The 65,607-nt window shown below is 36.0% G+C and overlaps 1 protein-coding gene across 1 annotated transcript; it reads left to right on the top strand.

Moving 5' to 3' along the window:
* The first annotated feature begins 5,114 nt into the window (after positions 1-5,114).
* SNX2 (sorting nexin 2) lies at positions 5,115-60,164 on the top strand. Its single transcript, XM_060091890.1, has 15 exons — positions 5,115-5,266; positions 27,812-27,929; positions 33,121-33,284; positions 34,643-34,709; positions 35,038-35,081; positions 36,561-36,702; positions 40,688-40,766; positions 46,740-46,815; positions 47,749-47,862; positions 48,121-48,214; positions 49,536-49,741; positions 56,320-56,463; positions 57,666-57,746; positions 57,871-57,942; positions 59,679-60,164. The coding sequence occupies exons 1-15, from the start codon at positions 5,159-5,161 to the stop codon at positions 59,727-59,729; spliced, it is 1,560 nt and encodes a 519-aa protein (XP_059947873.1). The 5' UTR covers positions 5,115-5,158; the 3' UTR covers positions 59,730-60,164.
* Positions 60,165-65,607: the final 5,443 nt, after the last annotated feature.

The raw sequence follows: 65,607 nt of genomic DNA on the forward strand, positions 1-65,607 counted from the left end.
TGCACTAATGGCCCAAATTAATGGCTTCCTTTTTATACACCCTTTGCCCTACAATTTTATAGCCCCTTCCCATTCTGATCTTGGGCTTGGTTATGTGACTTTCTTTTGTGAAAGCTTGAAAAAGTACTTGTATGTGTCTACCTTCTTTTTAGGAACCCTGCCATAGCCTTGAAAGGAAGCCCAGTCTAGGAGAAGGAAAGCACATGGAGCAGAGCTAACCTGTCCTACCCCAAACCAGCCTTGTCCAGCCAGCCCCCAGTCAATCCCTCAGCTGACCACAGATACATGAACAAACCCTACAAGAAGATTTGCCAAATCCGGTCCAGGAGAACTACCCTGCCGACCTGCAGACTCATGGGAAATAAGAAATGGTTGTCATTTTCAATGACGAAGTTTTGGAATGGTTTGTTATGCACAATAGCTAGAACAGGCTCTAAATGGCCCTTTCTCTATTCACAAAGGAAGAAGTATACCTTCTCTTTTTTAAGGCACATTCCTCTGCTTGCTGTTTATCCCATTCCTGCCTGTATGCTTTCAGACCTCCTCCATTCTGATTATTTCTCTATATTATATTCTCAACCTACTGTTCTCTTTTCACCTCTTTCCCTAATATATAAACATGTTTAAATCTAATTAAAACATGCAAAAAAAATAAACCTGTGTCTTCGGCAAGTTACTGACCTATTCTGTGTTGCTTCCATTTATATATTTTAAAAGAATAGTTCATACGTGTGTATTTGTCTGGATCTGCCATAGAAACAGAACCAACAGGATGTGTTACATATATAGAGGGAGATTTATTTTAGGGAATTGGCTCATGCAACTGTAGAGGCTTAGTGAGTCCAAAATCTGATGAGGTAGGCCAGCAGGCTGGAGACTCAGCAAAGGGTTTCAGTTCAAGTCCAAAGGCAGTAGTCTGCTAAAATTCCTTCTTGCTTGTGGGGAGGTCAGTCTTTGTTCTATTAAGGCCTTCACCTGATTGGATGAGGCCCACCCACATTATGGTGGGTAATCTGTGTTACTAAAAGGCCACTGATCTACATGTTCATCTCATCCCAAAAACACTTTCACAGAAACATCCAGTATAATACTTGACCAAATATCTGGGCACCATGGTCCAGCCAAGGCAACACATAAAATTAACCATCACAACTTGTTGTATTCCTTTTTTGTACTCATTAATCATTCACCTTTTCCGTTACCATTTTATTAACATACTCAAGGCAATGGATACTGCTGAACACTCTCTTCTTTGTTCTTTTGCTTCCTTTTGCCCTCTCTCCTACATTGCTTCCTATCTCTTCGTTGCTTTTTAGTTTTCTTTATGGCACCTCTTCCTTTACCTGCTTCTTTAATGATCCTAAGGGTTGTGCTTCCCAGGCTACCTGGGGCCTATCATATACTAGTGGCTTAAATTACCAAATCTGTATCTTCCACTTAGCCCTCTCTCTTGAGTTTCATATTCATTCATCTATTCATTGAAGGTGTTAATTGCATACTATTTTATTGAGCACTAAATACTATTGTGGTTTGTGGCAACCTCTAAAATGGCCCCCAAGATCCCTGCCTCCTGTTAGCCGCACCCCCGTTTTATCCCTCTCCTTGAGTGTGAGCTTCTAATGAACAGAATACAGCAAAAGTGATGAGATGCCACTTCTGAGATTAGGTTACAGAAAGACTCTGGCTTCTGTCTTCTTCACCCTCTCTGTCCTTTCTTGGCTCACTCTGTCTTTCTTAGAGTTCTTACTCTAGGGGAAGCAAGTGGCATGTTGTTTGAAAAGCCTTATGGAGAGGCTTGTGTGCCAAGGAACTCAGTCTCCAGGCAACAGCCAGCAAGGACCTGAGACCTGCCACCAGTCACGTGAGTGAGCATGGAAGCAGATCCTCTCCCAGGTGAGTCTTGCTTGAACTGACTGCAGCTCTGCTAGATACCTTTACTATAGCCTTGTGAGAGACTCTGAGTCAGAGGCACTCAGCTAAGTTGCACCTGGATTTCTGACCCACCAAAATCATGAGAAAATAAATATTTGTGTTTTTAAGCTGTGCTAAGTTTGCTATATTTTGTTTTACAGTTATAGATCACTAGCTGAGGGCTACCCAGGATCCAGAGTCAAATAAGAAATAGCCCTGGAACGCAACGATCCTGCAGGCTATCAGGGGTGATAGAAAAGTGGCCATGATCACAGTACAATATAATCGGTGTTATAGAAGCATGCACAGTAAGTGATGGGAGCACAGAGCGAAGAGAATTTCCATCCTACTTGAAGGCTGAAGGATTCAACTGGCAGATTTTATTTTGTCATTGAATGAGCAGGCTAAGTCATTTGATGAAAATGAGGAGAAAAGGTGATGGGATACTTGAGGAGAAAAGAGAACCTTTACTGGAAAGAATAGTTGAAGGATTTGGAAAACAAATGGTGGTATCTAGGCAGTGGGGAGTTGCTGTTAGAAATCATGGACTTACAGGCTCTGCAGTTGAGGTTGGGGTTTACTTTTCAAATGCTCTTAGCAATATGGATATAAGATTAGAGAAGCTGATGACTGAATTTGGGATTTCAGAAAAGATAAAACAGAAAAGCAAAGGACTGAGGAAGAAAAAGAGCAAGACAATTCTTGAAGTCCTGGTAGAATTTAGGTTGAATAGGGAAAGAAAGACAATCAAAGCTGCTAAGAGTTTGGGGAAACGAGGCTGAATCTGACCTCCCACAAATCACTAGGGCCAAGGGAGTCAATGCTAGGTTTGGCTTAAGCCTAGGTCATACACTCCATTCCTGAACTGGAGGAGACTTCCAGGCTAGAGTAGGAAAGAATGGTTACCCAGAAGGAAATTCAGATATGCTACCATAAAAAGAGTGAATAGATGCTTTATAACAGAGACTGCTGGTTTCCTACAATAGTCTTCATTTCTTCCAGAGTAAGGGAACCCCTAGTTTTTAGGGGGTGGCATAATGATGGCATTTTCTAGTCTCCTGTAGCTAGGGATGGCCACGTAACTAAGGAGCTGATCAAAGGGATGAGGAGAGAAGTAGTGCGTGCAATTTCTGGACTACGCCCTTAAAGGAAAGGGGGTGTCATTGCATTTCCCTTTACTCCTTTTCTGCCTGCTGGAATGTGGTTTGTGGTGGTTAGCCAACATGGACCATGAGGAAGAGATTATACCCTAGGGAGAGGAGGACCACAGAAGGAGCCTGCAATCCCTGGATGAGCTCATGGAGCCTTCATCTTCCCACATGAGGGATAATTACACTGCATTTTTCTAAAGCCACTTTGAATGTGGTCTGTGTTACAAGCAGCTGGACCTATATTTCAACTAATTCAAATGTCCAATAAAAAAATATGCTGGGAATATAAATGACCATAGCATAAGACAGAAAGTAGTAAGCAATAAACAGAGGCACAGGTAAAAAGGATACAGAGAAGAATCACCTCAAGCCACAATGTGAGCTTTCAAAAGAGATTAAAGTTTCTGATCAGTGACAGGCCACAGACTGTCCATAGGTGGTGGAATGCAGGCCAGGGAATGTGCCTCAACATCTGATTCCAGACAGGCCGACGGCAGTGCCAATGGTGATGGGAGCATGACAGTGACAACTGGCCCATGCATCCAACTCACCCAGGCAACACTTGATACCAAGAAATGACTTGGTATACTTACTTAAATTAGTTCTGGTTTGGGTTGATACTTCTTGACAATAATCATAGAAATTCAGAAATTTAAGGGTGGAAGAAATCCTAGCGACTAGAAAAAACTTCTGCTCCAATACCCTTAAAACAATAATAATTACAGTGATGCTAAGTAAGTCTGGCACATAGCCAGTAGAACCCAGGCCTTCTAACTCCCAGGCCAGTGAGGGCTGAGGGCTTCTATATACTTAATTTGTAAAGAATCCCTGTGAAAATTTTTTTTTCTTTTTTTTTTTTTGCGGTACGCGGGCTTCTCACTGTTGTGGCCTCTCCCGTTGTGGAGCACAGGCTCCGGACGCGCAGGCTCAGCGGCCATGGCTCACGGGCCCAGCTGCTCCGCGGCATGTGGGATCTTCCCGGACCGGGGCACGAACCCGCGTCCCCTGCATCGGCAGGCGGACTCTCAACCACTGTGCCACCAGGGAAGCGCTGTGTGAAGATTTCTTCTCCAGCAAAATTGTAACTTCAGGTTGCTACCTGCAATGCCTTTTTATTTTTCCATGAACAAACCTTGCATTGGCATAGCAATCTTTAGCTTTCAGAATAATTTCACATTTTTTTCTCATTTAACCGTGACAGTAATCCTATGCAGTGAGGTGAGGTAATTGAAGCTGAAAGTCTTCAAGAAACCCTCTGACAATGAAGATCTATTAATTGGCAGAGGAAGTTGCGTATGATGCTCTTACTAATCATCCACTAATTTTCCTAATTGTCATTTTTCCAACCTTTCTGACTCTTACTTTATTGAGGAAAAATATCGTGTGCTGCCTTGTGATGAAATTGGAGTAAACCTCAGACAACAAGTTATTCAGGGTGTTTTTTGTTATTCGGAGCTGCATTGTCCAATAAGTAGCCTCTATCCGCATGCGGACTATTTAGATTTAAGTTAATTAAAATTAAGTACAATTTAAAACTCAGTTCTCAGTCACACTAGTCTCATTTCAAGTGCTCGGCCACCGGCTACTCTACTGGACGCTACTGATATAGAACATTTCCATCATGTCAGAAAGTTCTATGGGACAGCCTAGAGATCTAAGAGACACGTCTCTCTTCCGCCAGTCTTCAATCTTGCCCTCAGTCTGTGCATAATCCAAGCCCTAAAACTGGTCCCCAAGCTCTCCCACTTCCTAAAGGAGATTTTAAAACTGGTAACGACAACAGAAATCGTTTGGCCTAGTCCTGCTAAGAAAGGGACGTGGCAATAAAAGTCCAAGATTCTTCCACAAAAGTCAGTACAGCAAGTGGGCGGTGAAAAGGTGGCCGCGACCCAGACGTGGAGGTGGAAGGAGAGGCAAATGGGCGGGGCTGAGCGCGGCGCGCGCCGGGCGGGCGCAGTCTCGAGGCCGGGGGCGGGGCCGCGCGCGGCGGGCCGGGGAAGGGGGGGAGCCCAGCGGCCCGCGCGCCAGCCTAGCCGTGCGTGCTCACGTGACAGGTCCGTGAGGTCCCGCTCGCGCAGTAGTCTGGGCGAGCGAAGATGGCGGCCGAGAGGGAACCTCCTCCGCTGGGGGTCGGGAAACCCACCGACTTTGAGGAGCTGGAGGACGGAGAGGACCTGTTCACCAGTACTGTCTCCACCTTAGAGGTGAGACCGCGTCGCCGTGGGTGCTGCGCTCCGTCGCTGCCGCGCGTCTCACCTTTCGGTGCCTTTGCCGTGCCCCGACTTGTCCCTCCCCACCCCCCCGGATTTGCAAGGACCTGGTTGGGGCGACACCTGTGACGCGGGCCCCACCTCGGGGACCTGTCATTGGGCTGGAGTTGGCCTGGGCGGCTAGGCCTGCTTAAGAGAGCAAACTGCGGGCCGGGGGGACGACCTGAACCCCTGAGGGGCCGGGACCGGACAGAGCATCGCAGTGCCCTTTCCCCGTTCAGCTGGCCCTCGTCAGTGTCACTTGCACCTCTTCTTCCAGAGCAGAGAAGGTTTTGCTCTGGGTCCCCGCAAACCTCACCGCGCTGCCGGGCGACCTCCGCAGCCCCTTTTAAGAGGTGCTTGCTTTTCCCTTCCCAAGGGAGGGTGTGCCTCCGAAAGGGGAGAGCAGTGAAGAGAGTGCTCAGTGGCCGGGGCGCTGGAGGGAGCGTGTGGATGCACTTTTCCCGGTCCTGGCCCTTCTTGGACTGCTAGTTCCCCTTGAGGGAGGTACCTGTTTTGGACTGTTAAATAGGTAAATGCATTTGACCGGTCTTGCTTGTCTTCTTTAGTTCTTAAGCTTTTTAAGGATCATAGTGTTGATAAAATATAACGTTGAAGGGAGGGAATAGTTCAGGAAACTGCTGGGCGGTGGGGGAGGTTTTTTGTTTTTTGTTTTAAGTTACCAGGGGAGAAATAAAAAAAAGATCCTCACTCCTTTTTCCTCTTTTCTCGCATGATCAGCGATCTCTGAAGCTAAGTCTTCCTGTTTTTGTCAAAGGAAACGCCCTCTGTGAACTTAACTGTACTGGGCCTCCTGTATCCAGATCATATTTGAATTGCTTTGCCTTTGATGAGCGCGCACACACCTCATAGCCCAACTTTAAGTGTGTGTATGTGTATTAAAATACAAGCACATTTCCCAGAGAATTGTTTATCTTGGGCTGTACTTCTTTATAAACTGCTTTTTAGTAAGCTTTCCTAGCTTGTTGAACTCTGCAGCAAATCAATTGGAAATTACTGTAAAATATCCATTATTTGACATTCACTTAGCTGAAACTGGGAACTTCCGGCACCCGTTTTTCGGTACTGACCACGTTCTGCTAATTGTATATGCAGGTTCCTGCCCAAACCCCACCTGTCCTCAGGATTATATGCTTCTTGGGCCTAGGGATAGTGCCTTGATCATCTTTGTTTCCTCAGAAAATCTTGACCATTGATTGTATTTAGCAAATGTTTGCTGAATTAATTGTCAAAACCAGCATCCCCTAAGAATTAGTAAAAATTACCTTGTACAGCAAATTACCTTTTGGGGCCAATATCCTTGTAGTCCTTTATGTATACTCTACAGCTACCTTAACACGTATCGAAAGTTACTGTCTATGCATGATCGTAAGACCTGTATTCCCTGTGAGGGCTACAAAGGTTTTCCACCAGCAAGGATCAGAAGAAACTTAATTAACATAGTGTAAACTAGAATATTGTGAACACTAAGCATTCTGTTTAATTGAAGTCTTTTAAAGTTGAGTAAAAGGAACTATAATTTATATTTCCCATTTGGATGGGACTTTTAAATAAGGTATTTGACTTTTTTTCAGTAGAAGTCTACAAAATTTTGAGTATGAATAAATTTATTTTGGTTACTGCGTTTTGAAAACTTTTTAAAAAGTTGGTTTTGATTGTTCATCTAAACCCCTTATTTCATGAGACTCATTCAGGGTATTAATTTTAAGGTAGTATAACTGTGAGACTTAAAAATTCAGAATTTTTTTTTTTTTGCTTTTCAAACTATTTGGGGAAGGATATATAGCAGCATTTATTAGTATACCAAAGCTGCTCTAAAGGAATGTTTTTTCAGTATGCCCCTTTTCTTTTGAATAGTGCTTCTCAAACTTCAGTGTGTAGGGGAAACCATAGGATTCTTGTTTAAAATGCATATGCCTTTGCCTCACTAGAATCTGCATGTTTTATAAGTGTTCTAGATCGTTATTTTTCAAACATTATATGTAAGTTACCTAGAGATCTTGTTAAAGCAAATTCTGATTCTGTAGGTCTGGGATAAGCCAAATTCTGCATTTTTAACAAACTCTCTTCATGACATTGCTTCTAGTCTCAAGGACAACAATGAGTTGCAAAGCCCCAGGTGATTCTGATTCAGGTCATCTGCTTTGAATAGTTATTACCTAAGCCGTAAATTGTAAGAAAGGCATAAAAATTAATGTCTTTCTATTTTAAAAAAAAGTAAGTCAGAGTTTTAAAAATATTATGCATGTAGAAACTTTTTCATTTGAGGGCATTTGTAGGAAAAAAATCAGTTGAAATCCATATAAGTGAAAATTAAATTATACACAGCTTCCATGTCATAATTGTTAAGCTTGTAATGACTATACAACTTAGTGTATATGCTATGAGTATGTTTTTATCCCAATATTAAACTCCTTTCCTTTCAAAATTAAGAACAGTCACATAAAGCTATGTTCAGTAGCTAAAGCATATTTAAAACCCCTAGTGTATGTTTCTGTTGTGACTATGAAACAGTGGAGAAGGGCTGGCATGGGGGCAGGGAAGTGAATGAGAAGGGAAAAAATCTGGCAAAAGCTTGTTCTTTTTTTGTACCTGAGAGGCTTTACATTGTTTAGGAATACCACTTATACTGCCTTTTTTTTTTTTAAATGATATAGTCCTAAGCTTAAAAGGTGCTTGCCCTAAGGCAGCATGAAGTAGTAAGACAACACCTTAAAAAGGTCAGGAAATTTATATTATATGCCTGTTCGTTTTTTTTCTTTATTGGATTATAGTTGATTTACAATGTTGTGTTAGTTTCACCTGTTCTTTTTTTAAACAGCTTTATTGAGTTATAATTCACATACCATATAACTCACACATATAATATGTACAATTTTATGGGTTTTAGTATATTCACAGACACTACAACATTTTCATCACCTCAGAAAGAAACCTCGTACCCTCTCACCCCGTCCCCATTCCCTAAACTCCTCTGCCCCCAACCTTAGACAACTTCTAATTCACTTTCTGTCTCTATAGACATCCCTATTCTAGACTTTATATGAATGAAATCATGTAACATGTGGTCTTTTGTGACTGACTTCTTTCACTTGGCATAAAGTTTTCAAAGTCTATACTTAATTCTTTTTTATGCCTGAATAATAATCCATTGTATGGCTATACCACATTTTGTTTATCCATTTTGTCATTCATTGGACATATGCATTGTTTCCACATTTTGACTATTATAAATAATGCTGCAATAAACATTTGTGTACAAGTAGAGTTGCTGGGTTATATGGTGACTCTACATTTAATCATTTGAAGAATTGCTGGAGTGGTTTCCCAAAATGGCCACACCATTCTACATTCCCACCAACCATGTATGAGGGAACCAGTTTTTCCACATCCTCACCAACACTTGTTATTATTCGACTTTTTTATTCTATCCATCATAATGCATGTGAAATGGTATCTAAGTGTGGTTTTGATTATATTTTCTTGAAGACATCTTTGTATGTGCTTATTGGCCGTTTGTACATCTTTGGAGAAATGTCTGTTCAGAGCCTTTGCTCATTTTTCAGTTGGGTTATCTTTTTATTTTTATAAATTTATTTATTTTAGGTTTGTTTTTTGTTTTTTTGTTTTTTTTTTTGCCATACAAGGGCCTCTCACTGTTGTGGTCTCTCCCGTTGCAGAGCACAGGCTCTGGACGTGCAGGCTCAGCGGCCATGGCTCACGGGCCCAGCCGCTCCGCGCCATGTGGGATCTTCCCAGACTGGGTCATGAACCCGTGTCCCCTGCATCAGCAGGCGGACTCTCAACCACTGCGCCACCAGGGAAGCCCTATTTATTTTAGTTTTGGCTGCATTGGGTCTTCGTTGCTGTGTGCAGGCTTTCTCTAGTTGCAGCGAGCGGAGCTACTCTTCGTTGCGGGGCACGGGCTTCTCATTGCAGCGGCTTCTCTTGTTGTGGAGCATGGGCTCTAGGTGCGCAGGCTTCAGTAGTTGTGGAGTGAGGGCTCAGTAGTTGTGGCTCACGGGCTCTAGAGCACAGGCTCAGTAGTTGTGGCGCACGGGCTTAGTTGCTCTGTGGCATGTGGGATCTTCCCGGACCAGGGCTCGAACCGGTGTCCCCTGCATAGGCAGGCGGATTCTTAACCACTGCGCCACCAGGGAAGCCCTGTCTTTTTATTTATAAGAATTTTTTGTATATCGTAGATACAAGTTCTTTACCAGATACATGATTTGCAAAAATTTTTCCTCCATTCTGTGGATTGTCTTTTCATGTTCTTGACAGTGTTATCTGAAGCACAAATTTTTAAAAAATTTGATGAAGTCCAGTTTATCTGTTTTTTATTTTGTTGGTCATGATTTCAACATCATATACAAGAATCCCCTACCCAATCCAAAGTCATGAAGATTTATATCTGTTTTTTTTAATTAATTCATTTATAATAACAATAATCAACCTGTTATGTGTCAGCATAAATCATGTTTTTAACAGAAAATATATTTTCCAAAACAAGAGAAAATATGTGAGAAGAGTGGCATTGTTTTACATTAAGTTCTTTTTACATAAATTTACATCACATTTTTTTTATTCAAAAAGAAAGTCACAAAAATTATAATCATCCTCAGCAGTTCACTCAGTCCCATGTAATTAATTTTTTTTATCTTGATCTTTTGTTAGCACTTTATGAATTCATCAGTTTTCCATTAGAGTTCTGAAAATGCTTATTCATTCAGTTCAGCAGTATAGTCAGTGACCAGAAACCTGTACTTGTCAGAGTCTTTTCCATGAATCCCATGAATATCTATTTTCTTCTAAGAGTTTTATAGTTTTGGCTCTTACATTTAGGGGTTTGATTCGTCTTGAGTTAACTTTTGTATATGGTATGAGGTAAAGTCCAACTTCATTGTTTTGCATGTGGCAATCCAGTTGTCACAGCACCATTTGATGAAAAGACTGTTTCTCCATTGAATGGGCTTGGCATCCTTTCTGAAAATTGGTTGACTGTAGATGTTTACACCTGGTTCTTGTACTAACCTCAGATCTTAAGGTCAGCTGAAGTTGAGAACCACAGTTTCCCCAACACTGTCACATGATAGTTTATAGTGCATTTCAAATGAAATTTCCAGATGGGAGGTTCACAGGTCTTAGAATTCCTTTCCCACCATGTAACCCTATGCCATAATTGCTCAGAAGATACTGTACTTAGTTGACTTCAGTAAATACCTGAGTATTTACTCTCTACCATACTTTTTAGATGATAACGGGAGTGCAGAGATTAGCAAGATAATGCAAATCTTTGAGGACAGAAAATCTCCAGTGGAGAAGAAAGATGTACAGAAAACTCTGATACAGACAGACTGTGACTATATGATCTGAAAACACTGAAAGTACCAGTGAAATGGGAGCGATTCTAACTCCTATCAGCGTTCCTGACACATAGTAGATGAACAGTAAGTGTTTCTGTTGGCTAGGAAAAGCCATTGAGATGGTAATATTTAAGAGAGACTTTGAAGGGTGGAATGAAATTTCAGTGTGGGAGAATGGCACGTGTCACTTAAGGTTCAGTCCATATTTTAGAGAACCATAAATAATTCTGAGTGGCTGAATATAGGATGTTACAGGTTAATGTGGTGAGATTGTGAACAGCTTTGAAATTTGTTTTGTAGGCACGTGAGAGCTCTGGAAGATTTTCAGGGCAGTAACATGATCACCCAGGAAGCTAGTGCTAGTGGTCTGAGGGATAAATTTGAGTGTGAGGTATCATTGGTAGGTTGATGAGCCAGAGGTTATTTTAAATCTGAGGTTAAAAGCCTCAAGAAGAAAAGTGCAAATAATGAAGGACAGAAAGAAGTTGATGCAATAGCAGATTAAAAGATAGACATCTTAAGACTTACAATGTCTAGGGGAAGGAATTATAAGTTTATTTCATTTGGGAATAAGTTACACCAATGCGGATACTATCAGACAGCTAGAAATACTGGATGGCTAGAGATACAGATTCAATACAATTTATTGAATGGTGACACTAAACCAAACTAGTTTAGTAGAAATCTAGTCCTTGCCCTTATGGAGTATATGAACCAACAGGAGTCAACATAATAAACACACCTGTGTGAACAAGCCCCTGCAATACCAGGTGATGTATGTGTAATTGAAATATGCACATGGTACAGAAATAGTATAGAAAACTGGAGTGACTTAATTGCATAGAGATGATCTTTGAAACCCTGAAAAGTGTGTGACATTATCAAGAGAGCAAGTAGAGTAAGACTAAAGAGTCTTTTGATAAAGAACGGAAGTTAGTATCTATTGTTCTTACACAACAGGTAGTAACAGCATATATCTTGTTTTCCTAATTCTGTCTTCTTTGGGTTGGCATCCAACTTTAAATGTTTTAATTTTTTTGAAAATTTCATTATGAATTACCTATGTTTAAGAGGAAAGACATTTCGTGACCAGGTATTTAAAGGCAACAGCATGGAAAATACCAGAAAGAGATTTATGACAAGGTATAACTCTAATTGACTACTTTCCCTGGAAGCCATTAAATATAAGGGTTTTGGAATGAACTATTTTTAGTGCCTGTAAAAAATGTTATTCTATGTAGTTGCTTGAGGCAGAGGTGCTTAATTCTTTTCAGTTTTTTCTTAAAAAGAATAATTTTTTTTTCTTTTTTTTTTGGCCCTGCTGCACGGCTTGTGGGATCTTAGTTCCCTGACCAGGGATTGAACCCAGGCCCTCAGCAGTGAAAGCTTGGAGTCCTAACCACTGGACTGCCAGGGAACCCCCCAGATTTGTCCTTAATGTTACTTTTCAAATGCCCACTTTCCTATAAAATTGAACTCTGGTGTTTTTTTCCTGTGATGATAGTTTTTAGTTGTGATAAAATTTACCTCAGTTGGTAAAGTTCACTACCACCTCAGTCAAGATATAGGACACTTCCATCACCTCCTAAAAATTCTCTCATGTAGTTAACGCCTCCCACTCCCAGCCTCTGGCACCCACTGATCTGTTTTTTGCCTATAGTTTTGTCTTTTCCAGAATTTCATATAAATGGACTCATATAAATGGAATTATATTTTTTATAAATGAAACAGTATGAAACTTCCTGAATGTAGCTTCTTTAACTTAACCTAAAGTATCTAATATTTATTGATATTGTTGCATGTATCAGTAATTCATTCCTTTTTGTTGCTGAATTTAGTATTCCATTGTATTGTGTATCACAGTTGTTTGTTGTTGAAGAATGTTTATGTTGTTTAAAGTTTGGGGCATTAATGACTAGAGATGACGTAAATATGTACAGATTTTTGTATGAACAGTTTTCATCTCCTTTGGGAAAACACTTAGATGTAGGATTGCTGGTTGTGTGGTAAATACATGTTTAACTTTCTAAGAGACTGCCAAGCTTTTTGCCAGAAAGGTTCAAGGGAGATAAAGCATAGGGAGATGAAGTTAATTACTTTTAGTCTTGCAAGTTAATGGCTCTAGTAATAATATAACTCAAGTTATAATAATAACTAGTAATATAACTCAAGACCATGTCCATTAGGACAGTGTTCTCCAAGTCTGAGAACTGATAATATATGGTTTCATTAAAATGAAAGCATGATGTTTCAAGACAAAAGTATGTTATGGTATTTCCTCCCATCATAAAAGTTATTTTAATGTTGAAGTTTTAGGGACTTCCTTGGTGGCGCAGTGGTTAAGAATCCGCCTACCAATGCAGGGGGACACAGGTTCGAGCCCTGGTCCGGGAAGATCCCACGTGCCACGGAGCAACTAAGCCCACACACCACAACTACTGAGCCTGCACTCAAGAGCCTGCAAGACACAACTGCTGAGCTGGCATGCCACAACTGCTGAAGCCGCACGCCTAGAGCCTGTGCTCTGCAACAAGAGAAGCCACCGCAATGGGAAGCCTGTGCACTGCAACAAAGGGTAGCCCCCGCTCACCACAACTAGAGAAAGCCTGCCTGAAACAACAAAGACCCATTGCAGCCAAAAATAAAATAAATAAATAAATTTCTTTAAAAATATATATATTGAGGGCCTCCCTGGTGGCGCAGTGGTTAAGAGTCCGCCTGCCGATGCAGGGGATACGGGTTCGTGCCCCGGTCTGGGAGGATCCCATATGCCGCGGAGCGGCTGGGCCCGTGAGCCATGGCCGCTGGGCCTGCGCGTCCGGAGCCTGTGCTCCGCAGCGGGAGAGGCCACAACAGTGAGAGGCCCGCATACCGCAAAAAGAAAAAAAAAAATATATATATATATATATATATATATATATTGAAACTTTATTCCTATTCAAAGAGTCACACTTTGTATGTATTATTGAGTGTTTGAATCCTGAAGTCTAGTCCAAAGGAAACTTCAGTGCCTCTGGATTTGCCTGTTTTAGTCTCTGGTCAGGTTTTCATTCATTTTATCTCTGCAATATAAAAAAATTGTAAAAGATTCTAAGAAAGAAAGAGAAAGAAGAAAAAGATAACAACGAGACTGTTTTCTTCAATGACGGAGAATTCAGTTCCACATCCTTGTCAGCACTTGTTAGTGTCAGTTTTATTTCAGGCAGTGGCATGCTTGGGGCTGGCTTATACTGGCTTGAAAGAACTGATGTTTAAATTTTCAGGACTTTTGTAAGCTGTTTAGTAAACAGCCATTGTTAAAAATTGAATTATATAAACATAAATAAATTATATTAAAAAAACAAAGGTAATAAATATATAAAACTTGTCACTTCCTAATTCCTTTACTGTGTTTTACTAGTTTCTATATATGTCTGTTGTATCCGTATGGTGGAAAGTAACATATCTTCCTAGCTCCACATTCAGTCGGGAGAAATCAGCCACAGAGGGTATGTTTATGCCACAGAAATAAGCAAAAGCTAAAATTCAGGGTCTTCTCTCCCAAAGACCTGATTGCTAAACATATACCAGCATACCAGTGATTTTTAGCCATTCTAAAAGGTATGTAGTGTTATCTAATTGTGGTTTTAATATACATTGCTTAATGGTTAGTGATGGTGCGTATCTTTTCACATACGTGTTCACTATCTGAAAATTGTCTTCTTTGGTGAAGTGTTCTTTTGTATCTTTTAGCCATTTTAAAATGGGTTTCCTTATTGAGTTTTGAGAATTCTTCATGTATTCTGAATACACATCCTTTGCCAGATGTGTGTTTTGAACATATTTTTTCCCAATCTGTGGCTTGTTTTATCCTTTTTTAATTGATAGTGCTTCATATGTTACATATGAAATCCTTGGCTAACATTAACACAAGGTCACAAAGGTTTTGCTTATGTTTTTTCTATAAGTTTTATAGTTTTAGCTGTTATATTTGGACTGCAGATTGATTTTGAGTTAATTTTCTTATGAGTTGAGGTTCTTTTTTTTTTTTTTTTTTTTTTTTTGCGGTATGCGGGCCTCTCACTGTTGTGGCCTCTCCCGTTGCAGAGCACAGGCTCCAGACATGCAGGCTCAGCAGCCATGGCTCACGGGCCTAGCCGCTCCACAGCATGTGGGTTCTTCCCGGACCGGGGCATGAACCCGTGTCCCCCGCATCGGCAGGCGGACTCTCAACCACTGTACCACCAGGGAAGCCCGAGGTTCATGCTTTTGAATATAAATATCTTGTTGTTCAACCACCATTTACTGAAAGATAATCATTTTACAGTTTGTTTTATGGCTCAGAATATTGTCTTCTGTGGTAAATATTATGTGTGCACTTGAAAAGAATGTATTTAGTCTGATATTGGGTGGAATGTTCTATAAATATTAAGTTGATAGTATTTTTCAGTACATGCAACAAACATCAGTGAATTTCAGATGTTTTATATTAAGTTAGAGAAGCTAGACTTTAAAAGTTTCTTCATTGGGTTGTCTTTGCATCTTTGTCAAAAATCAGTAGAGTATATATGTGTGGGTCTATTTCTGGACTCTGTTTCATTGATCTTTTGACTGTCTTTTTGCCAGTTCTGTGCTGTCTTGATTACCTTGATTAACTGAGTCTTGAAATCAGGTAGTGTGAATCCAGTGACTTTGTTCTTTTCAAAATAGTTTTGGCTATTCTAGTTCTTTTGCCTATCCATATAATTTTAGAATCTATTTATTGATTTCTATCAAAAATTCCTGCTGAGATTTTAATTGAGATTGTATGAATCCATTGATTAGTTTGGGGGAGAATTAACATATTAACCATATTGAGCCTTTAAGCCATAAGTATACTATTTCTCTCTTTTTTTTTTTCTTTTAGGTCTGTCTTGATCTTTTTCATCAGTGTTCATAGTTCTCAGCATACAGATCTAGTACATATTTTATTAGTTTATACCTATTTTATGGTTTTTTGGTGCCTTTATATCTTTTACATTTGCTCATTGGTGGCATATTTACCCTGTTTTCTGCAACTGTTGCTAAACATTCTAGTTCTAGTAGGTTTTTTTGTAGAACCTTTGGGATTTTCTATGTAAACAATCCTGTCTCTGATTAGAGTTTTATTTCTTTCCAATCGGTATGTCTTTCTTTTTCTTGTCTTAATGCACTAGCTAGAACCAACATTGTAATACTGAACAGAAATGGTGAGAGTGGGTATCTTTTCCCCTTTCGTGCTAATAGGAGGAAAATATTCATTTTTTTCTCCCTTAAATATGATTTTTTTTGGTAGATGACCTTTATTGGATTAAAGAAGTTTCCTTCTATTTCTAGTTTTCTAACTTTTGTATCTCTGAATGATGTTCATGTTGGTAAATGATTTTTCTGCATCTAATAAGATGTTCATATAATTCTCTTTAGTTTATTGATAAACTGGATTATATTGATTGACTTTCAAATGTTGACTAAACCTTGAATTCCTGGCATAAACCCCACACAGTCATAATGTATTTATCCTTTTTATATATTGCTGCATCCAATTTGCTAGTGTTTTTCTGCTATTGTGTCTGTGTTTGTGACAGATATTTGTGTGTCGTTTTCTTTTACTCGTAATGTCTGATTTTGGTATCAGAAATGCTTACCTCATTAAATGAGTTGGAGAGTGTTTCCTCCTTTTCTGTATTCTTGAAGAGGTTGTGTGGAATTAGTCATATGTCTGCCTTAAGTGTTGACAGAACTTGCTAGTAAAATCATCTGAACATGTTGTTTTGTTTGCTGGACGATTTTTAACTTCAAATTTAGTGTGTCTCATAGATACAGAAGTATTTCTTCTTGTTGAACTTTGGTGGTATGTGACTTTCAAGGAATTTGTCCGTTCCGTGTAAGCAGTGAAATTCATGGGCATAGGTTTTTCATAATACTCCATTATGCTATTACTGTATCTGTGTAGTCTGGGTAATGCCCCTCCTTTTTCATTGCTTATATTGGTAATTTATGTCATCTCTTTGTTTGCTTATTTATTCATTCATTTAAATCTTGCTAAACGTTTGTCATTTTATTGGAATCTTTCCAAAGAATCAGTTTTTGGTTTCTTGGTTTCTTTTTTATTTTTTGTTTTGTTTTTTAATTTCATTAATTTCCTTCTGCTTGCTGTCTGTTTAGTTTGCTCTTCTGTTTTGTCAAGCTTTGATCATTGGTTTAAGACTTTTTTTTTTGAGTGCTAGTATTTAGCTATGTATTTTGCTGTAAGCACCGCTTTAGCTGCATCCCACAAATTTTGATACTGTGTTTTTGTTTTTATTCAATTTAAACTATTTTCTAGTTTCCCTTGTGACTTCCTGTTTGACTTATAGGTTATTTAGAAGTGTGCTAATTTCCAAAATTTGAGGATTTTCCAGATAGTTTTCTGTTACTGATACAGGTTTATTTTATTAGTGTCAGAGAATGTTTTATGATTCCAGTTCTTTTACATTTGTTAAGGTTTGTCTGATGGCCCAGAATGTGCTCTGTTATGGTGAACAGTCTGTGTACACTTGAAAAACATGTATGTAGTCTAATGTTATTGTTGAAGTGTTCTCTAAATGTTAAGTCAAGTTGATTGATAGTATTTTCCAGGTCTTCTCTATCTTCCCTTATTATCTATTTATTGTATCAATTACTGTAATTTAGTATTTTTATAATTTCTTGGTAAATTGATTCTTTTATCACATGATACCCCTCTTTATTGCTGATAATACTCCTTATTCTTAAGTTTATTTTATCTGATGTTAATGTAACACTCCAGCTCTTTTTTGGTAGCATGACATGTTTTTTCCATTCTTTTACTTTTAACTTACCTATGTCTTTAAAGTAGGGTTTTGTAGGTAGCATATTGTTGTGCATTGTTATTTTTGTACACAATACGGTCACTTCCCGTCTTTTAATTGATGTGTTTAGAATATTTACATTTAATGTGATTATTGGTGTGATTGCATTAGATCTAGCATTTTATTTGATTTCTGTTTTTCTCTTCTGTTTTTCCCTCTGAAAACAGAGGGAAATATATACCTAAAAATTTACAGTCCAATTAGAGTTCATATTGTACTTTGACAAACAAAATTCAGAGCCTTACAACCATATAGGTCCATTTATCTTCCTTCTTTCATGTTATATTTCTCATGTGTATTACATTTCCATTCATTGAAAACTTTACCATTGTTATAATTTTTGCTTTCATAGTTATACACATTTTAAATAACTTAAGAAAAGAAAACTGGTCTATTTTATTTCCCCAGTTACCATTTCTTTGGTTCTTCTTTTATTTCTTCTTAAACATTTTTATTTATGTATTTATTTGGCTGCATAGGGTCTTAGTTACGTCATGTGGGCTCTTTGTTGTGGCATGCAGGCTTCTTTCTAGATGCAGTGTGTGATATCCAGAGCGTGTGGGCTCAGTAATTGCAGCACGTGGGCTCTGTAGTTGTGGTACACAGGCTCCAGAGCACAGGCTCAGTTGTTGTGGCACGCTGGCTATCTAGTTGTGGTGCATGGGCTCCAGAGCCTGGGCTCAGTAGTTGCAGCACATGGGCTCTCTAGTTGTGGCACATGGGCACAAGGGCTCTCTAGTTGTGGCATGCAGGGTCTAGAGTGCCTGGGTTTAGTTGCCCAACAGCATGTAGGATCTTAGTTCCCTGACCAGGGATTGAACCCGTGTCCCCTGCATTGAAAGGTGGATTCTTAACCACAGGACCACCAGGGAAGTCCCAGATTGCAGCCATTTTTAATAATGAGGCTGCATCTAGTTTTCTCTGAAGTTGTCCTGTTTGGAGTTTTCATTTTTTTGGATCTGTAAATTAATGTCTTGAACCAAATTTGGAGAGTTTTTAGCCATCATTTCTTGAAATATTGTTTTGCGTTGCTCTTTTTCTAGGACTTCAGTAACATGAATGTCAGACCTTTTTATACTGTTTCACAGATCCTTGGGGTTCTGTTCATTTTCATTTCTTTTTTCCTCTCTATTACTCAGATTGGAGGTTTCCTAATGATTTATCTTCAAGGTCACTAATTTTTTCTTTCAAGAACTGTAAAGGGTAAACTTTACCCTCCTGGTAAGATAACAGATTAACTTGTTTTATGGTTGCTGGAAGTTGACATGATAAAGGACTTTCTTACTCAAAGCATAGCAAGTATTGGGTTAGCCAAAAAGTGCCTTCGGTTTTTAAGTAAAAGTAAAAGACACGCTTTTCATTTTCACCAAGAACTTTATTGAGCAACATATTCACCCTTTTGTTCCACTACCTTCTGCCATTTTTCAGGCAACTTCATAATTCCATCTTCCCAAAACTTTTTCTTTTTGAGCAAAGAACTGTTCTAGGTGCTTTTTACAGTCTTCCAGGGAATTAAAATTTTTTCCATTAAGAGAATTTTGTGAAGGCCAAAATAAATGGAAATCCAAAGGTGCAATGTCTGGTGAATACAACAGATGAATCAGAACTTCCCAGCTGAGCTGTAACAGTTTTTGCCTGGTCATCAAAGGAACATGCAGTCTTACGTTATCCTGATGGAAGATTATGTGCTTTCTGTTGACTAATTCTGGACACTCTTCATCGAGTGCTGCTTTCTGTTGGTCTAAATGGAAGCAGTACTTGTTGGAATTAATCGTTTGGTTTTCTGGAGGGAGCTCATAATAGAGGACTCCCTTCCAATTCCATCATATACACAACATCACCTACTTTGAATGATGACCAGCCTTTGCTGTGGTTGTCATTTCACTTGCCCCACAATCTGTTCCGTTCCCCATTATTGTACAGTATCCAGTTTTCATCCCTGTCACAATTTGTTTTAAAAATGGAATGTTTTCATTACGTTTAAGTAGAGAATTGCATGCAGAAATATGGTCAAGAAGGTTTTTTTTGCTTAACTTATGTGGAACCGAAACATCAAAGTGATGAGCATAACCAAGCTGGTGCAAATGATTTTCACCGCTTGATTTGGATATTTTGAGTATGTCGGCTGTCTCCCATGTGGTATAACGTTGATTATTCTCAATTAATGTCTTGATTTGATCGCTATCAACTTCAACTGGTCTACCCCACCGTGGAGCATCGTCCAGTGAGAAATCTCCAGCATGAAACTTCGCAAACCACTTTTGACACGTTTGATCAGTCACAGAACCTTCTCCATACACTGTACCAATCTTTTTTTGTGTTTTAGTTGCGTTTTTACTTTTCTTGAAATAATAAAGCAAAATATGCCGAAAACGTTACTTTTTTTTCATCTTCAGTGTTAAAATGGCTACACAAAAATTCACCAATTTTGATGTCTTTTTTCAAATGCATGCTGATATGACAGCTGTCACATACCATCTAGCAAAACCGTTTTGAATGAAGTTAAAGACAGCTAAGTGCTATGACAGCCATCTTGTGGAAAAAAAACGAACGAACCTTTTGGCCAACCCAATAGTATGAATATGTTTGTGACCATTTCCCTTGCCCCTCTCTTGCCAGGATGATAAATGGAGGGGCCCAGGCCAGTGTTGCACCAGCCTTTGGTTTGTGTCACAGCTGAGGAACCTGAGCTTAGGGAACCCAAATCATTTATAATAGGCAATGTCTGCTTGATCTTTGCTCCAGAGGATACTTATACTGGACAGTAAACAGACCTGGTCTTTTGTGGGGAGAGAGATGCTGATCTCTTTCTTCCAAGGCTGTTTCACAGAAACATAGGCTTCTCTCAGAGTTTTAGGTGTCTGCACTGTCACATAGTGGACTGGAGTTCAGCTTGGACTGCCCTTGTAGCAAAGCAATGAAAGAAGGGAGAGATGGGCTTCCCTGGTGGCACAGTGGTTGAGAGTCCGCCTGCCGATGAGGGGGACACGGGTTCGTGCCCCGGTCCGGGAAGATCCCACATGCCGCGGAGCGGCTGGGCCAGTGAGCCATGGCCACTGAGCCTGCGCGTCCGGAACCTGTGCTCTGCAATGGGAGAGGCCACAACAGTGAGAGGCCCGTGTACCGCAAAAGAAAAAAAAAAAAAAGAGAAAATACTAATGAAGATTTCTGTCTCCTGCTCTTCAGGCTACTGGGCCCCCTTTTCCTGGTTCAGCTGGCTAGAAAGTAGATTTTCTTTTGGGGTTTTAGATGCTTTGTCATGCAGCTAAGCAAGTAGGTGTGGCCTTAGGGCAGGGACAGGAGAGGAAAGCTTTGGGAAGCAAGGGGGAGAAAAAAGAATTTTCCACCTACGTTCTCCAGGTTGTAGGGGCCCTGGTGTTATAGCTAGATAGACAAAGGTTTTTTGTTTTGTGTGGTGGTGGTGTTGTTTTGAGTCTCTTCGCATACTCCTAGTGTAGTTCTGCAGTTGGGGCCATCCTCAGGAAAAAGTGGGAGAGAGAAGAAAAAGAAACAAAATCATAAAATTCATCCCCATAAGGATCAGTTTTCACATTTTTGGCTCCCTCCCCAACCTGCCTTTTTTTTACTTTTAGATCATTGTTTCTGTATTCTGTCCAGAGCTTTTAGTGTTTATCAGTGGGAGAAAGAGGCTTAGGTGACCTTCTTTAGTCTTTGTTGCAATCCAAAGCACTAGTTGTTTTGAAACTTTTAATAAAAATAATCTCTAGCAAACTACTAAATGATGATATAGGGGAAGAAAACAATATATATTTATTAAAAACACTGATGTCTCCTCATTGCCTGTCTCAGACAACTATAATTCTGACCATCCAGAAGCTGTCACCGTACCCTTCCACCATCACTTCCTTGTTTGATGGACCACTCTCTCCTTACTCCTTTCCACCCAGTGGAGAACACCTCTTCCTGAACTCACTAGGGAACTGAAAGAGACATGGAGAGGCAGGGGCAGAGATAAGTGAGTCCTGAGATCCTTTAGTGAGTGACTGCTCCATGACTGCTCTGTGAGCAGTGCAGCAGGGCACTCCATGCTGCTGATGGATGGGCACCAATAGAAAGTGCATGCCTCATAGTCTCCCCACAGTGGGGTACCTGCTGCGACCACAGCCATTACTGGAGTTGCTCACCCGTCCACACCATTCCCATCTTGTTCTCCACTCTCAGGCACTGAACTGTGATATAAAAGAATCCTTTTTGTTACATAAACATGCCAGTTTTTCATTCTCTGACTTTGATGTCAGAGAACAATGAATACCCAAGATATTAGAGTAGTATAAACATTCAGTTATGATAAGAACATGTTATAGGTTGTTAATAGTCTACATGTATTATAACTATGGACTGTATTACAATTTTTACTTTGAATAGACGTATCTATTTTAGAGAATTGAAGAGGGAAAACATAGTTTCTTTTTGTTATTCAGATATTTAGCATTTCTGTTGCTTTTCCTTCATTCATTGTTTCCTCTTGTATCATTTTTCTTAAGCGTAAAGAATTTCCTTTACTGTTTTTTTTAGACCTGGTTTATTGATGATGAATTATCTTATTTGTGCTTCATCTGAAAACTGTTTTACCTTTATTCCTGAAGGGTATTTTTGCTGTTTATAGATTTGTGGTTAGACAGTTCTTTCTTCCATCACTTTGAAAGTATTCTTAGACTGTTTTCTTAGTCTTTGTGATTTCTGATGAGAAATCTATGGTCATTTTAATTGGTGTCCCCCTGTAAAAATGGGTTTTTTTTTTCTCACTACTTTCATTTCTCTAATACTTTTATTTTTAGCTCTGTGATGATGTGTGTACACATAGTTTTCTCTGGTTTTATCCTCTTTGAGGTTTGCTCCTATAAATATATGTCCTTCAACTTCAGGGATTTTCAACCATTTCTTCCGTAAATATTTGTGCAAAAATTTTTCATCTGTCCAGGAACTTCAGTGACATGAGTGTTAGACTTTTTGATATTATCTTACAGACTCCTGATGCCTTGTTCATTTTTTAAAAATATTTACTCTTTTATTTATTTGGCTGCGTCGGGTCTTAGTTGCGGCATGCGGGATCTTTTGTTGTGGCACACGGACTCAGTAGTTGTGGCACAAGGGCTCTCTAGTTGTGGCACGCGGGCTCTAGAGCACATGGGCTTAGTTGCCCTGCAGCATGTGGGGTCTTAGTTCCCCAACCAGGGATCGAACCCGTGTCCCCAGCATTGGAAGGCGGATTCTTTACCACTGGACCACCAGGGAAGTCCCCCTTGTTCATTTTATTCAACTTTTGTTTCACTATTATTCAGATTGGACACTTTATGTGGATTTATTTTCAAGTTCACTGACACTTTTTTCTGTCATCTTCATTCTTTTATTGAACCCATTCTGCGAACTTTTTACTTTAGATAATTTTTTTCAGTTCTGAAATTTTCCTTTTTTTTTTCTTTTTTTTTTGGTAGTTTCTGTTTCTTTGCTGTGAACATCTTTCTTTTCATTCACTTCATATGTATTTACCTTTATCTCTTGGAACATAGTTAGAAAAGCTTTTAAAAATTTGTTAGATTAATATTTCCAACATCTGAGCTGTTTTGGGGTTGGGATCTGTTGATTGTATTTTCTCTTGAGATTTGGTCACAGGTTCATTACACAGGCATTAAATTATAGCAGTGAGTTGAGATTGACTATTTTTAAAATTGCGTTTAGTTTTTACAAATTTTGGTGTTTTTTCAAAGTTATTATCAAGCAAGGTTAAGAAATGCAAAAAGAAATCAAATTAGGTGATTTTAGATTTAGAAATTGTGAAATAGTAAAATGTGTAGGTAAAAAAAAAGAGACTGTTATAGCCATTCTGATATACTTCTCATTAAATAGACAAAAAATGGTACTCAAGGAAATTTATGTAACCATAGACAAGTTAGTGTGCAGGCAGAACTAGAATCCAGAGCTTTGATCTCCAGGAAATTTTGGTATTCAAAAATAAAATCTTTGTTCGAAATGAAGTTGAGGGTACAGGTATATTATATGTAGGTCCTTAATGCCTGTATCTTATTCAAAACAAGTACAGTTCTCCCTCAGTATCCACAGGGGATTGGTTCCAGGACATCCCACAGATACCAAAATCCCTTTTATGGAAGTCTCTTATATAAAATGCCATAGTGTTTGCATATAATCTATATACAATCTCTCCCATATATTTTAAATCATTTCTAGATTATTTATAATACCTATGTCAATGTAAATGCTTGTAAATAGTTGTAAGTACAAGGTACATGCTGTGTAAGTGGTTGCTGGTGTGTGGCAAATTCCAGTTTGCTTTTTGGAACTTTCTGGAATTTACTTTTTTAATATTTTCAATCTTCAGTTGGTTGAATCTGTTGGAACCCCCAGAAACAGAGGGCCAACTGCTGAAAACATTTGTTTTTAATGAGTAGTGTCAGGAAACTGGATCACATGTGTAACTATTTCTCTTAAATAATGGCATATTAAAAGCATCTTTCTGTGTCAGTAAATGCCACTCTGCTACTACATTGTTTGAAAAATAGACTAGTTTTTAGAGCAGTTTTAAGTTCACAGCAAAATTGAATGGAAGGTATAGAGATTTCCCATATAATGCCCCTACACGTGCATTTTCCTTCATTATCAACATCCTCCACCATAGTGGTACTTTTGCTACAATTGGTGAAACCACTTTGACACATCATAATCACCCAAGATCCATAGTTTACATTAAGGTTCACTTAGTATTGTACATTCTCTGGGTTTGGACGAATGTATAACGATATGTGTTCACTGTTACAATATCATACAGAGTAGTTTCACTGTCCTAAAAATCCTCTCTGCTCTGCCTGTTTATCCCTTCCTTCCCCCAACCCACTGATCTTTTTACTATCTCCATAGTTTTGCCTTTTCCACAGTGTCATATAGTTGTAATTATACAATATGTAGCTTTTTCAGACTGGCTTCTTTCACTTAGTAATATTTAAGTTTCTTCTGTATTTTTTCTTGGTTAGAAAGCTCATTTCCTTTTAGTTTGAATAATATTCCATTGTCTGGATGTACTGTAGTTTATTTACCCCATTCACCTACTGAAGAACATCTTGCTTCCAAGTTTTTGCAATTATGAATAAAGCTGCTGTAAACATTAAGTGCATGTTTTTGTATGGGCATAAGTTTTCAGCTCCTCTGGATGAATACTAAAGATCACGGTTGCTGGAACGTATGATAAGAGTATGCTCATCTTATAAATGTACTGCCAAATTGTCTTCCATAATGGCTGTACCACTTTGTATTCCCACCAGCAGTGAATGAGAGTTCCTGTTGCTCCACATCCTCATCAGCATTTGGTGTTGTCAGTGTTCCAAATTTTGACTACTTGAATAGGTATATAGAATGTACCACTATGAGGTATAATGGTGTCTCATTGTTGTTTTAATTTGCATTTCTCTAATGATATGTGATGTGGGGCACGTTTTCATATGCTTATTTGCCATGCGTTTATCTTTGGTGAAGTATCTTGAAGGTTTTTGTCCTATTTTTAAACTGAGTTGTTCATTTTCTAATTGTTGAATTTTAAGAGTTCTTTGTATATTTTGGATCACAGTGCTTTATCAGCTGTGTGTTTTGCAGATATTTTCTCCCAGTCTACAGCTTGTTTTTCCATTTTCTTGACACTATCTTTTGCAGAGCAGAAGTTTTCATTTTAATTTTAGTGGAGTCTGTCTTATCAAGTCTTTCTTTCATGGATTGTGCCTCTGTTGTATCTAAAAACTCATTATGAAACCCAAGGTCATCTGGATTTTCTCCTGTGTTATCTTCTAGAAACTTTATACTTTTGTGCTTTACGTTTGGGTCTGTGATCCATTTTGAGTTGATTTTTGTGAAGGGTGTAAGGTCTGTGTCTAGATTCTTTTTTCACATGTAGATTTCCAGTTGTTCCAGCACTATTTTTCTCCATTGTATTACCTTTGCTCATTTGTCAAAAAATCAACTGGCCATATTATGTGGATCTATATCTGAGCTCTCTATTCTGTCCCATTAATCTATTCTTTCACCAGTACCACACTGTGTTGATTATTGTAGCCTATGGTAAGTCTTGAAGTCAGGTAGCTTCAGTCCTCCCATTTTGTTCTTCTCCTTCAGTAATGTCTCTTCTGGATTTTTTGCTTCTCTGTGTAAACTTTAGCATCATTTTATCGATAGTCATAAAATAACTTGCTGGGATTTTGATTGGTATTGCATTGAATCTGTGGATCAAGTCAGGAAGAACTGACACCTTGACTATTGAATCTTTCTATTCATGAATATAGAATATCTCTTCATTTATTTAGTTCTTTAATTTTGTTCATTAGAGATTTTTAGTTTTTCATATGGATATTGTATTGATACATATTTTGTTAGATTGATTCCTAAGTATTTAGTTGTTTCGGGTGCTGATGTAAATGGTTTTTTTGTTTTTTTGTTTTTTTAAATTTCAAATTCTGTTTGTTTGTTGCTGGTATATAGAAGCGATCAACTTTTGTATGTTAACCTGTATCCTACAGCTTTGCTATAATTGCTTATTAGTTCTGGGACCCTTTTTTGTCAGTTGTTCTGGATTTTCTACTTAGAGGATCATTGTCATCTGTGAACACAGAGTTTTATTTCTTCCCAATCTATATACCTTTTATTTCCTTTTTTTTGTCTTACTGCATTAGCTTGGACTTGCAATATGATGTTGAAAATCAGTAGTGACGGGAAATCCTTGCCTTGTTCCTGATCTTAGTGAGATAGCTCTGAGTTTCTCATTAAATGTGATGTTAGCTCTAGGTTTTTTGTAGCTATTTCTCAAATTGAGGAGGTTCCCCTGTATTCCTAGTTTACTGAGAGCTTTTATCATGAATGGGTGTTGGAGCAACTCTGCTACATTTTTATGTAGCTGTGCTTTAGGGTATTTCAAACCTTTCAGTATTATAGACAATCTGGTTGACAAACTTGTGGCCAATTCTTACACATATTTGTAATTATTTTCTTAGAATTCAGTTAACAGATAGTCATTGAGTGCAGCCAGGAACCTGATAAAAAGTAATAAGCAAAATAAGATATTCTTCTTTCCTTATAGAACTTGTAGTCTATAAACAGATAATAATTATAATATAGTGTGGTAAGAGAAATTATGGCAAAAGAAATAGATATGCTGTGGAAGCATATATATCACTCACCTAACCAGACTCAGCTAGAGATGAGATTGAGGTTGTCAGGAACATCTTCTAGAAGAAGCTTATAATAAAAGCTTATTTGTTTCCAAATTTCTTAAAGAAAAAATGCTAAGGTAAATAGAAGCCTACCTTTGTGAGAGTTTGGTCTATAAGCATGAGCTCCTGAGAGAAAAGAAAACCGCTTTTTAAAATTTTCCCATAAGGAATTTAAATTGTTTTTGCAAGCTCTTAAGAAAGCATGAGTGGAGCTTCTAGAGTTGATGATAATGTTCTCTTTCTTGATCTGGGTGCTGATTACACAGGGACGTTGGGTTTGTGAAAATATCTAGCTGTGCACTTTTGACGTATTCAACTTCCTTTTTCTTATTTTTTTAAAAAATAGTATTGGTTTTAACTATTACTGTAAGAAAACTGTGATAAAACTAAAAGCTTTACAATCTTCATTCCATGTGGGTTCGTGCCCCGGTCCGGGAAGATCCCACATGGCGCGGAGCGGCTGGGCCCGTGAGCCATGGCCGCTGAGCCTGCGCGTCCGGAGCCTGTGCTCCGCAACGGGAGAGGCCACAACAGTCCCTTAGCTTAGTTGAAATGTAAATATTTGTGGGAAGGCATATTTTTAGTTTGAAACTATATAAATTTTAGAATAATTATAGTCTTAATTCAACTACTGTTAAAGCTTCCTCTTACAGTAAAGTAGTAGTTGGAACTTCTTACTCATGCAACATGTTTTCAAGATCTGATATTTATTATTATGTCATAATATTGTATACTGTGTAAATCATTAAAATTTGATTTTGTTAATTATAACTCAACATGGAAAATTAGCGTATCTAACTGGGTGACTAGAGAAGATTTTATTTTTAAATCTTAAGTGACTTCTTGTTAAGAAAGGAGAAAGTGAGTAAAAGTATGTTTTTGATTCATTCTTACCCTCAAAGGAGGAACTATAAATAGCTGTTCGTCTTCTTTTCTTATCAGGAGAATATTCTATTTCTGTAGTGTATAGAGATATAACAGACAAACATGGCAATCCATTGTCAATTATTGTTTTTTAAACAGTCAAGTCCATCATCTCCAGATCCAGCTAGTCTTACTACAGAAGATATTAGTACGAACTCCAATGGTCCAAAACCTGCAGAAGTTGTGCTGGATGATGACAGAGAAGACCTTTTTGCAGGTAATTATAAGTACCTTTATTTTTAAAAAAAATAATTGTCAATTATAGCATATATCCTGTTAGAAAATATTCTCTAAAGCAAAACTGACATTTTGTGTAAAGTATTTGTGGTAGCTCTTGTTACCAACTGAGGAGGATAGGAAATTTCAGTTACTTTGCTTTGTGAAAAATAAAGACTGTTGAAAGAAGCATGAATGTGATCCTTTCTGGTTTTAAGCATATGAAAATAAGTCACACTAATAATTTGATTATTTTGATCAGTACTTGGACTCAAACTAATGGTTGTGGCATTCATACTTTGAGAAATAGCTTTCATACTTTGAGAAATAGCAAGTGATTATATTTTCTTATTACTTACAAGTTGTCACAAAGCAAAATTAAACTCTGGATTTAAAAATCACTTAATTTAGGGACTTCCCTGGTGGTGCAGTGGTTAAGAATCTGCCTGCCAATGCAGGGGACATGGGTTCGATCCCTGGTCCAGGAGGATCCCACATGCTGTGGAGCATCTAAGCCCGTGCACCACAACTACTGAGCCTGTGCTCTAGAGCCCGCAAGCCACAACTACTGAAGCCTGCATGCCTAGAGCCCATGCTCTCCAACAAGAGAAGCCACCACAATGAGAAGCCCGTGCACCGCAAGAGAGAGTAGCCCCCGCTCTCCACAACTAGAGAAAGCCTGTGCGCAGCAATGAAGACCCAATGCAGCCAAAAGTAAATAAAATAAATAATTTTTTAAAATAAAACAATAATTTAAAACAATTTATAGTCTGTATATATTTCAAATCTGTTTTAATAAAATGCTTCAGTATTTACCACATGTTCCATTTTGATTGAATTTTAGGTGAGTAAATTGATGCTTCGGGAATTTATTTTTGATACGGGGGCAGGATTTGGTGTAGTCCATTCTACCTTTTAAAAAATTGGACTCTTCAGTCCGCCTGCCGATGCGGGCGACACGGGTTCGTGCCCCGGTCTGGGAGGATCCCGCATGCCGCAGAGCAGCTGGGCCCATGAGCCGTGGCCGCCAGGCCTGCGTGCTCGGAGCCTGTGCTCTGCAATGGGAGAGGCCACGGCAGTGAGAGGCCTGCGTGCCGCAGAAAAAAAAGGGAAAAAAAAAATTGGACTCTTCAAAACAGTTATCTGTTTTAAGATTAAAATTTAGGGACAAATTAATGTTTGGATATTAAGAAACAAAATCTTGCTTAGAATTAGTGACACAAATAATTAAAATAGTAAATCTTTGTGTATTTAAGCTTAATTTACCTAAACTGGCTTTCATGGGTTAAAACTTAATAATACTTCCTCAGCTTTTATAGTGGTTGAATATTCAAACCATCCTGTATTTTTTTTTTTTTTTTTTTTTGCGGTATGCGGGCCTCTCACTGTTGTGGCCTCCCCCGTTGCGGAGCACAGGCTCCGGACGCGCAGGCTCCGGACGCGCAGGCTCAGCGGCCATGGCTCACGGGCCCAGCCGCTCCACGGCATATGGGATCCTCCCAGACCGGGGCACGAACCCGTATCCCCTGCATCGGCAGGCGGACTCTCAACCACTTGCGCCACCAGGGAGGCCCCCATCCTGTATTTTTTTTACAAATTATTATTATTTTTTTTTTTTTGGCTGCGTTGGATCTTTGTTGCCGCGTGAGGGCTTTCTCTAGTTGTGGCGAGCGGGGGCTACTCCTTGTTGTGGTGCTATGGCTTCTCTTCTTGTGGAGCATGGGCTCTAGGCGTGCAGGCTTCAGTAGTTGCGGTACATGGGCCCTAGAGTGCATGGGCTTCAGTAATTGCAGCGCACAGGCTCAGTAGTTGCGGTGCGCAGGCTTAGTTGCTCCGCAGCATGTGGGATCTTCCCAGACCAGGGATCGAACCCGTGTCCCCTGCATTGGCAGGTGGATTTTTAAACACTATGCCACCAGGGAAGTCCTGGCAGGCAGATTCTTAAGCACTGCGCCACCAAGGAAGTTCCCTACAAATATGTTTAAAGATACAATCCTCCATCACAGAGGTCCATATAATTTCCTGCTTGATGTAAGAAAAGTTTTCAGTGCAGATGAATTCATGTATTTTATGAATTCATGTCAGAAAGTTAAAAATGTGATACCAAATTCCAATCATTTTCCTACCCCCACCCCCCCTTTTTTTGTAGCTACCTTACAACTTAGAGTATAATGACAGTTAACTGAAGTTGTAATATTCCTTTTTCTTTCCTTTTATGGAATTTTTTCCAGGCAGTCCTTTGAAGTTTTTTCATGGCATTTATGTTTTAATCTGAAAGATGACACAAGTTCTTTCTCTGCTAAGTAGGTGCTAATCTAAAATTGTGCCTATTCCTCTAATAGTAGAGGGTCATACATAGAACACTTGGATTATCCATTTTATTAAAGGATCTTTCACCTTTAAGTCTCAGAATTCTGTTAATGAGTGTGCTGAAACTCTAAAAACAGAACTGTGTTTGTGTAAAGAAAGAGGGTTTTCTTGTTACAGTGTGCCCAGCTGATCAAACAGTTTGCCACATGAGGATTATACAGTGATATTTGCCCACTAAGCTTGATTAGAAACATCTTTTTTTGTGTTTTAGTCTACCTAGTGCAGCCTGTACTAAATATAATGATACAAATATGGTCAATGTCAGTGTTTGTTTGGTTTGTCTTTGTTTTTAAGGAGAGACATGGACTAAGCAGTAAAAATAGTTATTTGTTTCTTTTGTTACCTACAGACACTTTTTTATGCTTTATCTTTTATCTTAAACTCAGCTGCATTTCATAATGACATCATTAGGTGTTCTAAGACATGTGTCAGAGGAGGAACTATAGGTATTGCTCTAGTGATTTAGCCATTTGGTTTTAAAACCATAAGGAGACTAGATTGTAATTGGTATGTATGCTCATGTATTTTGGGTAGCATTTCAAATACTATTATGTTCAGAAGTGGTATTAGAAAAAGTTCAAGTGTGACTTTTGTTACTGTTACTAGCTTACTTACAGAGTGTTCACCAAATATGGGTGACTACAGAGCCCCTTTCCACCATTACTTACATCCTGCACTAAGCTACACTGAACTTACTAGGAAACTGTCCTAGAAGAATAAGGGAGGGTGAGCAAATTGCCAATATTGACATTGTCCTAGACTTTTAGAACTTGTTTCTGCCAGGGTACTTAGCTTATTTCACTTACGCTTTTCAGCAAATGATACCAAATCTAAGTTTAATGAGTATTCCTTTGTTTAAAAAATTCTCTAGTGTCTGTGGTATGAGTGAAATATTACTTAGCTGACATTGACATAATCAATTTATACTTATCTGCAAAGTATCTCTTCCAAGGAAATGCTAATCTTTGTACTTACGTATGGGGCATTTTATGGAATCTTTAGGTCTGGTTTTAATTCATTTTTGTTAATTTGTAGTATGTTAGATCACTTTTACTAAAATAATAATTTTTCATGGGAAGAATTTAAAGCAAATTGTACATTGGTATGCTGAACCTAAGTCTCTATCCATTTTATTTTCTTTTTAAAAAAAATTTTACTTATTTTTTTATTGAGGTATAGTTGATGTACAATATTGTATAAGTTTCAGGTTACGACATAGTGATTCACAATTTTTAAAGTTTATACTCCATTTATAGTTATAAAATATTGGCTGTATTCCTTGTGCTATACAATATACCCTTGTAGCTTATTTATTTTATGCATAGTAGTTTGTACCTCCTAATCCAAGAGGTAAGATACCACTTCAGGTAAATAACATGTTACTAGTGATATACTTTTTGAGGTATTAAAATGATTCACTGACTATCATTACTACCTTCCCAAACCTCAAGGAATGTAGGAAACTCAGGTTAGAAACGGCTGATCTGATCCTGTCTCCTTTATACTCCTGCCTGCCTTTTCCTGGTAGCATTCTATAAACCAACAGATTATCATTTTGGCCACTGATTGTAATTTTCACTCTTCTCGCTTTGCTTTTAGCTTATGCTGTATGGTTGACTCCTGAACAGTATGAGTTTGAACTGCTATGGTCCACTAATATGCATTTTTTTTAATTAGCAGATACTGCAGTACAACTTGATCTGAGGTTGATTGAATCCAAGAATGTGGAACCTCGAATACAGAGGAGCCACATATATGGAGGGCCCAACTATACATTATACTCAGATTTTTGACTGTGTGGAGGGTCAGCAGCCCTAACTCCCTTGTTGTTCAAGGGTCAACTGTATTTCATTTTCGTGAAATGCTTCCCTCATTTTTTCTCTAAACTCATTCAGATCTTCTCAATTCAGTTTCATAAAATATTCCTCGTTTTCCCCAGCCTAAATTATTCTGTCCCACTTCAACTCAAATTATAGCGTTTATTCTTTAGTTCATAGCAATTAAATGTCTTGTAATTTTCTTTTTATTGTTCTCTTGGCTGTTATTTTTCTTTTATTATTATTTAACATTCCACATGCTTATGTCTTGTTTTCCCAACTAGATTATAAACTCCCTGAGGGCAGGTATGATATTTTACATTTCTTTATGGTTCTTCATTGCATTTAGCACATGTTACATAGCTTGTAGACATTCAGTTTATCGATTTGATTTGTTTTTAAATATATTTAATTATAGATTTTTCAAATGAATCAACACTTTAAATGAAAACCTAAGCACCTATTTGTTTTGCGTCATATTTGTGTATTTAGCTAATATCCAGTAATCTTTAGTGGTTAATTACTTTAGATTACTAACGTTGTGGACTTTCCATAACAAATTTTTACTCCCAGTTGGGATAGTTTTGGGCAGTTTTCTGCCATGAAATTTGTGTTCATATGTATAAAAGAATAGTAATGTTAGCCTGAATACAAGATTTTGGAAGGTAAGTTACCACAAGTATTAGATATATTACAGATCCAAACAGAAACGAATGTGGAATTATCCACGTCATTGCTTTCCTCCTGGCTTTATCCCTACCACTAGTATAGATAATTATGCTGACTTACTGGAATTCTTCCTAAAATCAACAGAGTCACTGTTGGTTTAAAGTTTTGATAAACAATTAAGGAAGGATTCATAAATTATTTATAACAGTTATTTTAAGATAATATTTTGATACTGTGGATCATATAAAAGTATTTTTCATAATTTATTGACTGCTCTGTAGACTATTGGGAGTTTGTTACCAGTGTCCTCAACTAACTTGTTTAATTTTTATCTAGAAGCTACAGAAGAGGTTTCTCTGGACAGTCCAGAAAGAGAACCTATACTCTCCTCAGAACCTTCTCCTGCAGTCACACCTGTGACCCCCACGACACTCATTGCTCCCAGAATTGAATCAAAGAGTATGTCTGCTCCTGTGATCTTTGACAGATCCAGGGAGGAGGTATGGAAAAATGTTTATATTCTAAGTTAATATGTAAATAATACATTTTTTGTCCCCCACCCAACATTTCTTTACTGTTAGTCATTTGTAATCAAAGCCTTTTAGAAATGTTTGGAAAAGAACACTGAACTAAAGAGATCAGGTGATTTGGCTTCTAATTTTATCCCACCCCTTTTTCATCCAGTAACTTGGGCACATCACTTTGCTTCTCAAGTCAAGCAGTTTGTCATTTGTGATCTCATGATGGTAATGTGTGCCTCTCAGTGTTCCTCTCTTGGTCAAATAAGGTAATGTCTGAAAGTACTTTGAAAACTTAATCACAATAAAGTGGTATCTTGAGTAATTTTATTTGATAAAAGTATGTAATAAATGTTACTGGTTATGTCGGCAGAGTAAGAGATGTGAGTGGAGAGGAAGCATGAGGACCTTCTAAGGTGTAATGATGGTGTTTTTTCTTAATCTACATTCTGGTTACGAAGATGTGTTTACTTTGTAAAAATTATTGAGCTCTTTACCTAGGATTTATATACTTTATGTGTGTTACAGTTCAAATAAGGCTTACTTTAAAAACATCTGTACAGGAGGGCAACTTTGAAAAAAATTATCATTAGAAAAACATCCTTTTTTTTGGTAGCCTTAGACTATTAATATTGCTTTTAAAATTTGCAAGATTTAAGTTTCTGTGTTTTCTTCTTGAAAGTAAAAAAACTTTCCCTCAGAACTGCTATTAATAAGGATTGCTTATTTATAATGGATAAAAATGCTTCTCTGTAGTCCCGTAGGTTTATCATTTTTCCTACTTCTTTTTTCAGTGAGCTTTATAGTGCTTTCATTGGCTTGAAGAAGAACATGTGTTTACTAGGTAATTGGTGAAATCATGATGCTCAAGTTGCTTATAATTCCTGCAAGTATGTAGGGTTCTACTGGCAAAAGTAATGGCTACCTTCTGGTTTTTAAAGAGGAGAGATACAACCTTGAAAAATACTAATTTAAAAAAATCGAGGAATTAATTATTTTCATAATCTGAATCTGAAGATTGAGTATATAGAACAAAAACATTCCACAATATTCCTACAGAAGACTACAACGTTTTCTCTACATCTGAGGAGTTGGAGGAAAGCAAGGTTTTCTGTTCCTTCTCCCAGTGATCCTTTTCCTGTTGTCTTTGTGTGTGTGTATCTTTTACATAGTTAGGAAATGTGAAAGCTTTTATTGTTTTTCATAAATGGAGTGCTGAGTGACTTTTCAAATTGATGTGACAGTGACCCTAATAAAAGATAGATGGTAAAAATTATAGTTATTAGTATTATGACAATAATATAAACTGGAATCTTTAATAAGAAAAAAATTTTTTCTAGATTGAAGAAGAAGCAAATGGAGATGTTTTTGATATAGAAATTGGTGTATCAGATCCAGAGAAAGTTGGTAAGTTAATATTTATTATATTTTGTACTTGCTTCTTTTTGATAATTAGCTTGGTTGTTAATGTGCTATTTTTCTTAACTAAATGCATTGTTAGTATTAAAATGGTGCTTTTATTTTTAAACTCGTGGCAGCTTGTTTTGTTTTTTTCCCAGTTTTATTGAGGTATAATTGACAAAAATTGTGTGTATTTAGGATGTACAATGTGATGATTTAATATATGTTATAAAATGATTACTACAATCAAGTTAATGTATTACCTCATATAGTTACCTTGTGTGTGTGCATGTGGTTAAGCTTATGATTTTTAATAGTTTGACTTTTCTTGTAGGTGATGGCATGAATGCTTACATGGCTTATAGAGTAACAACAAAGGTAAGTCTTTTGCTCCTTTAAAAAAATATTGAGCCCTCACCATGTGTAGTATGAGGATACTACAGTGATTAAGGTGTAAGTGATCACTGTCTTTACAAAGATTATCATCCAGTAAAAGTTAAATATAAATAGCTACAATGAGTTCTGAGTGGTTTGGTAGGTAAAGTATTCTGGGAGAGTATGCGGGAAGGGATCTAATCTAGGCAAAGGTAGGAGAAGTGATTTGAGTGGGAGAGGGGCAAAGGGATTTGCTTGTGTAAAAGCCAGAAATCAAAAAAGCATTGTTCTTTCTAGGATCTGCAGGACGTGGTGCCAGATTAAATTGTTTGGCAGTAAGCCTTCCTATATTATGAACAGCCACATTAGGAATTTGGCCTTCATCCTTAGTATATATAATGGAGAGCCATTGAAGAGATTCAAACAAGAATGTGGTACAATTGATTTTTGTTCTAGAAAGCTCTCTCTGACTCAGTATGGATTGGGAGGATCAAAGTAAAGGTCAGGATTTCGAGTTAAGAGGCAGTTGCAATCCTTAAAGGGATTGTAGGCCTTCAAATCTTAAAGAGAGAGGATCTGAAACAGTCCTAGCTGTGAGAAGTGATTCTTAATACTAAGGAATTAGTTCTAGGGATGAGTGAAATAAATGGCTTCTTGTGATGTATAGGAGGTAGAATCAGTAGGGCTTGGATGTAAGGAGTGAGGAAGGGGGGATGCCTAAGTGTGTGTGTGTGTTTTTTAAATCTTTATTGGAGTATAATTGCTTTACAATGTTGTGTTAGTTTCTGTTGTACAACAAAGTAAATCAGCTGTAAGTATACATATATCCCCGTATTCCCGCCCTCTTGAGACTCCCTCCCATGCCTAAGTTTTTGTCTAGAGGAACTTTGTGGTTGTTGGAGTGATCCTGGAGAAGAGGCAACACAAGGGGAGGAACACAGTGTGGAGTCAGATTTGTTAATTCATTGAACAGATCCTTATTTATTAAATACCTTGGGGTCAGGCTCTTTTCCAAGGACTACAGTATAGTAGTAAACAACACAAAGAAATGCCCTTCACTCATGGAACTCTTATGTTCGAGCAGGGAAAAATATGGTGAAATTGAGGTGGCAGTGAGATTTAAGTGGAGGTTTCCCTTGGGCTATGTATTATTGGACTGAAGCTCAGAGGAGATCTGGGCCAGAGGTAAAGATTTAAGAATCATTAGCATAAATACAGGTAGAGTCAATGAGATGAGTTAAGGGTAGAATAAAGCAAACATTTTCTGTCCTCTTAAGTTTCTGTTAAAAAAAAAATCTATGATTTGGGTTTTTTTCAGTTGTTAGAAATCTTTACATCACATTAGTTAGGTACTCTGCATTTTTTTCAGAGTAGATCAGTGTGTGTGATATGTATATATGCATGTTCACAGTTATGTATTACATTAACTTCTAAAAAATTGTTTAGTATTCAAAATTTGAAATACCTTTTCTTCACTTGTAGACTTCTCTTTCCATGTTCAGTAAGAGTGAATTTTCAGTTAAAAGAAGATTTAGTGACTTTCTCGGTTTGCATAGCAAGTTAGCAAGCAAGTATTTACATGTCGGTTATATTGTGCCACCAGCTCCAGAAAAGAGTATAGTAGGTAAGTATGAATTTTTAAAAATTTACTGTTGTTACTCTTACTAGTTCAGTTTTAACTGTATAGATGCGTATATTCCATGATCATTCACTATCGTGATATCTCAATATCTAGAAATACTGAATTTAAGTATTCTGTTTATGATAGTCATTCATCAACTGAAGAGTGTATAGCTAAGTTTTATTTTCTAACACTTGAGGATTTGATTTGTATAATGTAATGATGTTAAATATTTGACAAGGTGAAAGCAACTAAAAACCCTTTTAGGGTCATTAGAGTATCTTATTACTGAGTAACACTTAGAGAATATTCAATATTATTAGTATATTGACATTTTTCTAAGGGTTTGGAGGTGTTTTGTGCTTAGCTATACATTGTACAAAAAGATTTGATCTAGCCTTGCTCACACAGGAGCTATTTAAACTCCTCTTAGTTTATTACGTACTTCAATTTAACATTTAAAAACATTTCTACTTTTACAGGTAATAAAGGCTTACTTAGTTAAGAATATGCAGAATATTACAAAAGAGGAGGAGAACCTCCATTTTCCCACCATTAAAAAACATGTCATGTCTTAAAATTTTGTAGTACATTTTCCAAGCTTTTCAGTCATAGGTTTTTATTTATCTCTATTTTTTTATATACATGATTATTCTGAAAAATATTCAAAATGAATTTTACTTATCCTTAAGTTATTGTTTTTACTTTTTAAAACATTTGATTTGAAAAGCAGTTTTATCCATATCTTTTATGATTTTTGAAACCTGATATATTTAAATGTATTTATTCTTTCTCTTTTTAAATTTTTTTTTAATAAATATATTTTATTTATAAACTTCTGACAGCTTTGGGTCTTTGTTGCCGTGCGTAGGCTTTCTCTAGTTGCAGCGAGCTGGGGTTACTCTTCATTGCAGTGCCTGGGCTTCTCATTGTGGTGGCTTCTAGTTGTAGAGCACAGGCTCTAGGCACTCGGGCTTCAGTAGTCGTGGCATGTGGGCTCAGTAGTTGTGGCTTGTGGGCTCTAGAGCGCAGGCTCAGTAGTTGTGGCGCACAGGCTTAGTTGCTCTGCGGCATGTGGGATCTTCCCAGACCAGGGCTCGAACCCATGTCCCCTGCATTGGCAGGCGGATTCTTAACCACTGCACCACCAGGGAAGTCCCTATTATATGAGAATTTTTAAATTGTATTTATTAATGCACTTAAAAATAATAAACTCATTACCTGTTAACAAATAAAAAATTTTTGTGAAAAATAATTTTTATAAGACAGAAATATTTCATAAGAGTGGCTTGCTTTTGTTTTTTTGTTTTTAACATTTTTGCAAAATCTCTTTAAATTGTGGCTTAATAGAAAATAGCTGTATTTTCATATCTGTTTCTACACTCTACCTGTTGTGATACAACACATCATATAGCTTTTGTAAAACTCCACTGAGCTCTCATGAAAGAATGGGAGCAAAAAAGACACAAATAGCAGCTTAGTATTATGAAGGTCAATTTTTGTACACATCCCCCACCAGCCCAAAGGGTCTCAGAAACCTTACGAATATGCTAACCATACTCTGAGAACTGCTAGTCTAGTTAATAATGTTATTTCTCTCTCCTCTAAACTGTTGCAGTGTTATCTTTTGGCCTCCCATTATCTATGTAGTGAGCTTCAGTTTCATTTATCATAAATTATTTGTTATTAATATCCTTTTTTCTTTAAGTTGTACAACTTTTTTTTTTTTTTTTTGCGTTACGCGGGCCTCTCACTGTTGTGGCCTCTCCGGTTGCGGAGCACACGCTGTGGACGCGCAGGCTCAGCGGCCATGGCTCTCGGGCCCAGCCGCTCCACGGCATGTGGGATCCTCCCAGACCGGGGCACAAACCCGTGTCCCCTGCATCGGCAGGCGGACTCCCAACCACTGCGCCACCAGGGAAGCCCACAACTATTTTTATATATCAAAAGAGAAAAAAACAAAAAATAGTTTTTCTCATTTTGATGGCTAGATACACTAGTTTAGTCCTTAAACATTGAGCCAGAAAAAAGAATTTTTTTAACTAAATTTTTATGCCCAAGTTTGTTGTGTTTCAAACTAATATTTTGCCCTAATAATCTTCAGCCTTTCACAAATTATTGAATTAAAAGGAGATTGAAAGAATTTGAGGCAACCACATAAAATGCAGTTTAAAAAAAAAGATGTAAATAAAGAAATTAGCAGGAAAAATAATTGTAGTTAAATAAAAGATGAAGCCAAGTTAAACAGTTTCCTCTAAATGTGCATAAAGTCTGAACAATTATTGAAGGTGGGTAACAAGTTGTTCTGTGAAGTTCCTGGCAGAAAATCAAGTAGAGAAGCAATCATTTAAAAAATTTCATATTGTCCATCAATTTTTAAAAATAAAAATGAATATATTGTCTAAGAAAAATTTTAAATATGAGGGGCCCTTTTAATTATATACCCAGTGGTTTTCAAGTAACAAACACAGTGGTGTAATAAGAATAGTAACTTCTCTTTCCTGGGAAGCTATAACTGCCACTGAAGGAAGGGGGGGTCTTTTCATTAGCATATAACTGTTACTGCTTTTATAGAACCTTAGTTGACTTAAAAGCACTATTTTTGTGAAGCTTTTAAAAAGCAACAAAGAAGTTAAAAAGTGTTAAGGAGTAACTGCTTACAGTAAGTTTTTATTTACTGCAGTGGCGCATAATGGTTACTTACCTCTAGGAAGTAGCATGAGCAGAAAGAAGATCACAGAATTTAAAAAAAGCAAAAAATTATATAGTGGTAAGGTTTTCTTTCACAAAAACAGACTATGTGAAATAACATCCCACACCTAGTAGTCCACTCAAGGTAGGTAATTTTAAGTGTTTGAATGAGTTTTCCTTTTCAAACTATTGTATTTCAGAGGAATTACGTTAAAACATTCATAGGTGATATATCGTTTTTCACCAGGTGTACCAACCTGGATAAAAATTACATGGTTTTACATGATCTGTTTTTAAATGGCTTTATTGAGACATAATTCATATGCCATACAATTCATCCATTTAAAGTGTATAATTCATTATTAGCTTTTCATATATTTAGACTTGTGCATACCTCACCACAGTCAGTTTTAGAATATTTCTATTACCCCTTAGCCATCATCCTCTAATTTCCTCATCCACCCCCAGTCCTAGGCAATCACTAATTTGCTTTCTTTCTCTATAGATTTTCCAATTCTGGACATTTCAAAAAACAGGGAATCATATAATACATGGTCCTTTGTGACAAGCTTCTGTCAACGTAGCATAATATTTTTAAGGTTCATCTATATTGTACATATGTCATTACTTCATTTCTGCAGAATCGAATTTTGAAAGTAAAAAGAACAGGGAAAAGAAGAAAAATCTGCAGTCTGATAGTAGTGTTAAAGTTGAAATTGCTAATACAGAAATGATTAGCATGATTTTTATTCTCTAAATTTGAAGAGTTCTAAATGTCTCTGTGAAAGAGCTCATTATTTCAAACTGTTATAAAACCAGCTATGATAAATGAACAAGAATGTGCTTAGAATCTGCAACAGGAAATACTTAGCATATTATTGGATTACACTTTTATTTTTCTAGTCCCCAAAGTAAAGAACGTTAATTATTGCTCATAAGAGATGAAAATATCAGATGTGCTTAAATTTACTAATTTGAACTCCGTTATGCATATTGAAATGCAAACACATTTTAACTTACCAAGAGTTTAATGTATGTCAGATAAAGAGTCCAAACAGTTATAGGTTAGAAAACTACAGACACAGCTCAACCTCTGCTTTAGCTGTACTCTTTTAAAACTTACATTATAAGTGCTTGCCAAGTACAGATGTTAATTTCTCAAACCTATGACTAGTTACAATTTTAGGAGCTTTTTTGTCAAGTTCAAACTTAAAATATATTTTAAATTATGCAGAAATGATTATAAAAGAATATTTCTCAGTAATAGAAAATCATGAGTCTTTCAATTTTTTCAAAGGCATGACCAAGGTCAAAGTGGGTAAAGAAGATTCATCGTCCACAGAATTTGTAGAAAAACGAAGAGCAGCTCTTGAAAGGTAATTCTAATCAGCTGTGTTTTATTACTCTAATGGTTTTACTTCAGTAATATGTCTAATTCCATTAAATGGCACAAGTATATTTTGAGTATTAAAATTCTCAAAGTACCACTTGATTACTCTTATTAAGTGCTATAAGCTTTTATTAAGAAAATTGATTCATTCAGAAACACAGTACTGTATACTTGTTCCATTTTTATTCTCATTAGTAGTCTAACAAAGTAATACCTATTTTCATCGGAATTATTTCCTTTGAATTATTACTTGGTGATACCGAAATGTTATTAAATACAATGAAAAATTAGGTTTGTGCTCCCTCCTTCAATTCTTTATAATTGATTTTGACTTGAGTGTACAGAAGTATTAGTCATTGCTCGAGTTGACTGTATAGTTAAAGGCTGATAGATATATATGCTGTGCCTTGCTTTAGACTTCTTGACCTGACACATTTCCTATGGCTTTGAAGACTTGTATTCATTGTGGCCGACTAAATGGGAAATGGATGGGAGGAATCCCACTCCCAGAATCTTAACATTTCTTCCTTGCTATGCTGAAAATGTGAGAAAACAAGTTCAAAACTATCTTAAAGCCCAATTTATTGTACATAAGTTGGTAATTACCTGGACTTAATACATTTTCTAATTTCATAGTTTTTGTTTGTTATTTTAATTGAATTTGCTTATTTGTTCTCTGTCTTATTTTCTCTCTTGGCTTAAAATTAGTGGTTGGCATAGATAGGACAGACTTTAGGAAATAGTATATATATCTATAGGGTACAAATTATTTTGTAAAACTGTTTGAGACAGTGTATTTCTGGGTTTTAGTAATAAATTGTTTCAATTTTAAGAAAATACCACAGTAAAGTCAGGTTTGAACAATTTGCAATAAGAAAAGCTAGTGTGCAGCTTAAAATCTTAAAGACTTAAAAGATAAGATTATGTCTATGAGACTCAGCAGTTACTCAGGAAAAGGATTTAAATTGCATCGAAAGAAGTTTAATTTAGGCATTAAAATTGATTCTCTTGTGAAAGAGGTCATAGAATGAGTGTTTTTAAGAGTAAAGGTAGATAATGTGCTGCCTTGATTTTGCTTAGTCCTTCCTGAAAGTATAACCATGACCTTTTGAGAAGCCTTTCCAGTCCTATTTTTCTGTGAGTAAATTTGAAATATTTTGGATGGCATTCTTGATAAGGAACTTAATGAAGATATATTGTACCAAGGGCATATAATTTGATTCTACATTCACCTTTCTTTTAACTTGAATGCATTGCATAGTACTTAAACCATATCTTCATTCACTGTGTAACACTGAAGAGAGTTTTAAGGAAATATTGAAGCTTGTCCTAGTGCATATGTGAAGATAGTTTCTTACTGATAAATGTTACTTGTTAAATACTACCTTAGTGGAATTTGCAGTAGTGGGGCGGGGGGAAGGAAACAGTGTACTGTGAGTTCATTTTGCATTAGAAAAGATAACTAAAGAAAATATAAGTGTAAAGATACAGAAGCAAAGGAACTGGAATGATTTTTCTCAAGTGATTTTTCTGTGGCATTTCTTAAAATTTAAACATTAGAATAGGCATATTTGTGGATATATAACCTAGTTGTATCTGGCGGGTTAAGGAAGTAGTTCTTTGTTCACACTCTGGTATTCATTTACATATTTATTTGTTTGTACAACTTAGAGAATCCAGATAACTATCTTGAACAAAAGGATAAACATCTGGTATTGAAATATGGGAAGAGAAAGGGAGTGGTTAAGAACCTAAGTAATTTCCCTGTGCCGCACTCAGTAAAGTAAGCAGAAATTACTTCTAAGTATCCCGAAGATCACTCACTTGATTCTCTTAAGAGTGCTTCATATCTTACCTACAAGCATATTGAATTTATTTTATAGTAAGGATACTCTTCTGTAAATATAAACTAAAAAATGTAAAGTAGCATTATACAGTGTGTAGGGTTTTAGAATCCTTTCTCTGTTGAAGCCTGCACTCCATTACACACTACACAGTATCTGTGAGGCCTTGGACAAGTTATTTAACTTAAATTCATTGTTCCTTTTCTCTAAAAGGTAAGTGTATCATAACAAGCACCTGAAAACCCAACTGGCAAAGCCTAAACAGTTAGTGTCGGTTGATTAATCCGTTCGTTCATATCAGGAAGTGTGGAGGTAGGCAGATGTTTAGTATTATCAAATCCATCAGGAAATCCTATTGCTTCCTTCTGATATCTGGACAACCATTTTTTCACCCGTCCACTACTAGTCCAAGTGTCTGAATTAACTGCGGTAGACTCCTCATTGGTCTCCTTGTTTCCATCCTTGTACCTCTACTCTTTTTTCTAATATAGCAGCCAGGGTCATCCTTTTAAAACATGAATCAGATCATCTTCCCACTCCTATTCGTCCACCCACCCAGTTCCAGTCAATAAAAGCCAGAGTCCTTATAATGACCTATAAATTCTTACATGACTTGCACTGCTCACTCTGTTACCTACTTGATCTCCTATCAGTTACCTACTTGGTCTTCTGTCCTCCTTGATCACTTTGCTCTAGGCCACACTCACCTTTTTGCTGCTCCTCAAAGATCCCAGGCATCTTCCCACCTTAGGGTTCTACCCCCTACCCTGTCCCCACTGCCTAGAAAGCTTTTGTTCCCAGGTATCTGCGTACCTAATTCCCTTACCTCTTTCAAATTCAGACATTCAGATGTCACCTTGCCAGTGAAGGTGATTATTTTGATTATTGGTTTCATTCTGACCTATTCTGTTTACATCGCCATCAACCACACCTTACACCCTTGATCCCATTTACTTGTCCTTTCTCCACTTGTCCTTTCATTTTTCCACAGCATTTGCCACCTTATCACATACTACATAATTTTTATGTTTATGATTTATTGTCCGTCTTCTGTTAACTAAAATTAAAGCTCCAGGGACTTCCCTGGTGGTCCAGTGGTAAAGAATCCACCTTATAATGCAGGGGACGTGGGTTCAGTCCCTGGTCAGGGAACTGAGGTCCCACACGCCACAGGGCAACTAAGCCCACGTGCCACAACTACTGAGCTCATGTGCCTCAACTAGAGAGAGCCCACGCGCTCTGGAACCCACAAGCCCCAACTACCGAGCCCACGTGCCCTGCAGCCTGCGCGCCACAACTAGAGAGAAGCCCATGCGCCGCAACAAAGGATCCTGCATGCCTCAACGAAGAACCTGCGTGCTGCAACTAAGACCCGAAGCAGCCAAAAATAAATTAAATAAATAAATAAGTAGTAAATAAATCACTTAAAAAATAAATTAATTAAATTAAACCTCCACTAGAGAAGGAATCTTGTTCTCTTTTGTTCACTGGTACATTCTGAGTACTCAGAACAGTAACTGATGTGTAGTAAATGCTCAATAAATGTTGAATGAACAAATGAATGTCATCAAAGACCCAGGCTCTTTCTACCTGTCTATTCTCTCATTCTTAGCACACATGTCTGAGTCTTAAGCGAGAGAAATATCTTTAACTCTGTTCCTCTCAAGCATTTTGTATAACCTGCTTTATTTTGTTTTGGTAAGTAGGAATTTGAAAGCCCTAAGTGATTCTAAATGTACCAATAACTTTTCCTTAGCACAAATCTCAGGAACAACTACTGACCACCTCTTGTTGAATCTGATACTTATCTTTCATCAGTTCCATTGCATCTTCCACTTCTGTCTTCCTTCAGTGTTTCTGCTTCTCTCCATACCTCTTTTCATGTATTTTTCTTACATTCTTTTCCTTTTTGTTCTGTATCCTTCCTTTATATATCTACAACCCTCTCTGACCTTAATTCTGAATTGATGACTATTTACAAATAGTCATCAATTTAAAATCCATTTCATGTTTCTTAATTTTAACATTATGTAAGTTTAATACCTTTTTTTAATGGTTCATTGCTCTTTATTTTCATGTAACCCTTAAGAAGAAAAGTTTTACCATCTCTTTTTCTAGAATATCATTTTCCAAAATGGATTCCTCAGATTGCTAGTATGTGGTAGGGTGAAAAAAGGAAATCTGTTGTCAGTTGAGGTTTATAAATGTAGGGTGCAACAAAGTTAAACCAGGTTTTTTTCCTGCAGTACTTCTCACAGCATTTAATATGCTGCTGTTCATTATAAGTCTTAAAGAAAGGAATATGTATGTAATACATTTCAAACTTTCTTGATTGTAGAACCAGTCTTTTTCATGGAATATTGTATGAGACTAGTATTCTGCAGAACTCACTTTAAAAAGCTATTTTAGAATATAAATAGTATTAGGTATTTCCATTTAGGTTGAAATATTAGAATATTTCTTAAAGGTTTGGGTACTAGATGTTTTGTCTTCCTGCTTGTTCATTTTATGAACATCTGAGTGCTTGCTATTATCAGCTGTTGTGTGCACTCAGATGAACAACTTACGCAAACTGCTTTAAGCAGTACACAGTCTAAGTAACTAAATAACTCACCTAGAGTAGTACTGGAGAACTTCAGTGTTAAAATTGTAAAATTCCAGTGGGAAAATACCAACATTTCTTAAACTTACAGGATTAGTGTTCCTACTGCATCTCTTTTTTACCTTTATAAAGTAAGCTGCAAATACTTTTTAAAACCACAGTGTAGATTGCATTGTACATATCTATTAAATGCTCTGTTTCTGTTATAATGACTTCTTGTGTGGGCTATTGACTTAAAGTGAAGTTTAATATGGTGTGTATTTTATTTAAATATACAAAAACAGAAGTTAACATTTAAGCAGCGATTAGTCATTTTAACCATTATATATAGTGTTTGACTTTAGAAAAGATTATCACTTTTTTTAGAAACTATTTAGGCATACTTTATAATCTTGTAAAGAGATAGAAGTCATCACTGACTACATTTATGCTGCAGAAATAAAGGTATATTAACTGTTAGGCAAAATATTATAACTGAAATATTACTGCATGTTATTAATCTGGGGAAAGAGCAATTTTTTAAAAATGGGATTAGATAAGTAATCAATGATCATCAAATAGTGAACCTTTTTTTTTTTTTTTTTTTTTTTGCGGTACGCGGGCCTCTCACTGTTGTGGCCTCTCCCGTTGTGGAGCACAGGCTCCGGATGCGCAGGCTCAGCGGCCATGGCTCACGGGCCCAGCCGCTCCGCGGCATATGGGATCCTCCCGGACCGGGGCACGAACCCTTATCCCCTGCATCGGCAGGCGGACTGAACCTTTTTTTTTAATGAAAGATTGGTAATTTATTATGAATGTCAGGGCTGTACCTTTTCTAGTAACGGAAAATTACTAAAGTTAGGCTAATAGTGATTTAATAATGATGTTTCTCTTTCCTTTTTATTTTATGTGGTATCATATAAGGAAGACATTTATCAAAAATAGCAGAACCTTAAAAATAAAAATATTGAAGAAAATTTAGTCCTTGTCAAATAAGGACCAAAACTTACTTGATAATTAAAATCTGCTGCCAAGGAAAAAGAAATTGGTAGGCTGTTCTCCATTTTGGTAATGATGACAATTAAAAAAAAAAAAGTTTGACTGGACTATATAGTAATATATAGTATATATACTATTTACTATATATATAGTATATATACTAGAATATATATAGTAATAACTGGAAACATACCCACTGAAAGATAGCATTATTTGATAAACTTACCTTTATACCCTTTTATAACTCTAATACTTCGCAGTGAGAAGTTTGGTAAGTTATTTAACCTCTCCCCATTCCTACCCCCACCCCCACCATGTCTCTTTTTACATAATTATGAATTTTCAAAAGATGAACAAAAAGCTTTTTAATCATTAAATTACTATAAGATTCTACATAATTAGAGCGAAGTCAAACTGATATGATAGGAGGCAAACAGGACATCTTTTTTTTATTTTTTAATTTTTATTTTGTTGAAATAAGATTTAAAATAAGATGGTACTGATAAATAAAGGAGCATTTTATTCTTAAATCTAGGTATCTTCAAAGAACAGTAAAGCATCCGACTTTACTACAGGATCCTGATTTAAGGCAGTTTTTGGAAAGTTCAGAGGTATTATTTCTACTTTAAATTTTTATATGTAAATGTTCTCATTTATGATTATCAGTGTAATAATTTGTATAAGAATAGGTGTTCAGTAAACAGTTGCATTAATAGATGGAATAAAGCAAAGATTTTTTTTTTGCTTAGTGCTTTAATTAGCTTTAATTACTTTAAATTACTAGCAAAATATCTTCTTTGCATTGATAATTGTAGGATGATCATTCCCTTTCTTGAAAAATTAAAACCAGATTTAAAAGAATGGCTTATAAATAGTCTAATTCTGAATGCCCTAAGTTGTTGCTTAGGCATTGTGTTGAAATAAGTTTATTCAGACCTCATTTTAGAGATAGTTGAATAATGTGTGTTTGTGTGTCTACATTCTAATAGTCTTATTACGGTTTTGAAGTGCAAATTTATGATGGGAAAGAGCTTTAATTATAACCATGCTGCTCTTTATATTTGGCACATTTTATCCTCTAATTGTTACCATTTGAGATTTGTTTTTAAATTTACTTGAACCCCAGAATTGTTAAAAAATTCAAAATCACACAGTCCTAACTAAGCATAAGGAGATTTTTCTCAAGACTTTCTTTTTTCCTTATAAACAGTTTATTTCGGCTAGCAAACAGGTGGCCAGTGTTAAAGTGCTTGGCAATTTCTTAATATATTTTGACAAACAGAGTGTTGTTCCATCTAAATGTAAACGTGCAGAAGAAAAACAAGTGGAAAGTCTATTTTTAAAGTTTTCCTTTGAGAAGTAGTGTATTTGAGAAATTAGATCTCACTGTTGAAATGTATGAGAGTGAAGAAAATACAACCGCCTTTTTTTCTTTTTTCTTTTTTCTTTTTCGGGGCTGTGTGTGGGGGCAGTCCCTTCTGTGGCCAGTTAAACCTCCAGGCTTTTAACCGGTTTGTTTGCCCTTATTTGTCATTCAATTCCAGCTGCCTAGAGCAGTTAATACACAGGCTCTGAGTGGAGCAGGAATATTGAGGATGGTGAACAAGGCTGCCGACGCTGTCAACAAAATGACAATCAAGATGAATGAATCGGATGCTGTAAGAGCTGATTTTTTGACTTGAATAATGAGATGAATTAATGAGCCCAACAATTGCATTTTAAAGCTGTACAAGTAGAAAATAGGATATTAATTTGCTTATTGAGTTTAGTTCTCAGCACATCAGTTGACCACCATGGTTATACATGGTTAATTTGTTGCTTTAAAACAAATGGTATGTAGCTTGCTATTTATTGGTAACCTAATTTACAGTGGTTTGTTCTGGCTAAATTAGCTCCATTTTTCATTTTTTTCTTAGTGGTTCGAAGAAAAGCAGCAGCAATTTGAAAATCTGGATCAGCAACTTAGGAAACTTCATGCCAGTGTTGAAGCCTTGGTCTGTCATAGAAAAGGTTTGTTTGTCTTGTTATTTATATGTTTAACGCTGTAAGTTAATTTAGATATTCTATTTAAATTTTATTAAAAATGAACATTTTAAAGAGGATGTTTTCTGTTTCAACTTTGTTATTTAATGTTTTCTGTTCCATTTTATGTAACTTCTAGTTTAGAAGGAGAAAAATCTTGAACTTGTAAAAGTATATTTTGAATTTTGGATTAAAACTGATTGATTAACTCTTTGTTAAACATATTTAATGAATGAATGAAGATGTCTTATTGGTAACTTGTATAATTAAGGAATGAAATTCAAAAATGAATGATGAAATTTTTCTTTAAAATGTTAGTTTTGTACCTATATTTCATAGAGAACTCTGGAGTATTTTCTTCATTTTTCAAACACCATATTTAAAAACCTGGAGGGGGTGTTAAAAATTCATAGAAAATTTTAGTTGTAATTTTTTTATTCCGTGGTGAGGTTTTTGGTTTTATTTTTGAAGAATACATGGCTTTTACAATCATCTCTCTAAAACACCTAATAAATAATTTAGTATGTGCCATTCCCAGCAATACATTGCAAAAAAATAATTACAGAAAATCTACTGGTACACTTATTATTGAAAGTAACTTATAACAGGTTTTGCTATTTGTATTCTTTCTCTTAGGGAACATTTTATGGTTCTTTAAGAGAACTTTACGTAATGCAGAGCAACAGAGCAATCCAAACAATATAATTGTTAGTCCTTGACATCTGTTTTTCTTTATTTGATGTATCTGAAATACATTGAAAAATCTTTACAGAAATTCTTAATATTTCACTACGCATTGTTGCACACAAAGAAGAAAAGAATAAGATTTATGTGAATTGCATGTACAATTTTACTTTGCTTTCCTCCTGTGAGCTAAATGATATTCTTATCAAAAATTGTAGACATTATTTTCAATAATAAATGTTTAAAGGCCAAATAATGTAGTATAAATCAATTGTGAGTGTTCCCAGTGCTTTCCATATGAAAAATATATTTTTTGTCTTTTTTAGGACTAGACAGAGAAACAGTGAGCACTTTAGGGGAGAAAGGGAAGGGAGATTATTATATTATTAAACATAGTTCATCCCCTGGGAATATAGGCAGGGGTTCTTTTAAATTTTCAGTAGTGCTCTGAGCAGTTAACATTTATATGCCCAAGGCATTTTAATGACTGATTGTTGCATGTTAATTATTTTGAAATATTTGAGCAGTTTGTGAATAGATAAAATTTAGAACGACAGTAAAAAATCAATGCAATATTGAAAAATTTCACTAGTGAACACTAAAAGTGCATACTTTTTTATTTCAGAACTTTCAGCCAACACAGCTGCCTTTGCTAAAAGTGCTGCCATGTTAGGTAATTCTGAAGATCATACTGCACTGTCTAGAGCTTTGTCTCAGCTTGCAGAGGTTGAGGAGAAGATAGACCAGTTACATCAAGAACAAGCTTTTGCTGACTTTTATATGTTTTCAGAACTACTTAGTGACTACATTCGTCTTATTGCTGCAGTGAAAGTAAGCCTTATTTTGTAATCTTCCTTGAATTCTTCATACTTCAGTGTTCTGCCTATAAGAAGAATATGGTATCCTATTAGGCATGCATTTAAGTGTGTAAGTTACATACTAGTAAGTATAAAATGGCTTCAAGATGATTATTCATAGCTTAATATTCTCTTCCCCTCTGACTTAGACAGTACAATAGACAGAATTGATGTTTTTAAGAGATCTAAGGATGCCAAATAAAATAAAACCATTACACACTTACTTATATATTTATATATAGAAGTTTGCAGCTAACTGATAGCATTTGTTTACTCCTTCTAGCATAAGCTGAAACTACCCACTGGATTCTGTTGTCATAAGTAAAGTTATAATAAGAAGCAGGAAAAAACCAGAACTGATTATTGCACGAATATGTTTAATGGTGGCTTTGGCATGAATTTGGACTATAAGCAAACATTCTGTGTATATGTCACCATCTAATTATAGACAAGATAGGACTAGATTAGATAAAAAATTGTGTTATCTAGTAATATTTAAGGATGAACAGTCTTAAGTTTCTGAATGGTTAAGAAAGTAATCCCATTAACTAATGAAAATTAGTATTTTATAGATAACTCCAATATTCAGATAATGAAACTGAACTGACTGTTATTTTATGTTACATGTTTTGGAATATACTTTTTAAGATCTTATGGTGTCTTTGAATTACTGTTAGGAACATTAGTTCTCATGGAGTAGGGGGGAACTGGAAGTTTACCTTGGATTCAAACATCTAGAAAGTTAAATTAGTATTTATAATCAGAACATTGATGCATTGCATATTATAGACGATTCTGTTCTCAGGTTAATGATGACAGTTATTACTAGAGGGTTCTTAGCATTTCAGAGTGGTGCTTTCTTAGGTTTAGTTTGTCTACGTTACCAATTTTGTTTGTGTTTATTCTTAGGTGTTACTCTTTCAGTTTTTATTGGAGTGTAGCTGATTTACAATGTTGTGTTAGTTTCAGGTGAACAGCAAAATGAATCCATTATACATGTACTTATATCCACTCTTTTCTTTTTTAGATTCGTTTCCCATATAGGCCAATACAGAGTATTGAGTAGAGTTCCCTGTACTATACAGCAGGTTCTTACTACTTATCTATTTTATATATAGTAGTGTGTATATGTCACTCCCAATCTCCCAGATTATCCCTCCACTCCCTTATCCCCTGGTAACTGTAAGTTTGTTTGCTACATCCATTGACTCTACTGCTGTTTTGTAAATAAGTTCATTTGTACCCTTTTTTTTAGATTCCACATATAAACGATATCATATGATATTTGTCTTTCTGTGTCTGACTTACTTCACTCAGAATGGCCATCTCTAGGTCCATCCATGTTGCTGCAAATGGCATTATTTTATGGCTGAGTAATATTCCACATCTTCTTTATCTATTCCTCTGTTGTTGGACATTTATGTTGTTAGATGTTACTCTTTATATTCCTGGCAGTTAATTTTTCTTTTCACCTATTTAAATATATTAATATAGATAGTTATCAGTTCATTTTATATAGACAACTTGTGATATACAGAAATTCAGTTTACAGATAATGGTTCCTGTTTCTCACCTGCTCTCACCTCATTCCAGAGCTCGCACTAGCATGAGAGCCATTATTAAAAAGTATAACACCTGCAAAAAACCTGTGGGTTCAAAAAGGGACACTAGGCAGTGTCTGTGAGAAGTAGTACCTGCTGAGAAGAGATAACCTGGGACAAGACTCCCTGACAGGGTTGGCCTCCCTGTGTGTTGGATGCTCATCCCTCAAAAACAGCTTTTCTCATACTGCCTCTACCTTCTTACTGTTTTTTTACATTCCATGAAATTACAGTTACATTAATGTTTCCCAGAATGTTTTCTACATAACACTGACACCGAAAGATGTGCCACAGTCAGCTGAGTTTTGGAGATAATGTATGCAGTATCCCTGTCTTGCAGATTCAGAGTGCATTTAAAAAGCTTAGGACTGTCTAGCAGTAAAAAAAAGACATTTAACTTTATTTAACCCAGAGGCTTCCAAATTCATATGAATAAGAATTCTTTTCCACTTAATATATTTTTACATATATGCAACACACTTTGGGAGATACTGAATTAGTGATTCATTGACTAAAAGAAGAGTTAAAGAGCTATGGTCAAGTTATACCTTAAGATGAATTAAGCTCTTTCAGATTGATTTTCTACTGAAACCTAGCCCAGGTCAACTTCATAAAGGAGTTGAGAAATTATGGAGTAAGATGACAAGGCATTTTTTATGGTCTTTATTTTTTGTTTGTTTTTTATTTTAAACTAATTCATTTGTATTTGAAAGAGTAATACATGCACAGAATAATTCTAACAGCCCTAAAAGGTAAAATTTCTTTTTACTAAAACCTCTAGTTTTTCTTCCCTTGGTGAAATTCTGTTAGATGTCTTTACAGAATTAGCTGTGCACATTTATGAAGCTAATTTTCTCTTTGTTTTTCTTTCCTTCTTTCTTTCTGTGTTTCTTTTTCTCAGCCCCCTTCTCCCTCCCTTCATCTCTTCCTTCCTTCTTCAAAAAGGCACATACTATATACACGATTCCTTGCCTGCTTTTTTTACCCACTCTATTTTAAAAAGGTCTCTTTATCAACTTACGTAAATATGTGTTGCATTCTTTTAAATGGCTGTATCATATTCCATCATTTAGTATATAGATGGACCTTGAATTATTTGATGAGTCCAATATTAAATATTAAGTATTTTGATAATAATTCTTTGGGCATAAAATTCCTAGAAGTAGAATTACTTGGCCAAAGGGTATATGAAGTTTAAATTTCAATAAACATTGCCATATTACTGTCTGAAGAGGTTATACCTCTTTATACTCCCACACCAATATATGTGTTGCTTCTTCTCCCACCCAATGATGGTTTTTTTTGTGTGTGTGTGTAAATTTTAATTTCTTTAGTTATTGTGAATTTAAGCATCTTTACAAATGATAAGCCATTTGCATTTCTTTTTTCTATGAATTGTTTATGTTTATGCCCAGTTTTATTTTTTGTCTTACTGATTTCTAATACCTGTTTAATACTATTCAATACTTAGCTCTTTCTTTTATCCGTATTGAGAGTATTTTTTAAAATGATGGTAAGTTTGAAACTAGGAGTACTTTGAAAATTAGAATTTAGGGCCAAAGTAGGGGTAATGAGAACATGAGAAATTGGGGCCTTAAAGAAGGTGATGAAGTTCATCCACTCAGAATACTGCCCAAGCCTGGCCCTGTAGCCAGGGAACTCCTGTTTCCCTCTTTTGTACAGGCTCTGACATCTGGGACTCTATATTTTGGGTAATACAGTTAGTTAGCTCACGTGTATTAAGTGGTAAACTCGTTAGATGCATTTTCATGTATTGGCCTTCTGTGAGCCACTAGAGTAGGGTCAGGGATTGAGGGTAATAGCTTTGAATGTTTTTAGCACTAGAATCTTCATAAGGAATTCTTATAGGGAATGCAGATTTATAAAATATATAAAATAATTTTTTTTTAAACCAGTAGATGGATTCCCCAAGGAGTTTAACATCTTCATCGTTTGGCTGTAAGTAATCAGCATCCTTTCAGGACTCCAGGAATCTAGGCAGCATACTTTCAGATTCACTGAATTAGAATATGGTATTAATTAAAATTGCAGCGTCAAATTTCCTGGTTGGCCAGGAAAACTGCTCCACAACTGCAACCTTGTCTAACCTAGATGAGCTTGCATACAATTACGTACCATAAATTAGCGGGGGCTGGGGGATGTCTAAAGTGAATCATCAGTGTAAATGTATCCCTCTTGTAGAAGAAACTGGTTGTACCAGAGTGGATTAGTATCTTGACATGCAGAGGCATACATTAAGTTATGATTTGATATTTTGAGATTGACATATATACACTAATATGTATAAAATAGATAAATAATGAGAACCTACTGTATAGCTCAGGGAACTCCACTTCGCTATGCAGTAGAAACTAGCACAACATTGTAAAACAGCTATACCCCAATGGGAAAGAAAAAAAGATAGCATTTTAGAAGATCAGGTATGGTTCTGATTCTTTTTTTCTTTTATATTCTGGTGTTACAAGGGTAGGAAACCAAATGAAGAAAAAGTTAATTCTTATGGAGTTAAGATTAATTTTTTTATCTAAAATAACCTGACTTTAGTAGCTTTGCCTTTACCATAGCTCCTATATCTGTACCACAGTGAACATGTGATTTCTGGAATATTATGAGATAATAAACCGGGCAGAGAACAAATTAGTTTAAGTTGGTGTATCACTGAAAAGGCCAGTTGATATATACTAAGAACTTAAGCAAATATTGAAATTAAAGGGCATTTTGGTTCGCCGTTGCACTATATTGGTACATATTTTAAATAATCAAATTGTTATTGAACAGAGGAATTTATAAATGAAGAACTGATACGGCCGTGTTCCTTTAAAGGAAAACTAGGCCTAAAGTCTTAAATTACTTTTAAAATTTGTGTATGTGTAGCGGTGAGGCACAGGGATTGTTCGTTTTAAATGATAGTGACTTTTTGAATGTATTTGTGCTAGATGTATTACTTTTGTGATTTTGGCCCAAATTAATTTAGCTGAAGCAAAATCAATTCATAATGAGAAATGTTTTAAGGAGAATGTAGTCTTTTAAACATAAAAAAAGCAAAGAGAACAGTAAGACTACTGAGAGAAGAGAAATTATATGAGATGACAAATCTAGTAAAATGTATTTAAATGCCTATAGAGTGCGTTTAACTTACCAGTTTGCCTAGGATGTCTCTTGTCCTGGCTAATTAAAATGTGTACGGTCTTTAAGAACTCTGGATGTGGAGTTTTTAATATTCTTGCCCACATTTTCAAAATATGCTGTATGCTGTAAATACAGTCCAACTATGGTTTTTTCCTGTTACTTAAGTTATTATTTACACTTCTGGTAGAAATCTAAGAGTTAATCAACTACATTTATATGTGTATGTTATCTAGAGTAATCCATAATAGTACTTACTAATTATTAAACATCCCCTAGGTTAAGTCACCATGCATGCTATATACTTTTCATTTTATTCCTAGTCCACAAATCTAGATCTCATTTCACTCTTTTATATTTGGAAGAACTGTGGGTTATAGAAATTAAATGAATTTCCCCAAGATCATACAGTGACAAAACTAGTATTTGAATCCAAATTTGATTTGTTCCAAAGCCTACATCTTGAAAATACACTATCTATGTGCTTTCTTCTTCATCAGGTTCCTATAACAGTGTGTATTAATTTACTGTTTCTTGATCCAAAAGCTCTCTATTTGGAATAAATGAAAATAACTCTGTTTCACCCGTGTTATTAATGCTTGCTTCATTTGTTCAATTAATAAATACTAAAAAAAAATGAATATATCCCCAACATCAAGCTAGAAAAGGGATTATTGTATTCCAGTCTGTCCATCAGTTTTTTTTAAATGAAATTTCTAATTACTGTCTTACATTCATATTTCATTTCTTTCCTCCATTCACTTGCTCTTGCTCTTGCTCTACCAAACTCCTTGAAAGAAGTCATGGAGTTGGTTGAATTGTTCTGTTACGGTCTTTTTGTCTATGTTTTCGTTTAATTCTGCATACTAGATACATATATCCATTTGCGCTTTTTATCTTGTAGAGGACTCTCTCTCCCCCCACCCCCCGCATTTTGTTATATCTTTACATTGTTTTGCCTTTTCTTTTATTCGCTATTGGTAATCTCTTCCACCACATTTTTACTTTACTTTGTTATCTTATGGCTTTTAACATTTCCTATTTTTAATTTTTTGGCATATTTCCAACACTTAAATCTGCTTTTGATATTTTAGTAGGAAAACTTTCAATTGTAAATATGACACCAGCATTTTCCTATTAAATCTTTCTTCAAAGCATAAAACTCTGTTAGAAATCTTATTATAAGTCACATTTTAAACCCTAAAGGTGGGACTTCCCTGGTTGTCCATTGGTTAAGACTCTGCACTCCCAGTGCAGGGGGCATGGGTTTGATCCCCCTTGTCTGGGAACTAAAAATAAGAAAAAAATCCTAAAGGCTAGTGAAATGGATTTTATATGTAGTTTTGTTTGTTTTTGTTTTTGTTTTTTTTGCGGTACGCGGGCCTCTCACTGTTGTGGTCTCTCCCATTGCGGAGCACAGGCTCCAGATGCGCAGGCTCAGCGGCCATGGCTCACGGGCCCAGCCGCTCCGCGGCATGTGGAATCTTCCCGGACCGGGGCACAAACCCGTGTCCCCTGCATCGCCAGGCGGACTCTCAACCACTGCGCCACCAGGGAAGCCTTGTTTTTTGTTTTTTTATTCTAAGCTCTTATATTTCATCCAATTACCGGGTTTTTGTTTTTAAGCAAATGAACATGGACCTGTATTTTCTTTGATATTGGCATGTTTATTTTCAATATCTCATTATATTAGAGTAGTATATAAGTGCTTGGTTTTATTGTTTTTAGTACTATAGCACTTCTAGTATTTTGAAAGTATTTCAGTGTTAATTCCCAGTAGTAATATTATGTCATTCACTTACAGGGTGTATTTGACCATCGAATGAAGTGCTGGCAGAAATGGGAAGATGCTCAAATTACTTTGCTCAAAAAACGTGAAACTGAAGCAAAAATGATGGTTGCTAACAAACCAGATAAAATACAGCAAGCTAAAAATGAAATAAGAGAGGTGATTAATACAAAATGCTTTATTTATCTCTTTACCCAAATTTTCCATGACTCATTCATATATGCATAATTTTTCATAAATTTTTTTCTGAACCATTCAACACTTAGCTATTTTTTCATAACTTATGAACTGTTTTATAATTACTTTAACATTTTGATCATCATTAAAATCTCCAGATCCCTTTGTTACTTTCACATAATTATGGAATGGATAAAGAAGCATACAAGGAAAAGATTTAAATTAACCTTGAATTAATGATCACACATTTCTTTTGAGATGGTTAATTTGATTTCAGATTATTACTTATTTTGTGTCTAAAATTGGTTTTAGAGATAGACTTGTCCCACATGTAGCTGTCCAGGTGACATTGTCCCCCATATATATGTATTATATATGGTATTTTAGTAAATTTGTATAAGTTTATTATAATTTATACTTTTTTTGCCATGCTTCAATAAGGAAATTGAAGAGGTAGGACAACCTTTATATTACTTAAAGTAAATGTACCTGCTCTTTGAAGAGTATGTACCAGTGTTTTGGTTACATAGTGGGAAAATATAATTTCATTGCTTAAGTCTTCATTTATTTTATTTTAGCTGTTCCATTGGTCACTAATCACAACGTTCATTGTTTCTGTAGTGAATTTAATGTTTACCGATAGGTGTTCAGTAGACCATAATTGCACAATTTTTTTTTTAATCTGTACATTTCACCATTACAAAAATGTTTTTTAAATGTTTGTCATATAATTTTTCTAATTATTTCCATGGGCATATAAATTGTGATGAACATGTATTCTTGAAATTAGCCAGTATTATTGATATATTTTGAAATAATTTAAAGGTATATAAAGAAATGAGAAAATTATGCTCTAACACTGCTAAATTATTTGATAGTGAATTTTATACTCAAAATCTTTTCATCTAAATTAAGGTGTGGAGACTGTAGTTCATTAAGCACTAGAATATCCTAATCATAAGTCTGACAGTAAAATATTAATGGAAATTAAGCTGATGTGCATTTCCACTACTGGAAAGTTACATACAAGTTTGAATGATGCCAAACTGGGCTTTGCCAATATTGAGCTTTCAGGATTTTTAGGCACTGCATTACAAATCAAATGAGTGGTCATGACAGCTAGTTCTATAAATTTTTCCCAGACAAGATTAAAAAATATGTACCTTTTTGTTTGTTTTTGTCAGTGGGAGGCAAAAGTGCAACAAGGAGAAAGAGATTTTGAACAGATCTCTAAAACAATTCGAAAAGAAGTGGGAAGATTTGAGGCAAGTATAATAATTTCACACTTTTCTTAACAACTTGGTCACATTTTGCCACAGTATCATGGTAAAATCAAATTTGGTTTTGTACTAATGGACCTTTTTTTTTCCATGTATTGTACTTTAACAGAAACAACGAGTGAAAGATTTTAAAACTGTTATTATCAAGTACTTAGAATCATTAGTACAAACACAACAACAGGTAAGGTAATTTTTTATAACTTAAAAACTTCTTCTAGAATTTGTTTTTGATATGCTTTTTTATTTTAAAGATGATAATCAATGAAATGAGCTTTACTTGAGAAGTAATAAATGGAGTAGAGAAAACCAAAGACAGCAAAGGAAGAATGGTAGTAAAAGTAATTGGAAATTCTCGGGTCCTTTTTGCCCCTACTGGTAACCTCTGGGAGAGATATACTTTTCCCAGTTTTAGACTATGAGAAACACTTTGGACTACTTTTCCCTTTTTCTCAGTCTTCCCTGTTTTACTTCCCTATTGATCATAGCTGTTTGAGTACATTCTTGTAGTAAGTTCTTCTCTTCCATACCAGATAGAACTTAAACTAAAAACTAAATTTTAAAGGTTTTTAAAAAAATATTGTTTTGATTTTTCCTTTAGTTTGTGTGGGTTTGGTGTTGATTGTATACCACTAGTGGCATTTGTCTCCTTAAATAGAGAAAACCATGGATTTTAATGTTACATTAAAGAAAAATCTGTAACAAGATAATATCAGAGGTTTGTTCCTGTGTGTTTTAATATAAACTTGAGTAATCAAATTATTTAATATCTTGAATAGAAGGATTTTTTCCTCCAGTTCTTTTTAAACTATATAATATCAATAGATTAAATTTTTAAATTAGGTGATAACATTATATCTTCAAATTATATTTGTTTTTGATTTTAAAAACTTAGTTCATAAAGTCAGATTCTTTAAATAGAAAAAGAAATCGGGGGCTTCTCTGGTGAAGCAGTGGTTAAGAATCCGCCTGCCAGTGGAAGGGGCATGGGTTTGAGCCCTGGTCCAGGAAGATCCCACATGCTGCGGGAGCACCTGGGCCTGTGCACCACAGCTGCTGAGCCTGCACTCTGGGGCCTGCGAGCCACAGCTGCTGAAGCCTGTGCACCTAGAGCCCGTGCTCCGCAACAAGAGAAACCACGGCAACGAGAGGCCCATGCACCGCAACAAAGAGTGGCCCCACTCGCAGCAACTGGAGACGGCCCGCGCACAGAGCAAAGACCCAGCACAGCCAAAAATAAAATAAATTTAAAAAAAAATTTTTAATGAATAAATAAAGCAACTATCTGTAAAATATATATATATATATATAGATTATATAAGCTTGTTTTTAAAGGAATTGTTTTAAACTTAATGTTAGTTTATATGTCAGTCTATTCTGTTCTCTGGACTCTGGACTATCCAGGAAAGACTGGCAGCTAATTCCTTCCAGTCTCTTTTCCCATTCTTGCTTGGATATTTTCTTTTCTTCCTCCTTTTCTCATTGTTTTTGGCTAGCAATAACATAAAATGTGAATATCCTCTGAATTAGGAGATGTTATCACTTTATATTGGAAAAGCTCATTGCAGTTCTATTATTTAAGGTAATCTTATTTAACTTATACTAACAAACTGTTTCTATATATACAATTCATAAATTAAAGAAATCTTAAGTTTTTCGGTATTTAAAAAAATTTTTTTCTTACATCAAAAACTAAAATTACCCAGGAGTAATTAATATTTTAAAATAATTTATATATGAATTATATTGACAGACTTAATATAAGGGAATTTAGATGATCCCTTTAAGAACCAGACTTTAGTAAATGTTAATCATTGTTAGCTATTTGTATAGATTTTTTTTAAAATGCTTCACAGGATATATTATATAAACGACAAAAGGATTATGAGAATGTCTTTTATTTTTTGTTATCATCCACAGCTGATAAAATACTGGGAGGCATTTCTACCTGAGGCCAAAGCCATTGCCTAGCAAGAAGATTATTCCTGTTAAGAAGATCTTGGATGCTTGTTCCAGTTATGCAGAATTCCATAGTGAAATCATCTAAAACCATCTAAATAAACCACTATATATTTTATGAATTACATGTGGTTTTTTATAAATATATATTCTGACATTTTATTACAAGCTGCATGTCCTGACCCTCTTTGAATTAAGTGGACTGTGGCATGATGTTCTGCAATACTTTGCTGAATTGAACACTATTGTGTCTTAAATACTTGCACTAAAAAGTGCACTGCAAGGCCAGAAAATTTTACAATATTTTTTTCTTTACAATATGTTCTGTAGTGTGTTCGCCCTCTTTATGAAGTGAATTATCAGTGCACTGATTAATGTTCATTTATACATTCCTGTACGGAAATGATGATTTTGTGATTACAGTAATAAAATGATATTCCTTGTGAAGTATTAGTAACAGATTATTTGGGTATGTAAACATATTAGGGATCTTTTAAAAGCATTGTAATAGGAAGAAACTTTTTCTTTTAGATGTATATAGGTGATGCTATGATCACTGATTTTTTTAATTCACAAAAAACTGAACTCTCATTATTAAATGACTCAATGAAGGTTAATTAAGTTTTTTTATCTCTTGGTTCAACTTTGGGGAATGCTCTTGAGTGGGAGTAAATAATTGTCTTTGCTTGTTTTTATCCATTCCTATTATAAGTGCCCAACTTAAGAATTAGAAAAAAATAGATATTTCTGTTACAGGTCCTGTGGATTTTGCTCATCTTCTATTATCTTCAAAGTCCAAGACTTCGCATATATTTAATTTATTCCTTGCTTTTTCTTTGTTTTTCGTTTTAAACGAAAAGTAGATCATCTGTGGTCATCATTGACAAAGAATAGTGCCATGCTAAAATGCCCTGTGATTTGATGAATAACCAAGGATAGTGCAAAGGAAATTTGAAGTAAAATGAAATTTGTCTTTGGCAGCCATCTCACCTATTTCTGTATCCTGTTTAGATGGCAATTATATAACCCTTAATGTTGATGAAAGTTTAGTTGTAACTGGGATCAGAGTTATTTTAATTTTTTTAAAGTATTCTTAAAGATGCCCCTCTTCTCAGGCTTAACAACTGTATCTCCCTTCCAGAAGAGTAGGATGTTGTATGTGTAACTGAGTCCTTTCTAGCAGCACACTGGATACAATTAATATATCAGTATCCTCAGGATATGTTTGCTTCCACTTCTTTTAGTTGAAATTTTAGGCCTACTGTAGGTGTTCTTCATGTTTATGATCCTGGAACCCAGAAGAATGCCTTATACATAATAGGGAATAAAGACTTGATGAATTGAACAGGAAAAAAAAAATTCTGGGTGATGCAAAATAATGTTTGCTGTCTTAAGAAGAAGGAGAAATTGAAGCAGAAATAGTATAGTCTTTTGTTGTTGCTTCTCTTGGAGGTAACCTAGATACATTTAAGAAATGAGTAATTCCTATTAATATGTATCAGATCCTATCTTGTTGTCCTGTTAATACTGAGCAAAATATAGGCTTACTGGGAGCAGTTTCACTACAATGACGGCCTAGTATTAAGTACATAGGTTACGTTTACACATGGGATAATTTAGTTATTCAAGCTCAAATCGTCCATTATGCTGTGGTACATGTGTAATAACATTCAGTACCTCCAAATAAAATAATAAATATTATCAGACTTGATCAAGCTGAAGAGAGTAACAGACCTGAATCCATTCCAGATTTCATTCCCCTTAACAACCTTTACTAAAAGATAAAGAGGCTGTTGGAAATTTCAAGTAAATTATATGAACTTCTGATACCTATGAACATTTTAACAGGATTTACTTTCTTCAACACTACCCCTGTCTCCGCCCATCAACCTTCACATCTCTTATTCATCTTACTAAAATACTTTCATTCTAAATAAATAGAACAAGAGCATTAATAGTGCTGATAACGTAATCTTTTAGTTATAAAGGTCTAAATTTTAATTTTTTTTCCTTTAACCGGATAAAAGTTAAAGAAGGACTAAGGCAGCATAGTACAGTGGAACAAGCTGAACTTAGAGTCAACATACTTGTGTTCAGTCTTTTATCACTCAGTAGCTGTGTGACACATCTGTAAAACAAGAATATAAAACTGAGTCCTGAAGTGCCTTTCTACTTTAAAATATGTTGTTTAAAATATCAAACTTCCGTATAAATATTATTCTATTAGAGAATCAAATCCTAATCAAAACCACCTTCTATTAATAAAGCAAGGCTAAAGCAAAATAAATGTGTGTAAAAATATGATTTCTAAAACGTAAAATAAGCTTTTATTTTATTTTTTTGGTGAGGTATTTTCAACTATCCATCTTGTTTTATACATGTATTTATACTAGTGTCAAAATACCATTGTTGCTATTCTTTAAGCCTTTTTATTATTCAGGTATAGCAAAGTTTTACAAATTCCTTGTACAAATTGTTTCATAAGTGGTTTTTAAATATAAAATAAATAAACCTTAATAAATCAGGTTTCTTTAAAGGAAGGAAATCAGATGAGTAAAGAAGGAAGATGATTATATCCCTTTAAAAAATACTTCTTGATGTCTAAGGGAATTATAAAGACTCTTTTTTTTTCCTAAAGCATGTGACTAGTTATAAAGCTAAATGTCTACTTCACTTTCTTGTTATGCTCCCTGCATGGGTAGTCACGTGATTAACAAGAGTCAGAACTATATAGGATGAGCAAAAGTCATCCTGTTTTAAAGGAAGGAAGGTTGCTGGTAGGAGAGAAGATAACAGCTGCGAAAAAGGAAATGCAGTCACTAGCTTGAGATCTTTGGTTGCATTTCCATATCCACTAGCAGGAAATGTATATGTTACACTATCTCTCTTTGTGATGGAGTCTCTTTCAAAGTATTGGAAAAAAGAATAGAATCACCATCACTTGCCTTATCCAAAATCTGGAATCAAATAAGTTTCATTTCTAATCCTCATAGTGAAGGATATGGTTTCAAGTAATAATGAAGGTAAATGGTTGGCCAGACACAGAAACAGCAAGAAGAGGGGAATTAAAAGAGTAGTATTAAAATTGTTGCTTACTCTGCCTTTGTAATCAAGGCCATGAAGAGATGTCATGGTGATCTGTGGATGTGGTCCTTAGAGATTAGACCAATAGAAATATAACGTGAGCCACATACATAATTTAAAATTTTTCTATAGCCAGATTTTAAGAGTAAAAGAAACAGGTAAAATTAATTCTAATTTTTAACCCAGTAACTCCAAAATATTTTAACATGTAATCCAATATGTTAAAAATTACTGTGATATTTTACAGTCTTTTTCATACTAAGTATTCAATATCCAGTGTGTATTTTACACTTTCATCATATATGTGTTCGGACTAGCCACTTTTTTTTTTTTTTTTTTGTGGTACGCGGGCCTCTCACTGTTGTGGGCTCTCCCGTTGTGGAGCACAGGCTCCGGACGCGCAGGCTCAGCGGCCATGGCTCACGGGCCCAGCTGCTCCGCGGCATGTGTGATCTTCCCAGACCGGGGCACGAACCCGTGTCGGCTGCATCGGCAGGCGAACTCTCAACCACTGCGCCACCAGGGATGCCCCGGACTAGCCACATTTTAAGTGATCAGTTGTCACATGTGGCTACTGGCTATGATTCTGGACAGTGCAGATGTAGACACTGCCGTGGAACTGGAAATGGGGAGTGAATCCAACAGCTGTTTGATATTTACCATCCCAAATCCTGTGAGGAATTCAAAACTAATTAAAAGGGACTAGTAGGTGTTGCTCTCAAAAGCAAGTACAAAAAAAAAAAAAAAAAAAACCAAGTACAATTCAGGTGCAAGACTTTATAGCACAGTGCTCTGCAAGCAGTGGTCACTCAGTATCTACTGTGAACAAGTGGTAGCACTTTATTTCCTGATGGAAACAGAGACTAGTACAACTTCCTTATTTTACAGATAAGCAAATTCAGAGCTGAAGTCATTGAACTGATTTTTCCTCTTAAATCTGTTAATCGTCTGTGAACATTCTTCCTTGAAAATATATGATAAACTTTTTGAGATTCCTCTTCTAATCATTAACAGAAAATTCTAGGAAGTCCTTTGGTATACAGAGAATTTATTTCTTCAAACTCTTACTTCAGAAGTGGCTAAGAATAGAAGATTATACAAAACAGGAAAGTTGTGGCTTGCTCTAATCTTTTAATGCACATGAAGAAATTAAAAATCCTCATCTTCCTTTCTCTTGTCACATAGTCTTTTTTTAATTCTCAAAAAAATTGAATATTTTAAAATAGTTTTCTTAAAATTTTATTTTAAGTAATTAACTGGGTCAAATGGAAACTTTGTAATTAAGGACAATTAAGGTGAAGCTGCCCCCATGTTAATAAACAGAAAACTATTTTTTTAAGACCAGTTAATGGGATAAACTGCCTTAAGGGACTACTCTGAGGGAAAAAAAAGTTCTATTTTAAATTTATATATATGTAACTGTTTAATAAACTAAAATCAGACAAAGTTTAACAAAACTGGACAATAAATTGCTACCTTATTGCTTCCATAGTCAAGTCTCGAGTTATCTTGATTTTAACCTGTATTTATTTCCTAGATCTTTATTTCAACTGTTCTCACTATATGTGTGTATAAGTGTGTGTGGATTTATGTGTGTACATAAACGTGCATGTGCATGCATGACAGGAGGCTTTTTAACCAGCCTTAGTTTCTAAATTTCAGTTAAAAATGTTTCTCAGCCTCTTGTAACTGAGACAAAGCAAAATGCTTATGTTTTCAGTTGCATTGCTTAGGTGTCATTTTTTTGCCAAGACCAACTTGAGTTGATTATGTTTCTGAAATCTATTCCCTTTTCATTTCTACTTTTTCTCTCCACAAGATCTTGTGATTGTAATAAAGTCCAAATTATCCAGAATCTGGTTTCAAACCACTTTTCCTGTCTTGATCCTACCCCCTTGCCTTCACCCACCCTTGGCTCTAATTAGATGATGCCCCTGTCTTGTGAGCATGCTTTGTCCTTTTCTGGCTCAGTGCTGCTGATGTTACCTTGTCTGAGTTATCTTTTTCCCCCTTACCAACAATTGGTTAAATCCTATCCAGTCTTTAAAATCCACATCTTCCATATATCCTTTTTAGTCTCCTAACTAGAAGGAAGCAAGGAACCACTGGGTTTCTCAGCTGGACTCGTACTTTGCACCTTTCAGATTGGGCTTACCAATGTCTAGCTTGCATTATAGCTATCTTTCTGCTTTGAGGAGTGTGTATGCTTCTTGAGGAATGACTATGCCCTTGTTACTTCTTGTAAAACCTAGTATGGTACAGCCAAGAGAGTGTAATGGGGTGATTAAAAATACAGTTACGCATCTGCCTGACAGTTTGAACCCTGGCTCAAGAATCTACATCATTGACTGAGCAAGTTATTTTTCTCTAAAACTTAGTTTCCTTACTTGTAAAATGGAAAGTAATAATAGTACCGTTCAGGTGCTCCTTCAGGGGATTAAGCTAATTGATGTGAATTTCTCAGCAATAGCATGTGCTTAATAAATATTAGCTATTATGCATCCAGTAAATGTTTACTGAATACTTAATCTCAGTCTGAACAAAGTACCTGCATTTTGATTATTTTACCAGTCTTTATGGCTTCTTCAAAACAATGGGTATATATTTGACTAGGGTCTAGATGGGCTTACCAGAAGGGTTCCTTCTAAGAACAGTTTGCCCCTGAGACCTGCTCTTAGAGCCCTGAGGCTGAGGATCGGAGGTGGAGGGGAAGAATGCTTGCAGTCAAAATCCGTTTTTATTCAGCCAGCAAAAGTTTAGAACCACCCCCCACTACAAAGATACTCTAGTTAAATGAGCCTTGTCA

Source organism: Mesoplodon densirostris, chromosome 3, assembly GCF_025265405.1.
Source record: "Mesoplodon densirostris isolate mMesDen1 chromosome 3, mMesDen1 primary haplotype, whole genome shotgun sequence".
In the NCBI taxonomy this organism is placed as follows: domain Eukaryota; kingdom Metazoa; phylum Chordata; class Mammalia; order Artiodactyla; family Ziphiidae; genus Mesoplodon; species Mesoplodon densirostris.

Coding starts and splice junctions, on each gene's coding strand:
- SNX2 (XM_060091890.1), top strand. CDS start 5,159: ATGGCGGCCGAGAGGGAACCTCCTCCGCTGGGGGTCGGGAAACCCACC. Junction 46,816..47,748: donor AGTTTTTGGAAAGTTCAGAG/GTATTATTTCTA, acceptor ATTCAATTCCAG/CTGCCTAGAGCAGTTAATAC. Junction 48,215..49,535: donor CTTGGTCTGTCATAGAAAAG/GTTTGTTTGTCT, acceptor TTTTTATTTCAG/AACTTTCAGCCAACACAGCT.